Source organism: Anticarsia gemmatalis, chromosome 2, assembly GCF_050436995.1.
Source record: "Anticarsia gemmatalis isolate Benzon Research Colony breed Stoneville strain chromosome 2, ilAntGemm2 primary, whole genome shotgun sequence".
Taxonomy (NCBI): Eukaryota; Metazoa; Arthropoda; class Insecta; order Lepidoptera; family Erebidae; genus Anticarsia; species Anticarsia gemmatalis.
The window spans coordinates 5,334,423-5,394,739 of NC_134746.1; the positions used below are offsets into that span (position 1 = coordinate 5,334,423).

A 60,317-nucleotide genomic window follows, 5' to 3' on the forward strand; every position below is an offset into this window, starting at 1 on the left:
ATAGAGCAGGTTAGACACACTATTTTATAACAAGTATAATTTCTTATGATTGAAATTCAGTACAAATATCTTGCGCTATTTTTGTGTCCTGCGTAAATGCAAATAATCAAGATTATTTGCGTTTAAAAAACTAAGTCTGCATACCTAGTTAGGACAACAAAAATAAATTTTAACCAACTTACCTAAGCTATTGCACGGTTAGGTTGTTTCAGCTGAATATTCAGTTAGTTATGTACATAGAATCGACACGATTTGAATATTTAAGAGGTCAGTTCACAAATTATTACGAATACATAAATGTATTTGAGAATTTAGATAATTGTTTATATGTATTTTGACGTTTGTCATTTCCCAAAATAATCACGTTGTTGATGTTGAATCATTGAATTTCCATTTTAAGTTGAATCATGGGCTTTTGGATTATCATTGAGTATAACGAGGATCTCAGTGCATAGTTCTAGTCATATTCTTTCGTTTATTATCTGTATTTCGTTAGTAACGCCATCTATTGCCTAATAGCAAAACTGTAAGCGGAAGTGCTCATATGATAAAACAGTTCTCTTCTAATATTACAGATTCTAATGTTGCTAGCTACACTAGTTAACCGCAATAAAGGGTATATTTAATAAAAAGACAAATAATTTTAGACATACATTTTGTTGGAATTAAATGATTTTATGTAAAAAAAATTAAGTCTCAGATATCTTGAGACAGTTTATGCAGTAATTTCCTAAAATTGCGATTTCTAAGAAAGAGAAACTGGTGCAAAAGTATATTTTTCTTTAGGGTGGGGCAGCATTGAACGAATGAGTGGTAGGGAGTGAATGAAAGTTAAAGCGAGATGCTAAATAATCAGTGAAGAACAAAAACTACGAATGAAAAGTGATTTCGGAGAGAAAAATTGAAGCCTTTTCATGTGATTTTGTGAATTTGTGTTTGTGCAAAATTCATTGTAGACTGTGTTTGTATAATATTTTTGGAGCCAAGTTCCCAAAAAAACGTACCGCTTGGTAGTAATATGAGTAATGTTACCAACCAAAATGGAACAGGTCTAGAGCAGCAGGTCTGTACCTCATGTACCTACATGCACTTTGTATTGATTTTTACGAAATTGAATAGAATTTTACCTGTAGCTTATAGTATTTAACGATGCTTAGTACCGAATCAAAGCTATTCTAATTCATGAAATTTCTCATATTTTTATAAAAGCATCGATCTATAAAATCGCAATGCTTTACGTGTCTCAGAATAACCAACATGGCGCCTTAGTTCTTCCACTTCCATGGTATCTATTTCATTGATTTTGTGCAGGTTCAGATAGTACGCGCCTTTCATCGGTACATAGTTATTACAGTAGTTTTCCAAAGGCACTTACGAGTGAGGTCACTGTCATGCTATATTTGCGTGTCATGGCGGGAGGAAATAAAATATTTCGCAATTTTGCGTACATATACCGGAATAAGTAATCGGAATAGTGTTCAAATGGACAATAGTAATTTGATCACTCATGTCCAGTAGAAGGAGTTAGTTTATCATGGTAAAGTTTTTAATCAGGCGGTATTTTGTCATGCTTCTATGGTCATGTTAGCATGCCTAATTTGCTATAGTTGGATGACGATATGTAACAAGTAACCACATAAGTTAGTTCGCCAATCAATTAGATATTATCCTTGAGTATTATTTTTACCACATGGAAAGTTTTAGCCTGCTGAGTAGATCTAATGTAACAGTTATCTGTACAAGGTTATTTGATGACTAGTCATAGAATGTGAATGTAAGCTTCCTAATATTGTACCTGTTCTGAGTAACTGCACTACATGCTATTCAAAAGCTTCACTTTGATGATATGAATCATGACAGTTTGAAGTGCAATCCTTTGTTTTATACTTGCATATCAGAGATAGGAACTGATTGTATAATATCTAGGACTAATCTAATGTTACAAGGCCTTTATGCTTCAATAAAATAGTATGATTAACATACATGGTTGTATTGGCAGCTTGCTGGTCTGGACTTGCAGCCTCAGGCTAATAAGAGTGCTGGCCGCTACATCCCCCCGCACCTGCGCAGGCAGTTGCAGGCCAACACTTCACAAGGTAATGACTATGTTTCATGCCATCACTCTTGCTTTGTTACACTTTCTCTATTGTGTTATCCCATCATTCTATTATATTGTTTATTCATATTTCATAATGCCATTCTTCTAAGTCCAAACACTAATAGCATTCTGAGTATGAAACTCAAATATTCAATAAAATTATGTATCTACCTAAATTAAAACCAGCTGTTTTTAATTAGAAGCAGATTAATTCATTTATTGATAAAAACACTTCCTCAACAATGGAAAATTCAATTACAATATTATCACATGTTTTATTATAGTATCATGAGCTATTTTTAGAAAACTAGCTGATATTGAGTATTTTTAACACTTTCTAATGCTGCCATCAATATTTGCAACAGAATGTAAAGAAACCAATAGAACAATTACTGCATTGTCTATGCTATTATTGCTTTGTATTATCATTTTAGAACTGTCCTTTACTAGCCCCGCCCAGCCACTCCTTAATCTCCTTATAGATGAAATGGAACAGAAAACACTACTCTGATTTAGATTTCTTGTTTAGCCATATCAAGTAATGATGTCTCAGTGATGGCTGAATATTAATGATTTTTAAGTGAAATATAAAGACATATCTTTGGTAAACAAATAAGATCAAAACTAGGTTCAACAACTTTGAACAAGTTCAAGCTATAGTGTTGAAGATAATATGTATTATAATAACTGTTTCCGACATCATTATTCCGCTTTGTACTCAGTTGATTAGAGGTCAGCGTAACCTGATATCATGTTCCCGTACTCTATGATTCATCTAACAGGAACATACTAAAGTGTTTCGCATCCATCCCTGTGGGCCTTTTTTATGATAATACTTTGTAGAATTAGGACATTTAGATAAACATTTTCAGATCATTGACCTTCTTTTTTTGGCAAATTTGTATAGTGTTTTGCTATTTGGTTTACTAGTGACTTTTAGTGAACTGGTTATCCCTAAAAATGTGTAATGTGTTCTTTTTAGGTGAGGTTATGATGACTTTATATTGTGTTGTACTTTCTTAAGTACACATGATATTAGACACGTCTGGTTGACTCATTGTTTAAGTGGGTTTTCCTTTGTTGGTTTTCACTTCTCATGTCCATGATTATACTGTTCAACTGTAGTAAATAAACTAGGTATCTAATAGTTTTTAAAAATCGATTGGTCTCTTGAGCTTATGATTAAATGATAACTGAACTGATATGTTGTAATTTGTGCAAGTGCTAATTGGTATCTCGGAGATTCTCATCTCTTATCTTTGCAATATTCGCATATGTGAGTAAAGTAAACGCTGATATGATTACGAGTGTTGTCGCGTCGTTCCTAGTTTTCCATTTTCACTCAATATCTTATCACGTTAGTTATGGACGAGTTAAGGTCGAGTCGAGACTGCACGTTTGTTGGAGAGGTGTAGATAATGAATAATTGGTTTGTACAGGGGAAGAGTCTAAGCGTTCAAGCTTAGACGCCCGTCCAAACGATCAACGGGACGGCCGTTCATCATTCGGAGGCAACTCTAGAACGTACGACCGTGGTGGTCGGCGCGACGACCGCGACCGTGACCGCGAACGTGAATACGATCGCGGCCACGACTCGCGATTCCCCCGCAGGGACCGCGGTATGTCCACTTATCTAAGCCGTATATACGTATCGACGTATCGAACTAACAACAACATTACCTTGTTGTCGACATTCAAATTATAAATCTAACGCGGTAAAACTAACATTCAAATTACATCAATTATTTTTCTTCTATGTTCACCCGGCACAGATTGCAAAATGCTAAGATCTATTTCATATTACTAATTTATCATTACAATTGTTTAAAGTACTAGAGATCTCCGTTTTTTAATTAACGTGTTAAAATTCCAAAACAAAAGCTTCGTAAAATTTCGTCGTCAGCTCTTAAAATTTTGTATAGGACTCTCGACGTACCCGTATCTAATAGGTATACCTCGAAAATTGTAGCGAATTTCAGTCAAAACTTATAACTTGAAAACTTTGCGTGCGCTTAGGTCGTGATACAGGATACCAAAATGGCGATTCAGAACGCTGGGCAGAGTCGTCGGACAACAGATGGGCGGAGCGCGGCGGGCGCAACAGCGCCGGGGGCGGCGCGAGCTCGCGCGAGTCGCGCGACGTCCGGCGCGACGAGGACTTCAACAACGAACCGCCGCAACCGCGCAACGACCGCTGGAAGGAGCCGGAACCCCGTACCGATGAGCGCTCAAACTCGCGCTGGCCCTCCGATGATGTACGTCGCACAAGCTCCCGCAGGGACGAGGTAATGTGCCAATACTTTTTGAAATGTAATAAAATAGATGTGTAAAATTGATTGGGATGGGAGTGTTAGAAGTTGTGCATATTCATAAAAAATGTTTCGGTATTATCAATTTCGACATTCTCTTATTTCTCTTCGGATCTTTTGCAGAATGATTGGACGGTCCCGCTACCTCGCGACGAGCGGCAGGAGTTGGAGTTGTTTGGCACTGGTAACACAGGAATCAACTTCTCGAAGTACGAGGATATTCCCGTTGAGGCCAGCGGCGATCGCGTCCCAGATTTCATCACCAGCGTAAGTATACAGATCAGAAGTCAGTATAATCTCAATCGATGAAATAAATGAGTCATCACGTTAAATGTATACTTGGTCATTGCAGTTTGAGGATGTTAACCTGACGGAAATAATGCGTTCGAATATTTCGCTCGCTCGCTACGACAAGCCGACTCCGGTGCAGAAGTATGCGATCCCAATAGTGCTCGGCCACAGAGACGTGATGGCATGTGCACAGACAGGTTCCGGCAAAACGGCCGCCTTCCTCGTGCCCATACTCAATCAGATGTACGAAGCTGGACCCGTCAAGCACATGGGGTGAGTGTTCACAGCCAATATATGCCTGCCATTATCACATTATTGATTTATGGATACATTATTTCTTTCGCAGGCCGTACAATCGACAACAGAATCGCAAACAGTACCCGCTCGGATTGGTGCTTGCCCCAACGCGCGAGCTCGCTACTCAAATTTACGATGAGGCTAGGAAATTCGCCTATCGCTCTCGCGTTCGCCCTTGTGTCGTGTAAGTATCTGTGTGCCTCTCCATCATGTAATATAATGTTACACTAGTATGGGAAGCATCAGTTAACCGCGGTGTCGCACCAACACAGGTACGGCGGATCCCCGATACACGAGCAATTGCGCGAGCTGGAGCGCGGCTGCCACCTGCTGGTGGCGACGCCGGGCCGCCTGGTGGACATGCTGGCGCGCGGGCGCGTGGCGCTGGACCACTGCCGCCATCTCGTGCTGGACGAGGCCGACCGCATGCTGGACATGGGTTTCGAGCCGCAGATTCGCAAGATCGTGGAGTGCCACACGATGCCCAAGACTGGCGAGCGCCAGACGCTCATGTTCTCCGCGACTTTCCCCAAACAGATCCAAGTTTTAGCGCAAGACTTCTTGCACAATTATGTTTTCCTCGCGGTCGGCCGCGTCGGATCCACCTCCGAGAATATCACTCAAAAGGTAAATAATATTAAATCACCACGGCGCCTAATGTAAATGTTTATGTGACCCGTTTCTACAAATATTCAAATTAAACTTTCAGGTGGTGTGGGTGGAGGAAATAGATAAGCGTTCGTTCTTATTAGATTTGTTGAACGCGTCTAATTTGCTGCAGCATACACGTCCTGAAGAGGACCAACTTATTCTAGTTTTCGTCGAGACCAAGAAAGGTTAATATATTTTGTACTGTAGTTCAATTTATTAAGTATCATTTGGTACATTGTTTTAACATTTTATTTGCAAATGCAGGTGCCGACCAACTAGAAGAGTATTTGGATAGCATGGGATACCCAGTGACGTCTATCCACGGCGACCGAACACAGCGCGAGCGTGAAGAGGCGCTTCGTCGGTTCCGCACAGGACAGACGCCCATCCTTGTGGCGACGGCTGTCGCAGCCCGAGGTTAATGCACATATGCGTTTATCTTAAATAACAGTACAACATAAGATAGATACAGTACACGCAGTTAAACGTGGCCTATTCATACTTCCTAGCTTCCTTTTATGGGAGGCAATTAGCATTTAGTTAGCATGCAATCAACCAGTGTGCTAAATCGATTAAATTACTAAATTATTATGCCAAGGATACTTCGCCACCGAAGATCATGAATATTATTGCACAATACAATTTTATTTATATTATTGAAATTTTTTAACGGTAGTCTTTGTAATCATCAGGTTTGGATATCCCTCACGTGCGTCACGTGATAAACTTTGATTTGCCGTCGGACGTTGAGGAGTACGTGCATCGCATCGGTCGTACCGGCCGTATGGGCAACCTCGGCGTTGCTACGTCCTTCTTCAACGATACTAACCGCGGCCTCGCGCGGGACCTAGTGCAGCTCCTCGTTGAGGCCAAGCAAGATGTGCCCAAGTAAGTATATCACTTGTTCCCTCATTACTTGCTTTTTTACAACTGCTCTACAAGTGGTTTAAATCATTTGGAGATCTGTACCTGTAGATTTAAGTTAAAACCAAGTGGCCAAGTACCAGTGATTCCAGCAGTTTTATGTGACGAGAGAGAAAAGGGTCGTCACTTGTATGAAATCGTAAACTCGCAATTATTTTTTAATTACAACGTTTGATCACGATTTTTTTTTTCTAAATATGAGTTGTTCCACATTGCAGTTGGCTGACGAGCACGGCGGCAGACGGTCGTCTAGGCGGCGGCGGGCGGCGCACCGGCAGTCGCTCCGGCGGCGGACGTTTCGGCGGCAGCAGCAGCAGCTTCGCCGCGAGGGACTTCCGTACTCAACCGCGACAGCCCCCGCGCTCTGCAGGACCCTCCACTATTGGCTCTGGTAACTATCACCATTTTGCAGTCACGACATTGCATATTAACCGGAGTTTTATTTATGGAATAGGTATGTAGTTTTCCACGTGTCTAAATATAACATTTTTTGTTTGTCAGGGTTCGGTTACGGCGGCGGGTCATATGGCGGCAACTATGGCGGGTCGTACGGCGGCGACGGCGGCGGCAGCAGCGGCGGCCCCGACTGGTGGGGCTCGTAAGCTCTCAGCGCCCTCCGCCCTCGCACCGCACGCGACTCCCGTACTCGACCCCCTCATTCGTAACTTAAGCGATGTGAAACGTTCTAGATTAATATATTTTATTTTAATTCGTAAACTGATAGTTGGACTGAAATTGACCTGTGACTATTTAATACGGTAATGTTTGTACAATAGAGAGAGCGGTGCGACAGAGAGTCAACGCGCGGGCGCGCGCGGCCGCTGAATCTCAGGTGTGCGGCTCGCGGGCGCGCCCGGCTCGTTTCTTAACTGCATACTACACATGGGCATGCTTAACAAATGTCTGTGAATAATTCCGCGATAATGGTAGTTCGCGATCATAATGGAGTAATCGATAGATTAAATTTTGATCACAAGTTTCGTTTGCGTCACGCGCGCCGTGACTCGCACGCGTTTTGTCTTTTTTTAGTAACGATTATGTGAAAGTAGTCTATTAATATAGAAATATTTTTGATGTCCGATCTGTATCGTGAATTCGTTAGTGAACAATGTAATTGTGTATTTTCGATTTTCTATTTCCTGACGGTCTCATTGCCTCACTCATGACACTGGAATTTTGAAGCATTTACGCACCCTAAAATCGATGTAGCTAATGAAGCAGTAGAGTTAGAAATTGAAAAGTACCGATACAGTATCATAGCAAATAATTACTTACTAAATTTTGTCTGTAGAAATCCCATAATGTAATATCTGTCTTCGACGTGATCTATAATTTGAATGTGAATTTACCAATAAAAATTAAGAAACAGAAGAATATTTTTTATTATCTTACTGCACCTATTAACATCGTTCTTAGCGTTAGTTACATGATTTAGAATGAGCGAAGTTTGCCAGTGGTGGTACCAGTTGCCTTCTTAAGCTTTTCGGCATATACCTAAATTAAAAACGTACACAACTCATATCAATCATTCGGGTCACTCAATCTATCGTACCATCAGTTACATTCAAGCGCATAAGCGGATAAGGACACAGGAAAAAGGTAATGCATATAATCTGATAATTGATTTAATCGATTTTGGGAGCCATTGGAAGGATAGGGGAGTCATTTCAGAAAAAAGATTTCGGCGAATTGAGAACCTCTTCCTTTTTAAGAAGTGTCGGCTAAGACCTGTGTTGTTTATACAATGTTTGTCTAGTAAAAGCCGACGCAGAGCTCTATATAAAATATATAGCCCTAAATGATGTCCGTTTGCACGTTTATATATTACACTTCATTTCAGTGATCACGTGTATGCGTCGTCTGCGAGGCTTAAATTGTAAATATCCACGATTATTCGACAGTTTGCACACGTGAGTCTTATCAGTAGGTATTGTGTTATCTGAAATGAGCGCAGTGAACTGGATTGATAAAGTAGCTATATTATATCAATAAAACAATGCCGTGTTTGTGTAAATTAATAATATTGAACAATTGTTTATTGTGATCATTTTGCCCATTTAACCGATTCATTGCCACCTTCATTTTCGTGAACATTTCAGCCAGGCCCCATTCATTGGTCGGTGGCTCACCATTTGAGCCATCGGCCTCCCTGAAGGATGACTCAACTGATGAGTCATTGGCTTCTTGTAATGATTTAATGCTTTTCGCCATCATTCGAGCCAGTCTGACAACCAGAAACCTGTTACTGTGTTCTCCTATTCGAATTTGTGGATAATAAAAGTTAATATGGCGTTTCAAGGTAGTATTTGTTGGTTTTAATGAAATATTGCAGAGGTAGTAAACATTTTAGTAGTATTCAATCATTATTTATTATTGTTATTTTATTTGTAGATAATCACGACTACGACGATTTTACTGAATGTAGCCAGGCAATGTTTACTGATTTCCATGATCAACAAATTGAAGATAAAGAAAATCAAGGTTTTCCAAGCTGTAGTCAATCGATTTTACAAAAAAGTGTACCAAAGAAGCGTCCATTCACTCAATCTCGTAATAGTTATTCGAAGCAACGAACTCGCAATTATTGTGTTTATAAATTTTATAAATATATATATATTTATTTAAATATATGCAACAAATGCTTGTATAGCGATTTAAAAAATATTCAAGATGTTTTGCGGCAGTTATACAAAAGGTTTATGACACCTGACTAATAAAAATATTCTCTAAATTGAAGGGCCAGGTCTGATATTCACGGAAATGTTTAATGAGATCTGAAAAATGGTAGTTTAAGTGTTTTTTTTTTTTTAATATCCGTTTTTATACAATTTTGGTTTGACTCACCAATTGAGCCATCGGCCTTCCTAAAGGTTTTTTAATGACTCAACTGTTGAGTCATTGGCCATGAATCGGTTAATGATTATACACACATTTTAAATCATTGCTGAGCTGTAGTGTGTTTATGTCCTGGCAGCCAGTTTCATTTTAATTATTTTACTGCGCATAAATTGTTATCAAGTGCGCACTATTCGAGTATAGGTAGATTAGGTTAGTACCTATAACTTTTTTTATAACGACTTGAGGGATTAGGAATTTGATAATAATGTGTTCTCGAAGGCACTGTGATATTTTCATATGCTCAGGCTCTGGCTGAAAATTTACTTGAAATGTAAATTCAAAGAAGTAAATTATGATCCGATATGGGATTCTGTTCCACGAACCACCGGGTCTGCGGCCAAATAACTACATCAATGTGCTATCAAATAACTTGTACAATTTTCTATTATCAGTGCATAATTATTTAGATACATAAACAAACAGGCTCAGAACAGATACTCGTGCTCGTCATAATTAATATCGTCCCCGTAGAGCGAAAAGTCATTAACTCGAAAAACCTTGTTTTGAGATATGGCTGTTCAAAGATTTTAAATATATAAAAATTCATAACTTACGATTGCAGTAACCTATCTCTACGTTTATAGTCTTAAATGAAGGAAATTATAACAAAGTTTATTTTTAATATAGATTACATTAAGTAAATATTGTCTGAACACTTGGAATTATTAAAATAAATAAATTAGTTAATTTTATTTTTTGAATATGTAACATAACTTCGAGTTAGTTAATTTTTGATCAGAGTTAGTGATTTTTAACACAGTATGAAATGCGTGTACCGATGTGAAAAATAACTAAATCCATTTAGTGATTTTACAATTGCTAATAATAATTTTAATATGCAGAGATAATTCAAGGGAAAAGTAATTAAGTCGTTTTAGGTATTTTTTAAGTATGGGTTAGATACAATCTTAAGAAATGAATATTAATTAACTAAAATTAGTTAATTTGTTCATTTCATTTTCAGTTAAAAAGGGTTGACCTGGTTAATTTTCACATTCATTAAAACAAAAACTATAGTGTCCGTCAAAATGGCGGGTGGAAAGTCATGAAATCGAATGAAACGTGCTCTATTATTTTGTAGTGTTTTGGTAGTATTTAGTAGCTAAGCAAAAATATTTAGTAGTATTACCAATACGATATGAAACGAAAAACAAAATCCGCCGCCAAGCTGATGTCTGGTTGGCGGGTGGTAATTGAACGGCGTGAAATGCTTTACATTTTTATATGTCAGATTTTAGTAGTCTATTGGTAGGTAAATAAAATAACATTAATCTTATCTACGTGCTAATAGTTTACAAATTAAAGGCATCACACACACTACATCGAGTACGCCTACGCATATTATCACAGCAATGTTTACTTAACAGGTTTATAAGAGATTTCAAATTTAAAGCTCGTTCATTCAATGTAGGTACTATTTTTTTTATTTAACATTATTATATAATTTAATATATTCGTTTTTTATTAGTGTAAAACAACGGTAACATAAATTATAAAAAATACTCCTCCAGAATAATAACAATGACACTCGTAAGTAACATTGCTGTGATAATATGCGTAGGCGTACTCGATGTAGTGTGTGTGATGCCTTTAATTTGTAAACTATTAGCACGTAGATAAGATTAATGTTATTTTATTTACCTACCAATTGACTACTAAAATCTGACATATAAAAATGTAAAGCATTTCACGCCGTTCAATTACCACCCGCCAACCAGACATCAGCTTGGCGGCGGATTTTGTTTTTCGTTTCATATCGTATTGGTAATACTACTAAATATTTTTGTTTAGCTACTAAATACTACCAAAACACTACAAAATAATAGAGCACGTTTCATTCGATTTCATGACTTTCCACCCGCCATTTTGACGGACACAAAACTATAATAGCTACAGGTATGAGGATTAGACAGAAAATTAGAGAAAAATATCGCGATTTCAATGGCGTCATAAAAAAAGAAATCATTAACTCGAGTTAATGACTTTTCGCTCTACGGGGACGATATATCGTTGCCTTAAAACAAAAGGGTCACAATAAAAAAATATTCATAGTCTTTTTCATTATTTCAAAATTGACATTTTATCGAGTTAACAAAAAAAAAATTAACTGTTTATCGTGCGAAATGAGAGTTTTTTTAATCTATAGATACAAATGTTATAAAATCGTATAAAGTAAATAGTTCCTGAGAATAGCGCGTTCAACCAAACTTGTAAAGTTACTTTACAAACTTGTAAACTACTGGTTCGAATTGAAAAAATATTTTTAGTGTTGGATAGCCTAAGTATTTATCGAAGAAGGCTATAGGTGATATAACATTACGCTACGACCAATAGGAGCAGAGTACTAGTAACAACAGTGGGAAAAATTATGACCCTCTTATGTGACACAAGCGAAGTTGCGCGGGTCAGCTAGTATTAAAATATATGTACCTACCCGATACAAATAATTTTTTGTTATTTCACTCACTTATCGTATGGTTAGTGGCCAACCTAGTATCAAGCCGCCCGAAGGCCTTTGACGTGGCTTAACGACTGTTATCTTAGTAGACAACAACCGGGACCGACTTTTAACGTGCCCTCCGAAGCACGGAGGCGCCCAGTTCAAATACCACAATGCGGTCACCCATCTATGGAATGACCGCGACAATGGTTGCTTAACCCACAGATTGTTTACCGACCGGTGAGCGCAACTGGCTACGGGCGCCTCAAATTTTGTTAATAAAAAGGGTTTTAAATAATGATTTGGGGACCTTTTGTCTTAAAGCAGCGATATTTTCTCATGTTGTTTTTATCGATAGATGTTGGGAGTAGTTAATTCACAAGAAAGATCTTAGCGTGTCTAATAAAATGCTTTTCTTAAATTGGCTCAAACGAGTATGGTTAGCGTCAAAAATATGAACCTATTACATACCTACTTCTAAAAACATTTTAGACGGCAATATACCTACTTAAATAATGAAATAATTTTATGAAATTATTGTTTTTCATCCATATTCCATCAAGCTTATAGTTTGAACTTCTTACACAAACTGATAAGGATTTTAATTAGAATACCTATGCATAAAAATCCTTGTGGGTGACTGTCTAGTCAAGTGGGAAAACCCGCAATCAAAAACGGCCAGACAGACATTGGCCAAGATGCGGACTTTGGTTTAAAAATTATTGGTAATAATTATTGGTATAAGATATTGTCGTGTAATTAATAAACAATAAGGTTTTTAATATTTAACTAAGTTCCAAAATTCAAAACAACGTCGTAAAATAGGTACTAAGTTATTTTAACTTTAGGTTATTTTACCCTATTCTTTCAAAATCAAAATCAAATCATTTATTCATTTAGGTCAAATATTGACACTTATGATAGTCGTTACAATTACTGAATCTACCACTAGCTCGGAAAGGGGGTGGAGCCTTATGAGAAGAGCTAGCAAGAAACTCACGGCCACTCTTTTCAATCGCCAAAAGTTTTACAATGTGGTTGATACAATAATTGATCATGCAAGGAGCTACCAACAATCAGCGATATAGACTAAACGTCAATTAAGGAAAATTAATATAGCTAGGTTATTTATTAGTCTCTGATCGTACCGTATGTTGGGAGCACCTACTAGCATGTGATAATAAGAATATGGGCAGCAAATGAGCACATTGGTTGTGAACAATATAAAAGAAAAAAAAAGAAGTGACAGTTTTATGATTAACATCAAATTGTACGTAACATCACCTAATTGCATCATTAATTGCCCATATTTTACAATATTTAGACCTACTGCTACTGAGTTTATACAATTTATAGCTAAGTTCCCTAATTTCATAGAATCCTAATCAAGCGAGCGACTAATCCCAAGAGCTATTGTCGTTTAGATACTCATCAATTCTGTAATAAGCTTTCCTAACGAGATGTTCCTTAACAGCAACTTTGAATTTTGGCAGGGGTAAATCCATGATGTGCTTGGGAAGCTTGTTGAAGAAACGAATGCCGAGACCTACAAACGAATTGTGCACCTTGTGTAAACGATGATGGGGACCTACTAATTTGTGTCTGTTTCTAGTGTTATAATTGTGTCTATCGCTATTTGTTGCGAAAGTCCCTAAATTTTGTTTTATATACAACAAGTTTGCAAGCACATACTGTGATGACACCGTCAGTATCCCTATCTGCCCAAAAAGCTCTCTCAAGGAGTCTCGCCCTCCTAAACTATATATTGCGCGAATAGCTCTTTTTTGAAGGACAAAAATAACATCTATATCAGCAGCCTTACCCCACAGTAATATACCGTAAGACATGACGCTGTGAAAATAACTAAAGTAAACCAGTCTTGCCGCATCCACACCAGCAAACTGTCTTACTTTTCTGATTGCGTACGCGGCGGAGCTGAGTCTCCCCGAGAGATGCGCTATTTGAGTGCCCCATTGGAGCTTGCTATCCAGACTGATACCTAAAAAAGTTGCCGAATCTACCAAATCGATAGTTTGCCCATTTACGACTATGTTAGTACCTAAATTCCTCGCGTTGGGCATAGTGAACCTAATGCACTTAGTTTTGTCAGATTAGTAGTTTTGTCAGTAGTAACAGATTATTACAAGTGAACCAGTTGTGGACCTGTTCAAGAATACTATTGATATCAGTAAAACAAGACTTCGAACGATCTACTTTAAAAATGAGTGAAGTGTCATCTGCAAATAATATAATATCACATAAGTCCTGCACCTGAAAGGGGAGATCGTTTATATATACGAGAAAAAGAAACGGACCGAGTATCGAACCCTGAGGCACGCCGAGAGAAACAGCTGAACCTGAAGACCTTACACCATTGATATCTTTAAAAATAAAATACCGGCTCTAATGGTGCGAATGACATAAACTTACAAGTAAAATAAATTGGCTTCTTGGTAATAATTCATAAAGTTTTTGCACGAAGCTTCGTGTACAGCCGCCTGTTCAAACATTCAGTAAGTAAACGTACTTACTTATCAGGTCTGCGACTCCACAGATTTTATTATAACTAATTTATCTCATCGATTACGTCCGGTAATGGCCAACGGCTTATTGAATACGTCTTTTTGTGGCGCCTTTTTATTTGGAGATCGCGTCTAGAGCAGGAGGGACCCCGCCGCGATGGCATCCACGGAATGCCTAAAAGGTGACTCGTGGATAAATTACGGACATTTCTTCCATTTTAACGATTCCCTTTATTATTTAATTTATTTTTATCGTATGTTACACATTTGGCTTATAACAATGTTTGTTTTTGGGTTTCATTAGCATAAAGCTCATGCTGGGGTGGAAAAAAAACTTGAGCCACGGCCATTTTGGTTTTTCGATAGGATCTATTTTATCTTATGACGGTTGTTATACGTTAAACGTTCACGTGTCTAATAAGGTAGATAGCGGGATGTCTCAATTCCGTGGTAATTTGTCGGTTTTTTATCGCGTCTCGGATGTGACATAATAAAACAATTAATTTATTATCATCCGTGGAGATGATTTCGATCAGTTTATCGACGACGCATGGCGCTCGGCTGGACGTTAATTGTTTTATGTAACAAGTAATTATTATTAACTAGCTGACTCGCGCAACTTCGCTTGCGTCACCTAAGAGAATGGGTCAAAATTTACCCGTTTTTGTAACATTTTTCGTTGCTTCTCCGCTCCTAATGACCGTAGCGTGATGTTGTATAGCCTATAGCCTTCCTCGATAAATGGGCTATCTAACACTGAAAGAATTTTTCAAATCGGACCAGTAGTTCCTGAGATTAGCGCGTTCAAACAAACAAACAAACAAACAAACAAACAAACAAACAAACAAACTCTTCAGCTTTATAATATTATTATTATTAATTGCCCTTTGATGGCTGTGGGCTCTGACGATGATCGGGAATTCTCCCATCATTTTACAGTTATGTTATGCGGGATCTATTAATTCAATAATGCTCAGGAACTACAATATCTAATGTTGTACCAAGAATAACTATATACGATGATGAGAATAGTGATTTATTATACCTACCCCATCATATTTTGGTAAACACCAAAGAAAGGAACATTGCGTTTGAATTTGTTTTGAATTAGACTAAAAATAAGGTTCGTGTAAATATACTCAAAGGTTCTATGGCAAAGGCAATAAATAATTCAACTGTATTGTTTTGCTCGGAAACAATAGATATATTATAAATCATTATGGCCCTCAGGTAAAGTGTAAACTATAATTATTTATTGAGGGCCATTTACTTCTGTACTTGTTTACATTGCGTAAATGGCTAGGAATAAGACATCGTTCTTAGAAAATATTGTTATAATATCTAGGTAGTTAAGTTAAGTATTTCCAATCAAACCGCAGATTTATAAAGAAAAATATAATTCAATAATTATTAAATAGTGTAACATTAATATATTAAAATACTTAAATTGAAATATGGTGTTAACAAACAACTGTGGAGTGCTTATTCTGCTAAATACATTTTGTTCTTAATACTATCGGCCCGCCATGGCTACTCAATCATATCACAAATTATACAATGGTAACTCTTTGTTATTAATTAATATATAATATAAAAACCGCACAAAAATAGACTCGTTTGCGACATCAACTCTCCTTACATATCTAAAACGAAACCCTTAGCATCAATTTTTCACGCGGTTCTCAGTTATTAAAGACCTATATTCGATCTCAAAGTGCGTTAGGTATAAGAGGTCTGTACTTTCAGTATCACAATACAATAGGCATACATATTATTTTGTTCCATTTACACCTGATTTAAAATTAATGCTCATAGTACAGTCAAAAGCAAATATGTATACAACTGTAGACACACTGTCACATTTTCCTAAGCATTTTTACGGATGAAAATAGTAAAATTACTCCTGTTTAATAACTTAAAAGTAATTTTACAATCACTGTACATTAATTGTTAACTAGCAGCGTTAATTTATTGCGGAAAATGCGGCAGAATATCGTACTATTGCTCGTGACTGTAAGTCAACATTTCTGACGATTATACGTTTATTGTCAAGCGTAACCTCTTCTGTTTAAGTTGTAGTATAATCCCTTAAGTTCTATTAGTTCGGCGTGGGTGCCCATTTCCGCGACTTGACCGTTGTGAACGACACATATGACGTCAGCGTCTCGTACGGTACTGAGACGGTGAGCGATAATTACGCATGTTCGGCCAGCCTTAGCCGCGTCTAACGCTTCTTGCACCACCTGAAAACCAAATTTATTTATGAAGGAACGAATATTTAGTACTTTTTTTAAGACAACCTTTCGCTAAGAATTGCTCTTGTATCGCGGGTTCTTTTATAAACAACTATTTGTGGATTGCGCAAATAATTGGTCCGAGTGGGAATCGAACCCACGACCTCCTGACGCAGTGGAAGCGGCGTGGTGACCTTAACCACTGCGCCGCGGAGGTAGTCGACCAGTAGCTAAATAAGACTGTAGCCAGTTCAACCTGTTCATCATTCGCATTAAGGGCTATTCGTTGCAAAAAAGATAATTGTCAACCAGCAATTAGTCTGTCAGGTATTTTAACGCATTTTACGCTGCCCAGCAAATAGTAGGAACAAACACTTTACCTTTTCACTCTCAGTGTCGAGTGCACTGGTAGCCTCATCCAACAACAACATCTTAGGACGACGGATGAGCGCTCTGGCAATCGCTACCCTTTGCTTCTGACCACCAGACAACTGTGTACCTTTCGAGCCGATGTTTGTTTCGTAGCCCTAGGAAAGAAAGAAACATGTTTACTACTACTATATAGCATAGGTACATAAGCGTGAGAAAATTTTATGAGTCTATGTGGAGGGTCCCTCTGCCCCAAATGGCGGAGTCCGTCGAAAAAAAAATTAACTGCAGGGTAGTCACATTCCAACCAAATATTAACGAACTTTTAGCAAAGCAATGTGAATTAAGAGCGGACCGTTTGTTTAAGTACTAATCTGAACTATGCACTCTTGTCGTTCTCAAACAAATTAAGTGGATTCTTGAATCATGTGTCTGGAATCAGCTCCGGAAATAACAGGCACTATTAGCTCCGATAACATCGCATCTGCGTTACAGTGTCATGTTACTATGATATTAAATAATTAATCTAATGTAAGTAGCTAGTAGTAAAATGAGTAAATTAAATGTCACACGGATTCGTAACGGAAGTATATTTTAAAATAATTACCTTTCATTTGAAAGCCAATTAATGGTCTTGTAGTAAGATTTATGTGGAAAAATATAGAAATGATCATTAAGGAAGTATTTAACGTTTGTTACAATTGTAATTCACTACAGTTTTACGATTAAAGTACCGACATAGAAATAAAATAAATGCGTATGCCTAATGTATGTCCAGTCTTCCAGACAACGAAAGTATGTACGGGGCATTCGAGAAAGAACTCTATGTTTTGATTGATTTCAATTATTAACATCAAACTTATTGCTGGAAAAGTCGGGAATTACGGATTATTATATAAAAGTAACTTCTGATTGATCGACAATTATAATATTATGTAGGAACGTTTCAACTTACCAGAGGCAGAGAAGTGATGAAGTTATGAATGTTTGCTTGTTTGGCAGCCTCGATGACGTCATCGACTGTTGCTTTGTGCGTGCTGCCGTATGCGATGTTCTCTCCAATAGTGCGGTCGAACAAGATGGGCTCCTGCTGCACGAAGCCGATCGCTCGACGCGCATCTTTCATCAGCAGTTTCGGGAGAGGAACACCATCCTGAGCCTGTTAACATTATCAAAATCTAATATCATATTTGTTTTTAACGGATCCATTCAACATGCTTGTGTGTTGCCCGACTGCCTATTAAGGACGAGCAGTTAGTAGAATTCAGAAAGGTTCAGCTATTCGTGTAGTTATGGCGTTACGTGTGTTATATATTACAGAGGACTGCCTCTGTGGCGCGGTCGGTAGTATATGCGACTGCGGTGCGAGAGGTCTCGGGTTCGAATCCTGGGTCGGGCCAAAAAGTCTTTTCTGAGATTTTCTGTTAAGAATTTCCTAGAGATTGCCCGGAGTTAGGAAGTTGAGGTCGAAGACCTCCGTGCCTCGGAGAGCACGTAAAGCCGTCGGTCCTGCGCCTGACCTCTCACTGGTCGTGTCGGTTATCCGTCCCACCAAATCTATGAGAGTGATGGAATAGAGAGTGTACCTGTGTATTGTGCACACACTTGGACACTATAAACAAAGTCCTGCACAGATGGCCAGTTTCAATGAAACTGACCGCCGTAGCCGTATATCGGCAAGGAGGACATTATTATATTACAGAGGTACTTTTATTATTCTAGGTACAAGTAAACAAATTATTTCTCAGCAAACATAATTAGGGGTCAACCCAATAGTCAAAGTTATTGAAATTGTGATTGTAAATCCTAGCTTTAGCACTGCATTCGTGAATATAGGAGTATATTCGAAGCTGAAAGGTAAGTAGGTATAGCTCATAATGATGCATAATCTTTTAAACATAAATACCTACCTAAAAGGTTTTATATCTTATTCCACGAGTGGTAGTAGACCACTATGAAAGACTTTGCTTACTGCTATTTTTTTTTAATATGTAAATTTCCTAAGTAATATTGTGTGAATCAATTAATAGTTTACACACTTTAATTAATTACTAATTAAATATACCCAGTACTTTTTAGGTAATCTTTTTAAGTAGGTATCTATTGAATCACCAAGCCAAATCGCTGACAGGGGACTAATTTAGAAGAAAAACAATAAGGCATTTCATTAGTCATAGTAAGTAGTAATCCTCTTTTTCATAATTATCTAATAGATGAGTACCTAAATGATATGATAATCTGGTCTTCCGGCCGATATATCTTTACCTACCACCTTTACAATTATATCACATGATGCTGATGAACACCTGCGCACTAAACGACTTAAGTCCTGATTAATTGCACAGTGTTTTGTCTTTTTCACTCTTATGTAGTTTAAAGATTGATTGAAGGTGACAAAACACTAATACTAACTAATCAGAGCTTAAACGACGTTTATTAGTAAGACAGTAAATTGAGTAAATCATTTATCTACGCATATTTTTATAATAATATTTATATCTGTCTATTGTACCATTATAATCAATTAAGTAGGTACGCGAATAATTACTTTGTGAATGTAAAGATAAGGACAATAAGTAGGTACACTAATTGCAAAGGTAATGTAGGTATTTGTAATCAAGAGATCACACTATAATATATAAAAAGTACTTTTGAATTGACTCTTGATTTTCGCTTGATATCTTTAGAGAGCCTCGAACTTGATTTGAAGCTGTAGTTTACACTTGTACAAAGAGTATCTACATACTATCATTACAAATAGGAAAGCAACCAATGTCTATCTCTATGGTTATGGTTTAAGGTTTATTTTATTGGTAGAACGAGTACCGGAAATCGTATTCGGAATTTAGGGGACGTCAAATAGTCACATACGTAGACACTAGGTTGACCACTAACCAAACGACGAACATCCGTAAAAAAAATAATAATATGAAAAATGCGAGTCTTACCACAACACCGTCATCAGGATCGTAAAACCGCTGCAAGAGCTGTATAACAGTGCTCTTGCCGCAGCCGCTGGCTCCGACCAGGGCGACAGTCTTGCCCCTCTCGATCTCCAGGTTGAAGTCCTTCAGAACGGTGATGTTCTCTCGTGTCGGGTACTTGAACATTATGCTTTGTAGGCTCGCTTCCCCGCTTCCTCTCTGTAATAGATGCAATATGTTTTAAAGCTTTTTTTAATATGGCACTATACCCTTCTTCTCATAGCATCCCTCCTACAAGTGACTATCACTAACAAAATATGATTTTTATATCAAATCTATTTGACAAGCATTCAACTTATACCTTGGAAAATGCAGTTTGATATTGATTCAATTTAGAACACCTTCTCTCGAAATTTTTACTTGTCCATCATTATGAGAGGTTATTAACATGTTATAGAATATGAAACACATACAAAGTCATTAACAGCGGGTTGCGCGGGGTCAGTGATTTTGGACTGTCGATTGAGCAGCACGATGACTCGGCCCGCGGCCTTGATGCCTTTCTGGAAGTTCGGCGCGAACGCAAACGCCTGCGCAGCCGATGACGCACCCATCAGCAGCGCCTGCGCGGCTCTGGAAACATTGCAATTATTATGCAACAATCGCCATAATGACGTCATGGCTTATCAAACGAGAATCTCTAATTATTAGGCATCTAGTTTGGACTATGAAATGTCCTATCGCTTTACCGGTACGATATCTTGTTTGGACCGGACAGTATTCCTAGTGTTGGATATACTACCTAAAATATAAACATTTAATATTGTAATTGTAAGCATATGCTATAGATACTATTATAAGCAATTTCGTATAAAATACATAAAATAAACCATATCTATACAATACATAGCGTAAACTTACTTGAAAACAACAGAGTAGTCAATTCCCTCGTTGACGACCAGCGTGCCTCCGTAGTACAGAGAGGAGGCGATGACAAAGTTGAAGATACCCCTGGAGAGACCGAACACGACTCCTCGCCAGTGAGTGGACTGTTTCGCGAGGAGCAGCGCGGGGAGCAGCTGCTTACCGTAGTCTTTACGGAAAGTCTCCTCTCTGCCCAAAGAAGCTACTGTTCGGACGTTTGCTACGGCTTCTACTGCGATCTAGAGTACACACAAAAAAACAGCATATGATTTTGTGCTTTCGTAATTAAAAGATAGGGGAAAAAGCGGAGGCCTTTGCCCAGCAGTGGGAAACAAAAAAGGGCTAAAAAAAAACTAAACGAAAAGATTTAATTGTACGATACATTTAAGAATGAAATCTTGTCAAAAGACGATAGGCGACTAAATATTGGCCATCATCGACGAAAAGGTGTTGTCGTATTTTGGCCAAAAACAGTTCTTTATCTTACATTATTTCTCTTACATACCTTAGAGCTAGCTTCCATAGTTTTAGCAGTTCCAGAAGACTCGGCGTAAGTCATTCTTCCTTGTTTGTACAGCACGAAAGTAATGATGGGCACAAACGTCAGAGCAACCAGTCCCACACGCCATTCGTATACCAACGACAGAACTAATGCGAACCCGAATGTACCAACAGCTGATAATACTGTGCCGATTCTTTGACCTGTAGCCTGAAAAAGATAGAAATAGTTAGGATCACCGAGTATTTTATTAAGGAAAATTGCTTTTTATACAGCTCTAGATACGGCAGGTCTTAAACACTGTAGTGTGTTTGTCAAAGAAGCATCAGACAACCATCATATTTCTAAGTACACCGAGGATCAATCAAGTTAGTAGTAGTTAAAACAATGCCCTAATCTTATATGTGAGTAATTTTTGCCTAAGGTTTTCATGTTCGTTTATTTAACCGCACACCGTCTTTTTAAAGCCTACTTAAATTAAACAATCGGGTATTGTCATTTCAACTATACATTTACAGAGGAGGTAGCAAGAAGTGTTTTCTTACCCCCTGTACAGCGGCGGCTTCTCCCGACAGTCTGGCGCAGAGAGCTCCTGTCGAGTGATTCTTGTCGTCGTAGAAAGCCACCTCTTGTTGTAGAAGCTTCTCAAACATAAGCCAACGCAGCCTCTCCGTTAAATATTCTCCAGCGATTGCATAAAGAAATACCTTGAAAATAAAACCATATTAAAATGTAACCAAATTGATCATCATTCTTCGTTTCCACGCTCTTGAATGTATGAAAGACTCACCACTATGAAGTTTGTGATTCCAGAATATATACCAATACCGATGAAGATCAACGCGTATCTGCGCACTGCGGCTAAAACTTCATCCAAGTTTGGATTAGACAAGTCCTATAAAGAAAAAAATTATAATGTCGAATTACAGTTCTTGTCACGTGTTCTAACGAAATTTCAAATTCGATTATTTCATGCCATACCCCAACAAAGTCACCAAATATGACGGCAATGAGCGGCATAGCGAAGCCACTCATCAAGGAACAGATGCTGGCAAGTGTCACCACCTTCCACTCAGGCTTGTTCAGTTTCAGCACGCGCCAGAATGACACCTCAGGGATCGTCTCCTCGTCTTCTTTGGTTTCCTGTACAAGATGTTTTTACGATAAGAAATAGAAATAAATTGTATTGCTTCATAAAAAGTTCAATAGGTTACTATAGTAGGTATATCACCGAAAGACTCATGTACTTACATCAGATTTAAGTTCCAAATGTTCGTCTTCATCGTCTTCGCGACTTCTTACTGACAGTTCACGTGATAGACCCTTAGGGTTATCTGGAAATTACATAATTTTCTAAATATCTTGTTAAGGTAATGTTCGAAAGCGCGTGTTTAAATTACACGGTGTATAGTTTTCTCTGAAACCTGAATAGCTGGACTCACTTTGACACCATCGTAATTTGTCAATATTAAAAGCCTTATAGCTTAGCTTTTGCTATGTTGTATAAAACAGGTCACAAAAGAGATATACACTATACAATCACACACTTTTGAAAACTGCCTTGATTTGCAATCCTAAGGCTAAAAGTTTCAAGAAGTTACTCAAAGTCGAGCACCAGAAGTCAAAAGTGACTGGAACTCGAAGACAATCAGGTAGAACGAGAGGAAGTGAGAGGAACGACACTTTACGCAACGAGTGGGGGATTTATTCACTGCAATAAACAAACACAAATTCTCAACAAACATTGCAGTGCCATTTTAATAAGAATACTCAGTTTATACAAGAAAAACGGGAAACTGATTGAAATGTAAAGTAAAAGAATCATTTGGGAAGAAAAAAAGTGCAGTATAGCTTCATCACCACAGTCTGAAATCGAAACAAAACAAGACGAATTTCCAAAACCAGACATTTATAAACCAGCAGGGAGATACGAGAATAGGTAGAAAGTAGACACGTTGACCTAACCGACAAATATCTCACCGATTGACTGGTTCCAACCCGTAAATGAAGTTAAAGCTCGTCCGAAAGCTGAGGAAACAAAATATTATCTCAGAATCACATTTGTCAGGTAGAGAATTGATTACGATCTCGAAGAATCACTTCAGAGTTACAATCTCATTCTTCGTAAGTCCGCGCATCCTATGTAAATCAATCGATTAGATAAGATATCCAATTAATGAGATATCAAATTACTATTAGCCTTTTATTTCAGGGAAATTACGTTCAATATGCCTAATTCCTATATGTAAATAGTTCCTATAGTTTTTGTTTTACTCCTCTCTGTGCTTTTTAGGTTATTTTGTATTCTTAAAGGCACCGCTAGCTTTGTTTAAAAAACCTACCATTATTGTCTTCCGCTCCTAGAGTCTGCAACATAACCATATCGTAGTAATGTCCCTTCTTCTTCATGAGTTCCTCGTGGTTGCCGGACTCCACTACTTCGCCGCTCTTGAACACGTAAATCACATCCACGTTTCTGATGGTCGACAGTCTGTGAGCTACCACGATGGTAGTGCGACCTTCTTGAGCCTGGAAATTGTTAAATATTGGAAGGAATCGGCTACACAAAGCATGTTGAGTTATGATGTCTGGGAAAAGTCATGTATCTGGTTATTTGTTTAATTTTGGCCCCGCTAATAGTGATAACAATAAGAATTTATCGTGAAAAAAGGACGCTAAAGTTTAGCGCCATTGTTCGCCGGATATAAAGGTGACGAATATAATGGAGTAGGTATTTTTTGATTATTACCTACTATCTTTTATTAGATAGCTTACTGATCTGAATCTCAACTCTGTGAAGTACTCATAAAATGGCGAAGATTTTTTTAAATGATTCCTGACATACCTTATCCAGTGCCTTCTGTACTTTGAATTCGGATGACGTATCAAGGGCGCTGGTGGCCTCGTCCAATAGTAAAATGCTAGGATTTCGGACAAGTGCTCGTGCTATGGCGATACGTTGCTTCTGTCCTCCTGATAATGATGTTCCTCGCTCTCCGACTAAAGTGTCGTAACCCTGAGAAACGAAAGTAATACTTTTTCAGCACCATTTTTTCAGGAATGGGTCCTGAATAAATGGTGCTGAAAAAGGTGGAGTGAACTGGTGCAGGAATGGTTCAGCACCTTATATCCTAAAACTCAAGCTGTAGAAACCTGTACCTGGTAACTGCTGTAAAATGGCAATCCAAAACTATCCCCAAGCAAGGTTGTCCTAAATTATGGCTTTTCAACTAAATTCTTTAGTTGTAGGCAGTAGGTAAAGCCGAAGAACAATGTAGGTACCTAATTTTTTTTTATCTGTTTTAGTGCTAATCATCACGTATAAATATATCAGCCTACAACCCCGACTTATAAAAGTGTCTAGTAATGATGAATTTCGTAAAACAATAGGCATTTAAAATAGCTATCTGCTATAATAATATATGTACAAAATGCTTGCGTTGCGTGATTATTATTTATCACTGGGATTATCAGTCATGTATTATTTATTTACATAACATATTTAAAAATCATTGATAACTTTATAATACAAAAATTAACGCTCAGGCTAAGTTACACTAGACTCGATCAACAGCTGACAACGTTGAAATATTTTTTTGTCTTAAGCTGTATTACCCCATGTCACGCATGCATCTCCAACAATTTTTTATTGGTTTTTATCTTCAACCACATCCCGCCAATCGTGTAGAAAGGTGTCCAAATCATCACACCATTTTTTTTCAAAATATATCTGGACATCGACGACAATAAATAATAAAACGTATGAAACAGACGGTTGTCCAAATGAAAAATATCTCGACCGTTACCAACGCGTTTTAATCGCCCAAGTGTCTATGGACAATCGTCTGCCTGACACCATGTATGTAGGTAATTATAGGTACCTTTGGCAGTTTCATAATGAACTGATGTGCATTAGCCTGTCTCGCACACGCCTCAATCTCTTCATTAGTAGCGTTCTCTCGTCCATAGCGGATGTTCTCGCGGACTGTGGTGTTGAACAGCACGGGCTCCTGGCCCACCAGACCGATCTGTTCGCGGAGCCAGCGGACTGAGAGGGCACGGACATCGTTGCCGTCGATCGTGACCTAAAGAACGACATATGTACAGCTGTAGTATTCATGAAGATGAATATTTCGAACGTATTCATATTTATGAACGAATACGAAATGCTAACTAAAGCCGGGTGTAATGTAATGTATCGGGAATTCTGCATGTAGACGACACTGTCACACTACCGAGCGTTAAGTACATAATACATTTGCAGTGCCGTTCACACGTAAGTAGTTAAATTCACGTCTTAAAAGTGCCTAAATAGTAAAATGTTTTGTCAAAAGAGATACTTGAATTCGAGAAAGTATTACGCTGATTCATAGCGAACATTACTCACAAACGTGAAATAATTGATATCTTAGATAATTGTCGTTTAGGGCACAGATATAAACATTGTCATAATAACCTTAAATATAATATATGATAAGGAAGTATATTAGTAGGATAAAGTGATTAGGATTGTTACACGAATGTACCTAAAGTACTAAACATATTATGTTAGTTATTTATTATAGTTACATAGTTTCAAACTATTCATTCGGTTTCATTGAACACACTTATAATGTACTTTCAAATGATTCACTACCGATACCTACATAAGTTAGGGTGGTAACGAAACTCTTAAACGGACTACTAAACACAAGTTTACTTTAAAAAAAAAACATAGTATACTTACATGTCCATCGATGACGTCATAGAATCGAGAGATCAGTTGAATGATTGTAGACTTGCCACAGCCGGAGTGTCCTACGAGTGCTACAGACTGGCCTCGCTTTACACTTATATTTATACCTTTCAGGACCTGTAAAACATTGATCAGTTAAAACCAAAATACTAAAAAGTAATGGGATACAATTTATGTCTAAACGATCCATTAATTGTGGATAGTTAGTCAGGATAGTGCTACTGTCAATCAAACTGGGCGTATTAAATGCCTATAGGCTTATGCTTAAAAGATAGATTAGATAAGGTTATTTGGAATTGTTGAAAATAATGGCAATCAATGGCGTGGGTTTTTCAACGTATGAACTTCTGTGAAACAAGTTACGAAAATCTAAAGAGAAAACATTTTGATAAGCAAATTTTGTATTTATTTGAATGATTATGGACTTTACTGGTCTTAACTCTTGCGGTAGAAACATTGTTGCTGTACCTACCACTAATTTGTCAACATGGTCGGGAGATGTGAAACAGTGTAATCATGTGCGAATTACACGCGATATAAACACAGTATCAAGACTATCAAGAGGATCGATAACGGTGTGTGTGTCCCTTATCAGATACTTAACAACGTGGGATTATATCACCTGAAGAGCTAAATACTGGGAATTGTTACTGTATTTCCTAGAATATTATGTCGATTTAGAAAGCATTTCAGTACCACACTTTGATCTACGTGCACTAGTTGTAGTAGTTAAATAAACGAAAGATTTAAATTCAGAAATATTTTTACTTCATCGTTCAACAATGTTTTGGTTTGTTTTTTGCAGCGCAAAGATAGTAGTCACCACATTAACAAATCATTGCGCTGGTTTTCGTTGCAATCCAAATAAAAAAATATTTGTACCCAAACCAAGTAAGAAAATGAAAATGAAAATTTGAAATTGTTATCAAGACTAATTCTATCTTTCGTCCTCGGTTTTTCCACTTGTCAAATGTCTTACGCGTGGGCGAATGATCAATAAAAGTTATCAAAGAATGACGCTGTTTTGTTCTGTGGCTTATAAATAAACAACTAAACATTATCAATTAAATCGTATTTGTCATTATCGTATCTTACCGGTACGTCCGGCCTAGATGGGTAATGGAAGACGACGTTCTTGAGCTCGATGTTGCCTTCAATGGTGCTGGGCGTGACGCCATGGTTCAGCAGTGGGTTGATGGTGGGCACGTTGTCGATCATGTTGAAGATCTGCGCGCCGGCACCTCGCGCCACACCGAACACCTCCATGAGTGTCGAAGATATTCCGAAGTTTGCCGAACCAGTCATCACACCGAAGAACACCTGGTTTCATTTAATAGATAAGTATTTAAGCATATAGCAAATATATTTAGATGATTTGATGGACAACATACTGAGTGTCTTTTATATAAAGTTCAGGTGTATTTATTATATGCTTTTAAAGACTCGCCGGGGAATATAAATGGAAAAAGTCAAAACGGTCAATTTATTTGACCATTTTAAACCACTTTTATTCATGCCGATAAGTAAATAGCATCATAACATCTTCAAGGTTATCATGCATTATAAAGTTTTTGTACAATTGATTAATCAACACAAAGATTTGTATACAGACGTACATTAAACATTAAACGATAGTATTTTCGACGCGTTAAAAAAATAAGAAATGTATCAAATCCAATAAAATCGCATTTATTGAAGCTAAACAAACATGAACTGCAAACCCATCACCATTATCAGTAGTAGTGATAACTTACAGCGATCATAGTAGACACGTCGTAGTTCCAGGGCTCTTCGATCATCAGCTGGTAGCCGAACCAGAAGGACAGAGCGTAGGCGCAGAAGATGCAGAGGAATAAAGTTCCCATCGCTATACCGTTGAACAAACCTTAAACAAATTGAGCATTGGAGAAATCGTAGATAATCTTTATTTGACTCAAACAATTTTCTTACAAAACCAGTGTACAATCAATGATTAAAAGTGTATAGATACGGTGATTATATTAATTAGTGTTAAGATAATTGGGATTTTCTAATACCGTATTCACGGCATCATTTACTCCCGTGATCCATGCATTATCACATAATATTTCATTGCACAACTGAGACTACTCTAAAAAATCTACTACTATCTACTAAATCTACTACTATTTACTATCAAGTAAAAGTGTTTACCTTTCTTAATATTAATTTTCCTCGCATCCTTAAGGTGGACTTCGTATCGCTCTATCTCCTTTCTCTGACCGCTAAAGGCATAAACTGTTCGTATAGCTGATAACACTTCTTCAGCGATAGCACCTGCTTTACCTGAAGCTACAGCTTCCTTCTTAGACAATCTTGAAGCTATCTGCAAAATGGAGAAAAATGAAAACTGCATGTAGAGAACAGTTTTTTTAAACTTTTCCATACTACAGGCATCACGCACTCAACGAAAGACAAAAAAAAATGGTTAAATATGTTGAAAGTTATTCGGTGTCAAAATATTGCGAATTGCAAAGACAATTGGCGGCCAATTCACGACCAGAGAGCATGAAACCATCTTATTATGGAATTAATTAACTTTGGACATGTTTTGACTAAAATGAGAATGTACAATTTTTAAGTATTTAATTGTACTTACAAGACCAGCAACGCCAACCAATGTCATAGTAACAGGGAACGATATAAGACAAAGTAAAGCCAGCTTCCATCCCTTGATAAGAGCCATGATCACTGAGCTGAGGAAGGCAGCCTGGTAGAACACGAACGTCGCCAGTTTCTCACCAATACCATCTTCTAACTTAACCACGTCACTGAAAATATATTCATTACTAGCTTCTGTCTGAGACCTATCCGTGAAAAGATTCCCCGGGACAAAAAAATAAATGTAAATTAAATGTGTAGGTCCATAACCTGTCTGTAGACCAAATTTTATCGAAATCCGTTTAATAGTTTAGGCGTTATTAAGGTATTTTCATTTATACGATGCCATAGATGTGTATGTACTTCAAAAATAGGAGGATTAAGGTCACAGAGATATCGCTTAGTGTGCACACTGCAATTATATTGCTTCACCATAAAATCGTTCGTCAGATAGATAGTGAGAAGGCGCCTCTTGAATATATCAAATAAATAAAACTTACCTATTAACTTTAGACGCAATATCACCAGTCTTATGGACATCAAAATATGCAAAATCTTGATTCAAAGTGGCTTTCAGGTACTCTTGTCTTATTACGTAAACCTAAAATGTTATTTATTCAATTAAACGAGTCAGGAAACAGTAATAAAACAATTAATTTTATAGATCCGATTGTCAGTGAATTATTACATTAATCAGATTAAAGATCAAAATACGACACCTTCAAATCGTGATTAACCTAATACCATGAATCATCGTTTAGGCATTTCTTGAAAAGTGCCTAATTATAATGTTATTATAAGGTTTCTTATTATTGACAATAAAATTAAAAATTAGTTTGAATACACAATAAACACAGAGATATTTGAATCACTCGGTTTGTCTAACGACACACCTGCGCAACATTCGGACTAAACATTCGGCTTAACACTTTCGCTAATTTTTTTCACGCCTATGAGACACCAACCGAAATTACTTCGCGTTGAGAACTCCGAACTTTCATTCGCCGAACGTTGGACAGGTGTGTCGCCACATTGAACAGATCCTTACCTGATTATAAGCAGCTATATTCATCAACGTGGTAGCCGCGTACGACAGCACGACTAATACAACTCCAGTTATAACATTATATATCGCAAACCAAAACATGGACTCCATAAAGGAGTCAGGGTCAGGTGTCCCGGCTGCCAGAGACTTGCCGTAGTCCACCATAGCTTCGAGCAAGTACGCTATTAGCAATGTGTTGATCGGAGTTGAACATGCTGCCACCGCCGAGAATATTAGTGCGACGACGATATAACATATGTCTTTCTTTGTGGCGAATCTGAACTGTAAAGAACAATAAGTTAGTTGTTTTCGTATGTGTGTTTCATTAGAGTCGAAGTAACGAAAAGTAAGAGTATTTCATACTAGCTGACTCGTGCAACTTCGCTTGCGTCACATAAGAGAGAATGGGTCAAAATTATCCCCGTTTTTGTTTTTTAACTGGTACTCTGCTCTTATTAGTCGTAGCGTAATATAGCCTATAGCCTTCCTCGATAAATGGGCTATCTAACACTGAATTTTTCAAATCGGACCAGTATGTTCCTGAGATTAGCGCGTTCAAACAAACAAACAACCTCTTAAGCTTTATAATATTAAGTTTAGATAATGTTTTACAGTCATGCTTAGTATAACAAAGTTGTGTTTCTCATTGTTAAATGACTAACTGCTTATCTTAACAATTCGTCAATTCGATCAACCCGAGAGGCCTGCTGAATAATTTCAACTTCGGATCAATTTGGAGAAAACAAATAGTTTTTTTCGCTTAACTTAGTTTTTAGCGAACAACGCATATTGGCAACATGTATCATTTACTACCACACTTACTTATTTAACTAATCCACAACCGTAATACCACGTTGGAGTCAAAACATAAGTACTTACACTACTTATAGCACTTATATCGTATTTTAGTTCATTAAAACGCGCATTACCCGTTACTACGTCACGTAGCCACTTGAAACGTTACACTTGTTGTCGATAACGCATTATATTGTACTTAACCCTTATATTACATTGACTAAAAGCGAAAACGTGTTTATAAATGTATGTTTACCAAAAACACGCATTATCGATGGACTGCTGAACGTTTTGATCGATATTATGCGTCAGTGGGTTTGCCCCTCGGTCAGTCACTTGTCAACTGATTACAGTAAGCATATACTGAAAATCTATACTAGTTGTAGGCCGTGTCTTCACCCCAATTTGAGTTTTTATAATATAAAATATAAGAAAGAAGTACATTAAAAAATATTTATAAAATTAACCCCAACCCGCTATTGGCCAGCGTGGTGGACTCAAGGGCTATTTATTTTATTTTTTTCGTCAGGGAAACCCATCGGGGTCGTTGTAAAAGGCCTAACCCCTCCCTCGTCCCTCATTACGGGAGGAGACATTTGCTTAGCAGTTCTGGGTGCAATTTATTTTTAAAATTATGACTAGCTCCCTCGAGACTTTCCGTTCACATAAACATTTTAATCCACAATTTAAGTCTTTAAAGGTAGATAAATGAAAAACAATAACTTATGTTTGATTCTGAATCTTACTTTTCTCTAAGTAAAATTTCATTGAAATCGGTTTAGTGTATAGCTGGGAAAACGTGAGAGACAGAATTTCGCATTTATGATATGAATATGGATGGAAATGACTAATATATGTGTCACGCAAATTCGATGTGGGCGCCTCTCCGTAATCCTAGTAATATAAAAGCGAAAGTTTGTGAGTGTGTATGGATGTGTATTACTCTTTCACGCAAATACTCTAGTAAATCAATAAAGGATTAACCTATTTATATGAATATGAATAACAAGCCCAAAGCATATATACCTTAAGATACTAGACTTGTAGACTTACTGTAGATCTTGAAAACCCTGTCAATACGCGTGTTACCAGGATCTTATACCCACTACACTAGTACTTAAATATAAATAGGTCAAGATAAGAAAGCACTCGAGACTCAAGATACACCAGTGCTGAGGATTATGGTTCTACTAGAAAATAATCAAGAAATCACTTAGTTCCGTAATTAGGTTACAGATGATGCAAACATACGAAATTTAGGCTTACATACTAATATTATAAATGCGAAATTCTGTTTGTCCGTTACGAAAAGGTTTGCTTTAATTTTATGCTCTGATGCTTGGCGATAGTTCAAGACCAATAGCGCTATTCTCTGCATTCGATACTATCGTATAGAGAGTTATACATATATAGTATAGAGAGCTTGACATTTCAAATGTATTACAAAAATAATCGCTGGTGGCGCTAATCAGAATTTAAGTACATTTTAAATAATAAAAAAAAAAAAAAAAATTAATTTAATTTATACCAGCGGAACCGCCCGTGTTAGTTAGTGTTTGAGATAAACACGTTACCATCAACAATGTGTCACAGTTCCCGTAAAACATTGGTGATTAGTTTTTTAACTGCCTGAAAGCCTCTAAACTATAAATTGTTATACAAATATCCTAGCACTAGAGGCCGCCTGCGACTTTGTCCGCGTGGAATTCCCGATCCCTCGGGAACTCTGGGATAAAAAGTAAACTATGTGTTATTCTGGGCTTTCAGCTACTTGCATACCAAATTTCATCGTAATCGGTTGAGTAGTATTTGCTATTTGCGTGAAAGAGTCCCTAACAAACATCCCATACATACATACATACATACATACATACATACATACATACATACATACATACATACATACTTACACACATACATACATACATACATACATACATACATACATACATACATACATACTTACACACATACATACAAACATACATACATACATACATACATACATACATACATACATACATACATACTTACACACATACATACATACATACATACATACATACATACATACATACATACATACTTACACACATACATACAAACATACATACATACATACATTCTGACAAACTTTCGCATTTATAATATTAGTAAGAATAGGAAGTAAGATTTTAGATGAGAGGTATTATAATTTAACTCTCTGATCTGTCTATAGTTAATAGGATTTTTAAAATAAAATGTAATTATGACAAATCTATTAGGGGGTTATCAACATTTTCATATCAAAGCATTTTTTGTACTTTTTATCACAGAAGAACATTGCAGTGATAATTGTGTCGAGTCTTGAAGTAATGTAGAATTTTTAAAGTTTCGGATAGCTAAGTTTTGTCAAATCCAGTGTTTCTAATATTATTACAAAAAGTCTTGTAAAAAGAATAGCCGGATGCATGTCATGGCATATAAATAATTATATGTTGTACTTACCAAAGTACTGAAAGGAATACTCGGTACTTCTTCTATATCTTTTGCATCAGGTTCCGATTCGCTGCAACAACGTAACACACAAATTTAAAATCTATATCTTACTATATACAAAGCTGAACAGTTTGTTTATTTGTTTGAACGCGCTAATCTCAGGAACCATTGGTTCGAATTGAAAAATTATTTGTGTTGAATAGACCATTAATTCAGGAAGGCTTTAGGCTATATAACATCAAGCTACGGCCATTAGAAGCGGAAGCAAGAAAAATATTAGAAAAGCGGGGAAAATTATGACCCATTCTCTGTTATGTGACGGAAGCGAAGTTGCGCGGGTCAGCTAGTTAAAAATAAAAGTTAAATAGAAATAGGTCTCATATGATAGACAAAGTTTAATTCTCTCGACTCTTTTCTTAAAATTCATCTTTGGGATCGTGGATGAAGTAATGAAAAAAAATGATCATTAGGTATGAATGAAAAGAATTCAGAATATTGTATGAAATAACGCAGTAGGTATCATGACGCATTGTTTGTTATCGATTATTTCATTGATTAAGAGATACATATTGTACTTGCTTGGTCGTAGTGTATGAAATTAAAATATTAGGTCGGGGAAAAAGTCTTTTCGCATTATAGTATGTATGAACTTGTATTAAAATCTCTTTGGCTTCAAGAATCACAATTGAGTACACGGTTCATTAGGTTTCTATCAGTGAGCTCGTGAGGTACCCAAATATCGAGCTTTTTGGTGTATTAGAGACTTTTTCCCCGACCTAATATTATAACATTTGTTTGTAAAATTATATTTACAAGACTCTTTCACCCGAGTTACAACGAGTTATTCTTAATAATGAAATGATACGTTAATAACTTTCTCGTGAATCGCTTCATCTATTGTTGAAAACCGAATGAAAATCCGTTTATTTTATTGGGAACAGAGAAATAAACGTGGTGAAGGGACTTTGTTACATAACACGTAGTGATTTTTCACTAACAATAATTTAAGAAAATGATTCTCACTTCTACAATACATTGTAATAGCACGCACATCAATCAAACAATTTAATCATACCTCATTGTTTATTTGTAGAACGGGTTCAAACCGGACATTATTTCACGACATTGCTATACGATATTGAATTGACATGGCTCAATTTTAGCGGGAACAGAAATCGCGATACACATTGCATGTTTTGCAAAAATAAAATTGAAACCTTTGGAAAGAACTGGAACATTTTTCTCCTTCACGAAACTTAATTTGTCAACCTAAGAATCATAACAACAAATACTATGGTATGTTTTGATCTAATATTGATCATTTAAAATTCACACTGTTTAAGAGTCATAAAAATCATTCACCAATTAAATTCAATTCATCGTTTACGTATATTAATGTAAGTACTACTATTCATCACAACAACTAAACGGTCGCAATGTATACAGACTGAAATATTGTTGATATGCCCGTTTCCATGGAAGTGTGATCAATAATGGCTATAGCGTATTACTAGGAGTTAGAAGATTCATAGCATACGGAGCGACTTTTGCTGTGCACATTATTTCTGCGACTAATTAGAATTTAAATTAGTGAATGCAATCCCGATCTCGCGGGATCCCGATCTCGCGAGATCCCGTGTATTTTTTCGGGATCAATCCCGAAGCATAATATGACGAGATCCCGTTCGGGATTGTCGGAGAGGGCATTTTCAGCAGCTGGCTACATTGCAATAGACTTAAGATGCCGATTAGAAGCACGTACTATTGATACACCTTGTATTTTAAGAGGCTACTTTCAAAATGCCATGTGATTACTTTTTATTTTGATCTCCTGGAGCTACACCTACTTTTTTGATTATGTTCATGTTATTACACCTGTTAATTATGTTACGTTGTTAGTAATATTGAAAAATAAAGGCTTTTATTTTCTTTCAAATAATAATTTATTGCATTCACCACACTATCACACACATATTACATTAAACAAGCCGTTCGAATTGTATTATTTTTACTAACTAGACGGGATCCCGAAAATCTCGGGATCCCGCGGGATTGATATTTCTGATCGCGAGGGATCTCGAGTTGACGATCTCGAGTCGGGATTGCATTCCCTAATTTAAATAGAATTACTAATAAGTCATTTAGCTAAGTGAATTTCCCTTCATTTTAATTTTTTCATTGTTTTTTACGTTTTAGATTCTGTGAGCTTTGTTATATTGAATTCTAATTTATAATTAATGTCGACGTCATGACCATATTAATCTATACTACGATAATCAAATATCGGAATTCGAATAATTAGTGCATCGGAATTTAATTTAATCCGAAAATATTGATTATGAACCTATTAATATTGAAATAATTTTAATACAACGTGACTGTTTTAGACATCAATCAAAAACATTGTGAAATTACTTGAATATTAATATGATATGAATGTCTGTAAAATTACAATGCTATTATCTATAATTATAATCTCTTCAAGCATCCAAAGTCCACAAATATTTAGTGTTATTCAAATTTACTGATTCGGTATACATTTTATTAAGCGTTCAGTCAAAAATGCGATAACACAAACATACGTCGCTCAGTCAGAAATAGCTAGTGTATTTATATCTCATGGTTAAGGTCCAACAACACACATGTAGTCGAACTATCGAGTTGTGTCCAAATCTCGTGCTTATGAGCTCATGTTGTAGATCAATTAATTGTCTTAATTACGTGCTGTGCCGTGCTGTGTTTGATACAATAAAACCGCAGTCCCAACGTTGTCTTCATAATGAATAATTGTTCATCAATTGGAAACAATTTGTGTTCAGTGTCTTGTGTCTTTGGGGTTCCGTTTCAACTATTGGCGTGAAATTATTTAGTAAAAAGCAAAAAAGACTTACGTGTCCGATGTTTTGTTTTTCGTGAATTCCACTTTCGATAAATCAGTCGCTTTGCCATCCTTGACTTCCGGGTCTCGCTTCCATCCATTCTCAGGTTCCTTCATTATAAATAATCGATGTTAAACAATGATGATTAATTAGTTAACACGCACTATGTCATCGGCCGTCAATTGAACGAATTGTTCGACATAATATGATGGAGTTATTATAACACGCTTGTCTCGATCGCGACTAACCTATACGTGATACGTTATCAATTTATCAGTTCGATAAACTACGTAGAGTGTGCAGAACTGAAATCCGCTTATAGGAGTACTGTTGTAACGATTGTTTACAGCCGCCCACATATGGGAGTGAACGTGATTTGTGAGTGTGTACTATGCGGAAAGCTAGAAATAAATTTGAGTAAGACCACACCACGGTAAACAGAAGCTTTGAGGTATACATTTCTCGCGGCTGTTCTTTTAGTGACGTAGGTCTATCGTAAACACTTATCTACATCGATTTCGACAGATATATTATAATCTGATATTTACTGTCCATTTTTTTGTTAATAAGATCATCAGACAATCAAGGTCAGTTGGTCTAATTTGAGTAAAGAAAATGACGTCTCATTGTGCAATACTACTCTCGAGACATGATCATCATAGCGAATATGATTTAATTTTCAAAACAGTGGTGTAATCTGCTTTTAATTTGAATTGTTTAAAGCAACGTACCTATTATGTTTTCATGTTTATTTTTTGGGATAAGAGTAACGAGGTAGAATACTTTCTGTTAAGGCCTATTGTATTAAAATATGCAGAGCTGGTTGCCCCCCATAAGTAGACTAAGAACCTGATTAGGGTCTCTGAAGTCTATTAAATTAGGTTACTCCATGATGTACTATAAATCTAGCAATATAGAATTCTGTGGGAAAGGCCTATAATGACTGATAATGGTAAAAATTAATTTGAAAGTAGTTAGTGTATTTGTTTGTTGTCTTATCTCATCTTGATAATTAAATAAAGTTACGAGTATACTTGAATTTTACGCATATCGTAGATCATATTAATTAGATATATATTACAACGAAGGTGTTCTATCAAAATATAATATTGTTTAACAATACGTTGTAGGTCACTCTTCGAGCACTATGGAAAAGAACTGGCCAGTTCCTGATTTCAACTTTTTGTTTCTTTGGGTGTGAACTTGAATATTTTAATATAAAATATTGACATGCGTCGATCGGCGTTCAGTTTTGAACGGTTAAGGCTTACTTTCTTCCCGCGACATCAATGGCGTACGTTAAGCTCAGTTAAACGAATATCCGCGATGTTCTATGGGACATTGCACAGCGACGCTTACAGTTTTTCTGTACGACGCCGATGTCGCCGAAATACGCAGCCGACGGTGACGTCGGCGTCAGAGGAAGGGAGACGAAGACCCGTGGTCTCATCCGTCTCCCGTAAAATGACGATATCGCACTTGTTTCTATTGCATAACGTGTTTATTGTTCATCATCATCATAATACATAATTGTTATGACATAATATATAAACCTACAGTAAAACCAATTAAACCATTCAATAATCATATCAATAATACATATTTAATCATATTAAATAATATGTGTTTCATGTAAAAATATGTGTTTATCACTATTAGGAGTTTTCAAGCTACGGAACCGTTTGACCGGTCTAAGATAAAATTAATGAGTGTGAATGAAAATTGGTTTAGATAGAACACTTGCTGGCTCTAGGTGAATCTGCCGTTTTACGATTGTCTAATAGATATTATTTGTCGTAATATGATATGAAAACTTGTTTGTGATCTTGTAGTCAACCCAAAGAGTAAATGTAGATTTTTACCTTGAACGTTAATTGAATTTTCAAGAATTACATTAGTAAACACAAGTTTGTAGAATTTTCTATTATCCATTTAGGATGTAAGAACTTATAATTGTTTAAATTCTAAATAAACAAAATACTTATTATAGAACATTGTGCTACTAGGTATTGAAATTATAATATCATCTGCAATATGACTAACATTGTTTTTCCGCTATTTCGTAAGTAGGTAAACTGTCAAAATACAGCTTACGACGTAAAAGATAAACACGTTCAATATTTACATTTAACAGGTGATACGAGTACTTACGACTCAAAATCATGATAAAAATTACCTTTCTTTTACGTTTAGCAGATATTTCATTTTGCCCTTTATGCGTTGTATTTTTCTTCGTACACAAACATAAATATAGACATTTGCGAGAAATCTGCCTCTATTACAACGTTTCATTAAATTCTTATTCTTGGAGCCTTTAAAGGGACTTGTATAAAAACGAATAACTGACCAAGGAATGTAGGAACAATATTCATTATGAAAGTGATTTATGAGTTTGTCTCTATTATGTTAGAATTGCCCGTCACGGTGGGCCACAGATTTCACTGACAATTATTTCGCATAAAGTGTGTTCCTCAATGTTTCGTAAACAAGACGTTGGGTGCGGACATTGTCCCCGCAGCACATTGTCCACTTTTTGTCACTTCCACGAGAATTTCACAATACAATGTTACATTTATTTGGGCGTAACTAATGTATGAGTGACAGATTTTGTTATTTTCCTGTTATTGAGTGAATCGTATTGTTTAAAAACATTTGTTTTACTAAAACATTAATGCAATTGAAATTTACGATATGATGTTGACTTTCTATAGGCTGCAGTTTACTTATATTGGTCAGTAGCTTTGTTTACGAGTCATAAATAAACGGTTTATGAGGTTATGTTTTTGGTAAACACGAAAAAATTTTGTATTCGTGCTACGATTTTTACATATGACATAATAGTGTGAAACAAAAGCGATATTCACCTTGAAACTGGGGGTCACATGATGCGCTAACAACTTGGAGCGTTCTTCGGGCGTGCAGTAATCCTCAGCTTTAGATTTGGGCATCTCCATGAAGGTGAGCATCACACGCGGTTGAAACATGATGGCACACTGATGCACTCCACGTTCCAGTGAACAGCCGCTCCCAGCAAATCATTAGACCAACTGACAATACACTCGCGAAACGATTGTGATTACATTTGTGAGGATCGAATAAGGCTTGTCACGACGATACACAACTACATGGGATTCTGCGAGTAAATAATTCAATGAGTCATTATTATTTGAGGTTATGTCGGTACCTCTAGCGTGGGTAATGTTAGTTTTTTGTTGACGTATTCGGCGTCATGATAAAGTGATACAAACCGGTTACGTATTATTATGTATGTATTCGGACTATTAATGTGGCGCCAATATTAGCATTGAGAGTAAACAGCCCGGTATTTGTTGCTATTGTTACTATCTGTATGATGTTATAAACAATACAAGCAATGTTCTTATGAGTTTTATATTTTTTACTAGAAGCCGCCCGCGACTTCGTCCGCGTGGAAGCACTTCCTTAATAAATAACCATCCCTCTGGATCTCCGGGATAAAAAGTAGCCTAAGTGTTATTCTGGGTCTTCAGCTACCTATATACCAAATTTCATCGTAATCAGTTTGGTAGTATTTGCGCGAAAGAGTAACAAATATCCACACATACATTCTCACAAACTTTCGCATTTATAATATTAGTAGGATAAACGTAAGAGTAAACAAATATAATAATTCAATAATTCAAATCGGACCAGTAGTTCCTGAGTTTAGCGCGTTCAAACAAACAAACAAACAAACTCTTCAGCTTTATAATATCAAGTATAGATATTTCTATGTAGCTTTAACCATTGAGGGTTAAACTTCTCCCGTTTTCCCAACATTTCCTTTCTGTGCTCTGCTCCTTATGAGTGTAGCGTGATGAAAATTATACTATGACGGCTATGACCTGCCCAGGAGTTTGAAAAATAACTGTACCAAGTTTCGTTAAAATCCGTCAAGTAGTTTTTGTTTCTATAAAGAACAGACAGACAGACAGACAAAAATTTTTCTGATTGCAGTTTTTGGGATCAGTAGCGATCACTAATCACCCTCTGATAGTTATTTTAAAAATATATTCAATGTACAGAATTGACCTCTCCACAGATTTATTATAAGTATAGATTCTGGAGGAGTTCCTATTGCCAACGATGATGCGTGGAGTGTAGTCGGAGTAATAGTATAATTAATAATTAGGTAAGTGTATCTTGATCACTATGTCTTATAACGATTCCCAGGTGGTCAAATGGCTAATTATTAGGTATTTTCCCATTTCTTTTGAAATATCGTTATATAAAAGTTATTGTACATACATGAATTGAATATGTTAAAAAACTATTTATGTCTATGAAAATAAGATATTTCTATTGCTTACTGAAGATGAATAATCAAAAAACGAAGACCACGGTGTGAGGCCATAAATCATCAAAATTCGCCTCAGCATCCTACGTACTAACAAAACGCAGATAAATTTGTAAAAACACGTTATCTTCACCGAAAATGATAACAGCGGAACACCTAACTGGTTATTGCTCGTACTAAACACTACAAAATACATCATTGGTTTTCAGGCGAAGATGAAGTGGTACATACAAATTGCAGTTGCAAGTTTGCACTGAGTTATTATTATTACTAGCAATAACATTTATTGAGATGGTCGACAGCTGGGTTTACGCATAGTGTTTAATGCAAGTGAAGGATGCTTGTCGGCGCGCGACCATAGCGCCGCGGTGGTCGCGACCACATATCGAGCGGTCCCTGTGCGCTGCTGCAGTCTCCCGCAGTCTCCCGTGGTCGCACGCGCCCCACTCGACAACACCCCGAATGAGCATTTATGGTATTAGAATGTGCAAATTCTATGCTCAATGATGTTGAAGCTGTAATATTTCTATCGTCCAAGGCGTGTGGTCTCTGAAATGTCTGTCGTATCTCTGTATTTTGTTCTATTTTTTATTGCGTATATGGTTTACGATGGGTTTGATATATAGAATATGGTTGAATGCAGATGCATCCACAATAAAAGGTGCGTCATAGCAAAACGGTCGTTTAAGCCGCAGTAAACCACAATGTAGGTACCGCATTATAGAATTGTAACAATTTTACTAAACAGTTCCTCTCCGTCTACCTACATATATGGTATATATGTAGGTAGACGTAGGTACATATATACTTAGATATATGGAACACGGCATATTTATGGCATTGATTTTGTTCGAGAGGAGAGACAAGCCTCTGTGATAAATGAATGATTGTGCTATAGCAAAGTGTGCTCTGGAAGATTTTCAACGAGCCCTAAATTCTTATAATGGTTTACAACAATAACTTCCTTCTCCTCGCTAACGTATTGTTGTTACTAATTTAGTAAACTTCTTTGAAATTTTACCTAGATCATAGTCCAAAATTCCGTTGTATTGCAAATATAGGTGTTAAGTAATTCGGAGCTTTTCGATCGATACGACCTTTATCAGCGACTAGATAACACAAGCTGCACTCGCCCATAACACTAACATAAAGGCTTTCTTCACTACGTATATATTCTATATTTTAGCATGTATACTGACCATTAGGCCCACGACGAAGTAATTGCAAACCTGTTTGGTGGGTGTGTGTGCTGGGAGGGGCATCGTTCAACCACGCCCTGTTTCCCGCCCACTTTACCAAGCTATATGTATCGTGCTATACATAAGCTGTTTATATACTCAAATATTAGGTATATAACATAAGCTGTAAAGTTGGGATCAGAGCCAATAAAACTGAAATGCAACGAGCGTCGTGACGCAACGCGGCGAGTGGACGATTTATCACTTACATTCAAGTTTATAAATAAAATATAACGTTATTTTATTAAAATAATATCGTGCCAAGTCAATTTTGTTCTGACTTAAACAAAAGATAGTTGCATATTTGCGATAACTATACATTACATCTACGTTATGGTGTGATCTTACCTAGTGTCTAGTTAGTATAGTCAAAATTATTGCAACAGCTTTTTTATTTCAAAATAATAGTTACTGATGCAATTGTATAAGAGCCTTTATTTATAAAACTATCGATATCTGGAGAATATCCCTTTAAACTCACCATCAAGCTATCAACGCACCTCATTCAATCATTCTGCTACTCACTTAAAAACAAATTTATTGCGCCATTCCAAACATTTTTCCTCTAGAACTTCATACAACGGCTTAAAAACACCTCAACAGATGCGCTAATTCCCACAGTATAAGTTCAAAACAATTGCTATCTCAACGTCCCATGCGAACGTAAATAATATCTAAGTGAAAATAGGGTACCGACAGGCGTCTAATAGATGGTTCCAAGCTCGTTATAAATGGCCCAGGTGCAATATTTATGATTGCAATTACTGGCCTTTATGCCTTCGCTTACATAATAAAAGAAGTAAATAAACATTATTTGATAGCATTAGGTTTCATGAGAGGTTTTATGTGTAAGGATAGAACGTTTAATACAGAGTGATGGATGATCTTCCGTTGGGAAGGGAAACGTTTCTTGCGATGAAAGTTTGAGTTAGTACTTGTTTAATGTTAAAAAGTGATCATTAGTAAAGTAGTACTTACATTCTAGATTTATTGGAAATTCTCGTAGTACTCATTGCGGGTTGGTAGAGAAAAACTATTAAGTGCTCATAAATCTTAATTAACAGCTTGTTAGCGTTAATGCTCTTGTTACGACTCATCACAACACTTAACACGCACATCTACTGCTACAATCTAACTTTCAATATGGTTCAAACATAACTCCAATGTTTCAGATAAATTTTAAAGTGACTTGAATAATTCAGCATATGGCTAGCCGGCAGAGTAGTATCAAAGCTCTTCATGACGCTTGAACGCCTTAGGCTTACCGATTGTTTTCTTAGTATACATCCACCAGAATCGACATTTTGGGTGCCCTCTGGAGTACAGATACGTTCAGTTCGAAGCGGCCACCCATCTATGCAATCTCTGCACTAAACCTTACATAATCTACTGATCGTTTGTCGTCTGGTGAGCTCAGTTAGGTATGAGCTCATTGAAGTGTCTGATAAACCTCTAATAATAGTCCAAATCGTCGAATTTCAAATAAAAAGTTTATATTTGTTACTTAATTCGATAGTTAGTTTTGATAAAAAAATACCTAGCTTTAACAAATATTATCTAGAAAAAACATTTTTATTTAAAACATTATTCGTACTCTATTACAAAGACATTACATGAACCGTATATATAATATATGTCGTTCGATAAGACGATAGCGGCAATAAACAATGATTAATTGAGCCATTTGTAACATGGCGACGTACAAGTGCGGAAACTGGACATTAACTTTGTACATAAATTACTTATTAAGAACATACTAAGTTTTGCTAGGAACAATTCTATAAATATACGGGAGTTTGGTGTTACGCTCTGACAAGAAACATGTCGTTATATCCTTCGTGTATTGTGCCAAAAAGTTAGTAAGTAGTTATGTAAATAAAGTTCTACAACACGAAACGTATTCTATACTTGAAGTCGGAAAAAGTTATCACTTGGCCTCAATTTGATTATTAAAATATTTATGTCTGACGGATTTTTCGAATTTAAATTTAGGTTCAATCATGAAGATGAAGCAGTTTCAGAATTGATTCGTCATTGACTGATGTTCACGTTAAAAAGCGTGTTCGGAGCATTCGATAGGTACCTAAGGTACTATCTTGCTGTGTTCAGAAAGAAAGCATGAGCCACTATCCAGAGTATACAGTTATTAAGTTGCTAATACACAAAGGAGATTGCCCATTAAAGTATGTACCGTGGTTGCGTATCAAACTGTCGAGTATAACATCGAAACATTCAGAAAATCAATCAGCGCCCCTAGCGTACATCAAGAGAACTTACTTTTTCAAGTATTTTAAAATGTCAAACGTTCAAATCGAAAGCGACAAGATTATATCGTAAGTGTCCACCGAAAAAACTATACTTACAGGAAGAAATAAAAGAAAAAGGAAGGTATAAATTATAAAAAGTATACTATTGTAAGGAGATCATCAACCGTGATGATTTTAACAAAATGTACTCGACGTGGGGTATAAGTTGACTATACCTAGACGGTGATATTTAGCTAATCTTATTTATCAGCGCGTGAAAAAGATATTATCTAAAAACCGGACTTCCTAGATCAACTTTTTGTTGATTTTGAAAGAGTTAAATACGATTTTTATTATTTTCAGATCGATGAATTTCTGCAGTTGATTGAAGACAAGAAATAATGAATGGAATAGATTTTCACGCAAGAACTATGAAGTATAATCTATTGTTATCAATTCATTTGTAAGAGAAATGTTTTGATAGCTGGTTTAACTTTTGAGGTTTTAGAATGAATTACGTACAAAAAAACTTCACAGATAAAAATATATGTTTTATTCTACTTTTGTTTTGAACATTCGAAAATCGTTTATTGGATTTGGGCTTCAGTAAAGGGGTGAATAAATTATTTTTAGTAAATAACACATACGTATTCAAATGTATTCGTCGATATTTGTAGTGTTTATGCAGAGGGCCGGTGCCGGCGCCCCGCTGGCCCCGCGTCGTGCGCTGGCGCATTTGTCGGGACCACTTTTATACCCATGTAAAAACTAAAATAATTTACAACAACAACGTGATATAGTTAGAGACAATCGTATTTTAACGAATTAATAAACAAATTTGTTTTTATATTGATCGTTATTAGCACAAGCATTCTTGGTGGGTAAATATGTAGCTGTGTAATTCTTTGCTGTGTCGTAATGTTAGATGATTCTTGAAATCAATTATAGCAAGAAGTCTAAATTATACCTATCTATCACACTAACAAAATGAATAGGGTACACATATTTCCGTGCATGTTTTGTTAGTCATAAATATCAAAAGTAGTGTTTTCCTTTCTTCTTCGTTACTAAAGATCACAAAAAGCTTAACACTAAAACTGAAATCTCTTCCGGCAAATAAATCAAAGACTACTTATGAACTGGACCGTTTAATCTTTCACGTTCATAATCTTGTAATCTTTTTAACACAAAAAGTAATTTATAAAAAAGTAGCTGATATTTTCTGAAATCATAACTGTTTAAGTGAGGAGTAACAACAGCATCGTGCTGTGGCCAGTGGGCACGGTGAGCACGGTGGGGACACGTCCGAAACGATTCGTTCCGACCGCGGCATAACACCCGCTCATTTATTTTTAATTGTCCAATAACTGATCACAATGTTTTATTTTATTTGGCTGTTTCCGTTATTGTAATAGTATTTCTTTGCAGCTTTGAATGTGCTTTGGTCTTTGCCGGCTTTAAGAAAACCTAGCTTGTAGATTTGTTTATATTTACAGGATAGAAGAACTGCGAAGACTTTGGTGCAGAATACCTCTATCTATATGCTGTTGTTTTTATCAGTTTTATTTTGTATTTCGACGCAAATTGAGGTGTCCTTAAATATAAAGAAACCTAGTAGTAAACGAATGCATTGTTCACTGAAGTCCACGACATCGTGGAGAAATCAGAGATCATCTCGAATCAGTAATCTGGGTCGCAGTACAGTATTGTACCTGCAATCAGAAAATGAGATCAATATTTATTACTATTGAAGATTTTCCGCAAACTTTTTTGGTCGTAATTTCTGCACAGCAAAAAGTTAAACTTCAGAAACTCACAGTAGGATCCGAACAGGAAAACGCGAATCAAAATTTTCATTCGTTAAAAAATGTTAGCTCTGAACAATTCCTGTTTGAATACAATACCAACGTTTCACGGTACATTGTCGAGACCGCGAATAATGACAACGTTCAAAGGGCAAGAGTCTATTCTTCGCTGACAAATTTAACAGCGCATTTGGTGACTTCAAAATTAACATGGCAGTGGGTCTTTAGCAGAACCCTGCGGAGAAAATGGCGGGGTTCCGTGGACACCCGCGAGCACCAAACAATACTACTGAGCCGACGTAATACAGACCTACTGCCAACCATTCACTCTATACAAATCAAACAAATTATATTTGTAAAAAACGTCGTGTACTCAGGCCTGGTTCAACCGCCCGTGGTCATGCTATATTTAATATCTCTATATTCAAAGTGACCTGAATTATGATGTCGATGTGTTGCAGCCTGACAGATGCAAATGTATTGTTGACAATTGAATGCTGATCCTGAGTTCAATCGAAGTTTTATTATTCTTCAAAACAACGACCTCTCTTTAAAAATATGGGTTTGTATTTAACAGTTTTAATACGACAATACAAACAGATACTTCTCCTAAAAACATCCTTAAAGAAGTTTTGCTAAAAAATCTTTTTTATTTTATGGTTCATAATTATGGCCTTGGAGGTTTAAATTCAAATATGCGATGGGATATCAAAGCGAGTGTAAAGTTCAGTCTTGAACCACAAATATCGCTAAAATCCATGAGTTGAGCCAGCATTCCAATATTCTTAGCATATAGGTAGTTTCGTTTTACGACCAAGGTGTTAAGTGCTGGTAATAGCGCCGGTTGCATCTGTACGATCGATTTTAACTGCCTAGAAATCTATGCAAATAATACGAAAATTATCTTAAAGGCACCTTTTATTGTATTTCGTATGAATGTATAAACCCTGTAGCCGTAGAAGTTTAAAGTATTTAGCAATTCATTTATATTATCGGGAATGTTAAAATAAATGATAACAAGAGGATATAATCGAAACGATAAATTTTATTAGGTACATTTTTTCGTCAGACTTTTGTCTGATCTTGGTAGAGTAATATACCTAGATATTGAGAACAATGATCATACAAATTAATAACTATCGCTAATCAAACAGTAACTCTTAAGATAATGTTTTACTGTGCTTTGTCTTATGATTGTTTGTAATTTTGGTGATTTCCAGTCACTACTTACTGGTTTCTAAATATCAAGCACCACTGAAATCTGTGGCTGTCTTTTTTACTCCGACATGTTTCAAAGAGACAGATAAACGACATCTAAAATTGAGTGACGCGTTGGTTTGCTATACGTAACTCACATGAATAAAGTCAACGTACTATTTCATACACTAGAACCCATTATCCCACTAATCACGAATAAAATCATTCATATAAACGTATGTCCTTCATCTTATTCCACGTGTTACGAACAACAGCACTTCTCGGCAAGGACTCTTAGAGCATTAGAGTTTTGCTGAGCGATCACACGAGGAGGCATTATCAGGCCCTCGACGCGCACGTGACGTTGTGAGGGGAATAAGCACCTACGAGCGATCTTCAATAGCGACATATGGAGCTGACCACTTGACTTCAAGCACTCCTGGTCGGCTGCACCTTTGTGATTAGGCTATTGTAATTACAAAGGATAAAGGTGACGTTTTTTCTTTGTGTTGATAGTGATGCGTGATGATTAGATTAAGCGTGAATGTCATTTAAAGTTGCAATGATAGAAAAGATGTCATGTTTTGAATATGTAGCAAGAGATTAAATATATGAATCAAACTACTTGCCTGGCTTAGTAATTTATCAATTAAGGAGGATAGGAAAATAGCAGCCACTTTACTTAAATATGGAATCCATTCTTTGAAAATAAAATACCTACCTATTCAAAAGCTCTTGAAACAAATTAAATCGTGAGAACATTTAACCGTCTTCCATTGAGTTTGTTCAATACGTTCCAAGTCAAAAGTCAGGGGAAAATGAATATAACATATTCTTTGATTTTATACGCAACAATAAAGAATGCGCGTATAATAATTATACGCTTGAACAATGCGCGTCGCGAGTTGACTTCAATGCTTCGCGCGATAACAAAAATGCTATTGCCCATTAGCCCTCTTTAAGTTGAAAAGTTTTAAGAGCGCGAGCGCAAGAAAATCGCCGCATCCCGGGGGTCCGCGCACTTCCGTTCGGTTTCGTATTTCGAGCAGCGCCATTGTTTTGTGCGTCAAGGGTGGTGCGCGTGCGCAGCTCCGCGCTCACCGGCTACATACTGTCACGTCACCTTTGTTATTTGTGATCACATTTACGTTTTTGCAGCACAAGTGTCCGAGAAATATAACAGGCATGTAATGTAAGAAAAAGTTCAGTAAACACGTGTTCTTTCACGTCTCGGTATCTGAAACAGCAGTTAACTCATTCATTGGAACTCATTGATGCACACATAAGATATGCGCGTCGTCATTATGTACTCTGTATATGGCTAGCATTGATATCCAGCTAGGAGCTGAGACTATTTATGTGACATTTATTTCAATTTTATAGACTTACTCATACATTGATGACTGCGCATATAATATTGAGCGAGTAATAGAAATATATTTTATCCGTTTCGATCGGTAATAGTTGGTTGCCATTATTAAGCCCCCTTGTTCATCAGCGCTATTGTGGTGCCGTAATAACAGTGATTTGGTGAATAATCGCCATTCTCTTAGAGCAGGGTCGTTGTAAAGGCATTGTTCCACACGATACCTGTGAGAAAAGACGTTGACACTCCACTATTTGTGTACTCAAATATTTTTGGTAATTGTAAATCACTTGTTTAAGAATAAGTTGTAAATTTTGTGTAAAGTACAGGTAGCCCGTGGGGTGCGGGATCATAAATGTTTGTTTACATTGTAAAGTGGAGCCCATAGACACCTTTTAAAATATAAATAGTTAATTGTTTTTGTATTCAAACACCTCTATTCAAATGACATTTTTTTTTATTTTAGTTTGAAACATTTCGAAATGAATATACAAACTTACAAGGACAATATGTTTTCAAGAACTCTACATTTTAATTACGTTAAATAATGAGACTTCATCGTTGTGGAATTTGAAAAGCTTTTATTAATTAAGGTAATAACTGATTGTACAGTTTGTACACCTTAAATAAAATTAAGTTGTTTGCATTTCAAGATTGTACAGGACGCCCGTGAAAAGGTCTCAAGAATATTTCACCAAGTTTACTTGAACAAAAGGAACGCTTTCATAACGCCTTATTTACAAAATTCTTTAGCGTCTAAGACAAGCTGGTGAGTTTTATTAAATTACCGCTTTCACAAATTATGTAGAAATAATAATTGGGCGGCGGGACGTGGGGGGGGGGGAGGAGGTAGGTGCTCGGAGGCGCCGCCGCGGGGGGCTGCACTTTTAATTAAACCCTAAATTATTGTTCACCTTCATTAATTCTTGTGCTCCCGGTCGGGCCTTACTAATGAGTTTGTACTTTTTGTACTGGCTCCATCTGTATCGGGACTCCGCTGTCTGCATTATATATGTTTATCAAACTCACCAACACTAGGAAATGAACCGCTCTCACAACAACCAACTGATTCTACACATTTATTCCATTGAAATTATGTATTTGTCCCTTTCGTCGTATTTCGACATTTATGGATACTTCGTTAATTTTATCTATTGTATTATAGCTTTCGTTTATAATTAATATGTATAATAAATTGACGTTGAATATTTTTTTTGACAAAACTTATCATAATAAAAATGAAATATACGAATATAATTGAAATGAAAACCACATCGAATTAATTTTTAAATCAATGAAATAATAAAAGGCAGTATAATCCATAGTTTTATTCTTGAAACGTGTCTCTTGATTGGAAACTTGTCAATTAAATGTCCGAAGACATCTCAGTGATCATCAAAACTTCAATATTACTTTGGTAACGTTACTATTTTCCATATTATAATTGCTTATCAAATAGTATTATTTTTATAGGACATTTGGAATAAATTCATAGATGAACTAACATATTCGCAGTGGGTATTCCGACGATTATGTAGAGTTAGTATCAATATATAAATATGAATATAGATGATTTAAATAACCTATCGGAAGAGGATATAAGTGTCATTGATGTTTAATATTTAAGACAAAGTACTAAGTAGTTTTTTTCTTACATCATTTTTACAAATTTACATTAAGAAGTTAACTAAATATATAAGAGAAATACGAAAAAATAATAAAATATATTAACGTGCATGTAATTGTAATTCATTTTCGAAGTCGCACTTGATTTCTAGACAAGCTTTATTCTGATAACGCCAATGATGGTTTACTTAAATCAAGTAATTATATTAAATGTTTCAATAAGCAGCTAATCAGTACCGGTTTCTTGCGAATGATTACTTCTAAAGTGGAGTGAGTGCGCGTATTCATCGATTGAATGTTTTATACAGTTTGAAAGCTATTTCTTGTAGTTTGATATGAAAAAGAGCACACAAGTGGACCAGCTTTCCACCTAGTCACAAAAATAATAGTAAAAACATGACGAGTATTTATAATCGATACTTTTTATTTGGAATTACATTTTAGCAATGCTTTTTGCTTCTCACTGTCTGGCCCACGGTTTATTTCGCTTATTTTATCATTTGTAGTGAGCGTCTTAAATACCAAAGTGTATAACAAAACATTTCAGAATCTATTTATAAGGCTAAGTTAAAAGGTGAAACGTGAGCGAGTTTATACAGAGCTTAGAATAAAGTTTTTCACTTTAACGGACTCATGACAATGATTGTAAAATCCAGTTCCGGGTCGTGAACAAATATTTCAGCGAGCAACGATCTGATAGAAAAAATACCTACTTACTTCTTTTGCTCTTTTACGAAGCTATTTTTAGGAGCTCGTGTATATTTTTATTCGTGTTAGCGTACGAAATCACAATTTAATCAAACGTTATTTGGCACTCGTTCACAGTTTTTTCAATGCTCGATCACAATTACACGAGGATTCAATCTGAATACTGCATCAGTTTCTCATCTCAATAGGTAGTTGTTAACAAAAGCAATTTTGGGAAATTGCGGCAGTTTTTCACGAGTTGTTGTTGAGAGGTAGAACAAGTAGAGCGCAGCACGCGCGGCTGTATATCATTGAATTTTCCTCGGTTATTTATTTATTTATTAAAGGGTCGCGCAATAAATTGCGTTAAGTGGGGGCGGAGGAGCCCCGTGGAGACCCGCGGGGGCCGCCATAACTCCGGGAAAAACGCGCCGGGCCCATAAGTGCCTTTCTACAACACTACGAAGGCTATATTGCTTCGAAATAAGGGTTGCAGCGGGACTCGTTCACGGTAAATTAATAACTAACCGAAAATAAACATGACCCGTGTTTTCACCAAAATGTGAAGTTTGACATAAAACTTAGTAGGATTTCGTTGGTATATTTCATGCTTATGTATTCAATTCCTATACCTACTTACACGAATAAGTAATAATCGCGAGCGTGGGCTAAAAAGTGTCAAGTTGCGCCACTGTAGCAATATCCAGACTGCAGAAACATGATTCCTAACTTAAGCTTTTAACCTTGCTTGCATAAAGCGAGGTCAACTAAATGCTAGAAAGCTGGTATCGTGCGTAGAATAAGTAAGTCGTGAGTAATAACAGAGTACCTACCTACTTTGCTAGAAATATACGCTAATATGGAATATTATTGTGAACCGTAAGTGCTCACTTTTAAATAATGCCTACTTACCTTTATTCCATATTAAAATTTGTAAATCAATGACACTCGATAGTACTCGTTCATAAACCCGCGATATTACTAAACATTTCTTCAAGAATTGTTATTGGTAGTATCCATCTTTCAGCTAAGCCGATTGTCACACTTACTTTCCCCTCTAAAACAAAAGATAAACGCTTCAAACGTGGAACCAACATAATCTGCGAAATATGATTGCATTCTAAAGACCACTACACATGGGCTATAAAAAAGGAATACAATTTAAAAATATTTTGTTCTTAAATAAAAGGTTTTATTAATGTTAATAACTGTGAAGAAACAATAACAATATCGCATGTGTATGGGCGTGCGGGGGCGTGCGCGGGCGTGGTGCCTCACCGCTACCCTATATTAACGCTGCCACGCTTATCAATAACACATTTTTCTTCATAAAAACCAACACACGTAATTAAGACGATGCCCAGTCTTGTTTAGTTTTATTGACACTAATAAAATTTTATATATTACAGTTTTCATTCGAATTTTCTACGAAATATAAAATTTGTTAAGCGTAATCAAAAAAAACTTAGTCTGCTTTGTTGAGCATCGTTGTAGAAATAATACAAGTACCAAAAAAAATGGCACATCGTTACCAAATATTACCTATAAGTAGTTGAGTTACCATTTGATGAATAATATAAATTTTTTATAGAAAGCTATATTTCATCGACCCTAGTCGTTTTTTTTCCCTAACATTGTCTACAGTTAAATAAAGTAAAGTAAGATTTTTATCAACAAAACGATCAAAATAATTGTCGAGTATTATTATGATTATGCGTGTTCAATGGCACTGATTGCGCACATCTAGATAAGCACCCCTGCGAACGATTGCAGCTACTTCTATTGCGCTGATTCACCTTTGTCACTGATCACCCTCTTGTTTACAAACAAATATCAATAATCTTATCAATTCAACACAATTATAAGCGTTTTTCTGCAATTTATTAAAGTAATTTTTTGCTGATTATCTCAATTCTATGAAATGCTTTAATGGTTCAATTTTATATCATTTGAAGATGTTTCGAGAATTTAAAAATTATTGATATTAAGGTGGTTGCTTACTTGGAGCGTTCACGTGTAACGATTTGAATTAAAAGTTTATCAACATACACCGGTTCGGCGAACTATAGACTATTTACATTCGTGGCTGTTGCATACATTTTCGTCACCATTATAACTTACATTTAGTATCTTACGCCTTATAATATTCTATTTTTCACAGTTTTGCTGAAACATCCCAATGATATAAACTCAGGCACATAACAATGTGTAATTTACGACAAGGTATTTTGAACAAGCTCCAATGAACTCATTAAGTGCCGACCATAAGTAAAACCTCTTAAGTTACGCACAAAGCGTGACTAGTCTCAATGATCGACAACCTTTCTTTTCCTGCAAATTTCCTTTTTCTCTAAGAAATAGATAACATAATTATAAAATTATTTATTAAAGTGAGTTTGTCCTTGATGCAATCAACATCGCAATTGTATAACAGTTGTATAACATATATTTTTTTAACTCACAGCAAGCGGCAGCAAAATGCTTGACTGGTTTTATAACTTCATATAATATAATGATAATGGTTAGTGCTTCAAAGAAAACTTATATTTCTATTTAATAAGACGAAATAAACGTCAGGGAAGGTTTCTGTAATAGCAGTAAAAACGTACTAATTGCGAAATAAATCTAGTTTTTATCTAGCAATTAATATGTTTTGGTAAAAGAGTAACCTTTGCTGCCTCCTGGAATTTGAGTAACTGCTCTACCTGCTGAGCAGCTTACCCTCGGTTTCTGAGGTACATTTAAGGGTAGTTTATCTATTCAATAGTGTTTAAACTCATATAAAATAAGACAAGTAACAAATTTTTTTTCTGATAAAAAAACATGTACAATAAGACATAGGAATAAGAACTCGAATGCCAGAACTCTACAGATAAATTTATAGTAAATTCGCAGAATCTTATCTATTTTCAATCACAATTGTAAGATTCCATATAAAAATAAATTACATATATCTACCTAACTAAGTATACTAAGGTATAAGTACCATAGCTTTGTCATTGGTTTCATTTACTCACGGATTGGTCCAAAAATACCTACTTTTAAGTAGGTACATATTCTCTGTCCACTTTAAATCACTTACGAAAATGCACAATCACTTCACTACTTGCTGCCTTGGAGAAACCAAATCTAAATGAGCATTAGATCAGAGAATTAGGCCGCAGCCTGACTTAACTACAGGGGTATCTGAAGGTTTTATAGTACGTCGTCGTAAGTTGAACGTCTACGACTTAAATTGCAATAATATATATTTGTAACATTGCTAAGAAAGTACTAGAAAGTGTCTTAACATATTTGAGAAAATAAATTGTTTGCCTTAAATAGTTTAGTTAATATGTAGTTTGATTCGTTTCTATGAAAGGTAAAGTTTCTGATTTATTCAAGCAAGTATTTCGATCGTCCTCAAAAGAAGACACCTTACTCAGTCGGTGCTACTGCTACTCTTGAGTTAGTAAGTATCAAAAGTGCGTATCAAGTTTACAGTACATGGGTAGTAATGGTTAAGTACCGAATATAGAGTAAGAGGTACAATAAATCAGGAAGTAACCTTACAACTAAGTACATGATACATTGTATCTATTCTTGAAGTACTCAGTAAAACGTTCAATTAGTCGTGGTGAGTTTCTCGTGAGGCCGCACTGATCGCTGAGTTTTTTTCAACCGATTGGTCTATTTTGGAAATGGAAGTAATTTGTCGCGTTTGATTCGTGTTGCGCGGCGACTTTGATCTGTTTTTGTGGGCGGCTCGCCGGCCGCGATTGGCCGCGGTCCGCTCGCTCGATCGAAACGTTGGACTATTAGATGGTTCTCAGATGGCCGTAGAACATAGACATGAGCTATTTTAGTAAGTTGTGTAACCAGGTATATGGTATAAACAGCTTTGTTATGGCTAGAATCAAATTGATTTATAGTCTATTGCGTTACTTCTCAAAACGAATACATATTTGCTCACATTATCTACCTATGTTACGTTTCCATCGCTTGAAGTGACGTTTAGAAACAAAAAAAAACAACACGCGTAGAGGATATAGAGGTAGGTATAACACAGATTTTTCCCTTATTTAAGTATATTTTTAATGTAATAGAAGTAAGTACAATTTTAGCAGTTTAAACTACACACCAAAACGATAATTTGTAGTTCAAAATATTGCCAAAAGCCTAAGTATAATGAACAGTTCGAAACATTTAACGTTTATGAAATAACAAGCGAATTGAACTTGTAAATACGACGAATACATTCATGGATCGCCAACTTACAACTTCCGTAATTGGTCAACGATCTTAAAAACAAGAAAAATGCGGTTTAATCAATGAATTTTATTTCGACATGTTTATTCGATTCTACCTTTGTTTGTATCGTTTTGATACCGCAAACATCAAAATAGTTTTTGGTACCGAGCAAAAAGGGCTGGGACTACAGATGTATTGTAAAGAGTCCGTTTCTAATCGGTTCGATTTCATTCGGTTTTTACCTTCGCGGCATCGGTCGCTCTCTCGATCTCTTATTATTAATTACCTTCCTTTATATCAACGCGTAACAATCGATCGTCTTGATTAAAATATCTAAATAATAGACAGACATAATGAGTGATATTGAGTAAGGCAGTACTGAGTCAGCATCAATTTGTACGCGTGTATGTGTTACACCGCTGCATCGGCTACACGTAAGTGATGACTATTGTGTTCAAAGTTTAGTTTTAAATGTTATCTTCGTCGCTGTTTTATTTCCTAACGGACAATCATTGAAGTCTTTCTATCTTGATATTGTGTTCGATTTCAATAACCGCTGCCCACTGCTATAGTATGAAAGTCTATTTGCATATATTGCAAGATAAAGTAGAAAAAGCAAGAAAAAGAGTGTATGTAATTGATGGTGATACTGAAAATACTTAATTTTACTAATTAACGATCGATCAATAAATGGAACTGTGTGCCAGAGTCCCAATATAATTAATTAAGTGTATTATCGTTTCAAGACGAATTTCCTTTTACATCGAACCAGTTCGCGTCGCGGAATCAATTCATAAAGCAGTAATCGAAAATCTTGATATGTATATCTGTAAGGAAATCAATAACGAGACGAGTTAATGTTAATTGCTGCCCACTACCCGGTACTGTAGTAATAAGAATACATTACATTGCGCGCACGCAACTCGGGTTGTGCGGAGCGCATGCGCGCACCGGACGTGTATAAATTGCTCAATTTGGTCTGGAGCAAACGGCATATTAAATTATTATCGCGTATCATGTATGTGCGTTGTTCGGCTACCTTCATACGCTCGCCGCCGCGGGGCTGCTTGCAGCGCAAATGTAAATGACTATTACTGTAATACCAGACTAATGATACCTATGATTTGTTAGAGACTTGCTGAGTGCACATTAAATATTTCAATCTCAAACATTTATTTACAGTAAATGATTTTGATTGGTGTAATTCAATGGTTTCCATGACAGAAAAATGTTTTGTTTGAAATTCGTCACACATTTATGTTGACTGACACCAACTTAACTATTAGTGTGGAGTCAAATCACTTTTGGTACTAGAAAAGAAAACATAAATTACTAATTTATAGCGATTCTACAACGAATAGAACAGTTAATCAGCCATAAACGAAGTTCGTTATCCCTTTATTTGGGCATGCACTAAATCGCAAGCAATATCACCAAACTGCTAACAGCATATAATGTTACTTTAAATGTTCTCGTTTAGGGCATGTTTGTAATTTAAGATTGCAATTATCGATACAGTTACGCAACAAGCTATTTGTGTCGCGACGTTTAGCATAACACCTGACGTTTACACGTCATTAGGCATAATATGACCGCGTGTTTTCGTACATTTTTGTCATTTGACACTTAATTGGCTGTAAGGACGCGGTCCCATTGGCAACGTAGATTAGTGATTGAAAACTTCAGAGGAACATCTTAGTAGAGAGAATGGACATGCATGATTAATTAAGATTATAATGAACCATTATGTGTATTTCAACAATAAAGTAACTATATCAAAAAGCACCATCAGCTGTGGGTCACTGATGTTCTAAATACTGTTTTTTGGTTCTCCGCCAGCCGCAAAGCTTACAAACAAGGCTTTCTACTGAGTCGTTAGACTATTTATGACAAGTATTTGCGTTAATAGTTATTAAAGAAAAGTAGCATAATGTTCTACAGTTTATACTGTCGAATTTACCTACTTAATAAAATATTCCTAGGGGTTTACTAGCTGCGCTGATCATAATTTCATGTAAAACTTGTCGATAGCTAGCCGGTTAAATCTTGTTACGGATCAAGGAGTGTGGGGCTAACGGAAGATGCTGGCAATTATGAAATGTGTATTTTATTCAAATCAATTGATTATAATCTACTAATTGATGCAGCAAACTTGTGTCTAGCGATTAAATTACATGTTTAGGAATATTAACACTAAGGTAGTTATATATTTTATTTCAAATGAACAGTAAGTGGTGTAATCTAACTAGTCTCATATCGAAGCCTCTCTGCAAGAAGGCTATATTCGCAACAGAAGTAAGCTAAACTTCATTTTTAGAATGTCGTTGTGCCTGAAATTATGGTACTATATATATTGCTATTTCGCTAAAGTTTTAGTGTTCCTGAGCATTGAAAAAGCAACCAACATCACTTCATTATATTCTAGTATCACCGCGCCCTTATGATCGCACCATAAGCGTTTTAGCGTTACTTTGTATCCAGTTTATTCCTTACAAAGTGTCAATTAATGATCTACTTTATTGTTTTTGTTAAAAGCATGTTTATACTAAACTATTAAATGTCTGCGTCATTAAATTCTCAAACGTGTAAACAAGATAACTGTGAGAGTTTTTCTAAAGGCGTATTTACTATCTGATTATAAAAACTAATTAGTCGCGACATATTAACTGTATCTTGATATTTATAAGAACGTGGCCGCACAAATGTGAAACAAAATTACTTTATCTTTACTTTTTTAAATGTTTTAATTCATTAAGATGCGTAAAAAAGTCCAATTTGTAAATATAGAGCAAATTGCTAAGGACGTGCTATGGATTATTCATGGACACAATTTGCAAAGGCAAAAAAGTTACTTATCTATTAGAACTACAACATTTCCAGTTTTTTAAAGTTGTATTCTTGCAGAGCATCAGTGGTTGTGAAAACAAACAAAAAAATGTTCGAGCAATCCTTTTATAATTATTTCTTGATTTTCTTTTGTTTAATTTATTCATGTCTCACGGCTCAGCAAGGGTCTCCTAACAACAAATACTTCTATTAAATAAAATGTTTTTACTAAGCCTCATATTTGGTTCAGGCAACATTTATAAGCAAATTTTCGGTAACAAACGAGACAAGTAAGTACACTTGCCTTTACTTTCCAAAGCTTACGAGGAAGCAACCAATTTTCCTCAAACTTTTTGGTACAGTTCGAACGTGATGCAATTCCAAAAAGAAACTAATTAATTACACTATCGGCGGCAACAGAGTGCAACACGATAGTATCAAACAGTGGACATTGTAAGTATCAAGACTCAACCAGGTACATATGTATTATGTGTATTATGTACATACAAATGGGAAACGTTACGAATCCGAATCTAATTTCATTTGAATGGTTGAGCAAAAAAGTCGATCGCATACGATTGTCGGCACTTCAGAGAACGATATCAATAGTCATCGGGCGAATGACGTGTTCGACTCGGAATCGAATTAATTACTCGTACAGTTAGGGGCAAGAGGTGAACAGGTGGATTTTTTTTCTTTTTTTCGTATTCGGGTGTCGTTGTTGTGTTGCAACTGTTATTAACGGCTAGTGTGAAAAGTATTGAAGTGATTACGTTTTAGTAAAGAACTTGATATGGAGTAGTTTCACTGATTAGTACCCTCGGTAAATGTCTATGGATAGGAGTAGAGAGCAATACTATACTATAATATCATGTGTGGTAGATAGATAGGTACTGTAGAAATTCTGACTTTTTACGTACAAATAAGAAAATTATAATATTTTTATTGCCTTGTCGAGTGTAACCGACGGCTCGGATACATTCACAAATAATAGTAAATCTTTGTCGGCATAAAAGTGAATATTGTACGAACTTAGGATTTTATAATTTATACATTAAGTAAAAGGTCTTGATGGTATCCCATTTTTTTTTCAAATAAAAAACTTCCATTTCATCCTAATACATACTGGTGTTCGATAATTACCAAAACTAATTAAGACATAAAATCAAAGTAAAAATGTTCCTAATTAATAAGATTTCATATCTAAATCAGAGATAATCAGAAATAACTCAGTTTGAACGCGATCTGTGTTGCACGTCCGTAGCGCGCGCACGCCCGAACATTAGACATCAACGAACACCGTGATTCCATCGCATATCTTGTCAAGAGCGTTTTCGTATGTATTGCTTTAAACTATCTTTATTATAATATTTTAATCGTAAATCTATATTCATTGGCATATTTTTGTGTGTACTAACATTTATTTTTATAAAATTTATTAAAAAAATGTTTGATTACATAAAAAAATTCAAAAAAATAAAATTTAAATGTGAAACTTTATTTTAATCCTAAATGCTCTAGGCTGTATGTATGTTAGGTATTTTATTTCGAGCGATGACACGTTAAGTAGAAAATATAATACTATGAAAATTTAGATTATGTGACATTATTGAATATGTATGAATAAAATTAAGGTGAATTTGATTTATACGCGAATAACTTTAAGTCACCGTAAAATATAAAATTACTTGACAGCTTTGCCTAAATAATAAAAATCGGTAGGTGTAACTTGATACTTGCTTATCTATTAATAATTAATTTACAATCTATCGTGATTATGTAAGTATAGGGGCCAGTAGCATAGTTTATGACTAATGTCAGATACTCAATGTTTTAAACAAACTGAAATATGAAAACAGGTGTCAGAATACAATCTGATAAATTATCTAGTATCTATCAAGATATTCAGAAGTGGTGAAAACTGGCTTAAAATTTATTGAAAAGAACATGAAGCTCTACCTTTTTAAAACTCAATATCAATGTAATGCACTGAAATACCTTACCTATTAAAATTCATTTCTTAAACATATATTTCGATCGAGTAAACTGAAAGCATATTACTTGAACCAAGTCCGAAACTTAAAAAAGGAAGGAAATCAGCATTATATTCCTTTGCTTTACGTTAACTAATAAAAAAATAACAAGGAAACGTCGTATTTACTTTAAGAAATTTCCTTCAAAACCTTTATCATTCGCGAATGAATCAATGAAGGAAAAAGACTGAGTAAACAAATTAGACAAGTATCCATTGATGTGAAATCTCTAGTACTTAGTGTAACTAGAGCATGACCACTTGCAAACACTTCATGTTTCGCTCAAAATAAACTCATTTAGGTAGGTACAGCTCCGGTTTATAGTAATCAACTTTTTATATGATTTTTTTTGCTGAATGAAAGTAAATTATTTACTTGCTTGATCTTTTTGGGAGCCATTCAAGTAAACAATTTTTTGCTATCTATTTTTATTGTTTTTTTTGCTGTGGGTGCAATATCAAACGTTTAGATAAGATGCGAATTATGTATTGATAATTACAAATTGTAGAGTTTTTTATTACTCGCTAAATCATATTTTCTTTCTTCCGCTTGCATATGACAAGCGTAAGTACTACATATTTTACAGAACACACCTTTACCTGAGCCCTGTAAATTACTAAAATATGTATATACGTAACTATATTTAATAAAAAAAACTAGTGGTAGATTCAGTAATTGTAGCGACTATCATAAGTTATATAACTTTTGACTTATTTTGATTTTGAAACAAGATTTTTGAGGTGTGATGTGAGGTGGTTTTGCCACACAATTAAAAAGCCACTAAGAAAAAACACTGCCTATAAAAATCAGTATATCT

General features: G+C 36.0%; 2 protein-coding genes across 4 annotated transcripts; one reads left to right on the forward strand and one right to left on the reverse strand.

Moving 5' to 3' along the window:
* Nucleotides 1-838: 838 nt before the first annotated feature.
* On the forward strand, nucleotides 839-7,944 carry bel (ATP-dependent RNA helicase bel). Of its 3 annotated transcripts, none has more exons than XM_076126175.1 (13): nucleotides 839-1,063; nucleotides 2,000-2,096; nucleotides 3,538-3,717; nucleotides 4,115-4,383; nucleotides 4,531-4,674; nucleotides 4,760-4,971; nucleotides 5,045-5,179; nucleotides 5,268-5,622; nucleotides 5,705-5,831; nucleotides 5,911-6,063; nucleotides 6,339-6,534; nucleotides 6,789-6,961; nucleotides 7,072-7,944. In XM_076126175.1, the coding sequence occupies exons 1-13, from the start codon at nucleotides 1,019-1,021 to the stop codon at nucleotides 7,170-7,172; spliced, it is 2,187 nt and encodes a 728-aa protein (XP_075982290.1). In that variant the 5' UTR covers nucleotides 839-1,018; the 3' UTR covers nucleotides 7,173-7,944. The 3 variants fall into 3 exon arrangements, with proteins under 3 accessions (XP_075982290.1, XP_075982304.1, XP_075982297.1); XM_076126182.1 differs by lacking the exon at nucleotides 839-1,063 and adding an exon at nucleotides 1,429-1,537; XM_076126189.1 differs by lacking the exon at nucleotides 3,538-3,717.
* A 7,866-nt stretch (nucleotides 7,945-15,810) lies between these two features.
* Nucleotides 15,811-39,138, reverse strand: Mdr50 (Multi drug resistance 50). The gene is made up of 24 exons (XM_076126201.1): nucleotides 38,796-39,138; nucleotides 35,944-36,041; nucleotides 33,062-33,122; nucleotides 29,783-30,061; nucleotides 29,235-29,335; nucleotides 28,733-28,904; nucleotides 28,288-28,459; nucleotides 27,870-28,000; nucleotides 27,211-27,435; nucleotides 26,107-26,232; nucleotides 25,262-25,465; nucleotides 24,226-24,396; nucleotides 23,723-23,909; nucleotides 22,632-22,714; nucleotides 22,362-22,523; nucleotides 22,171-22,275; nucleotides 21,926-22,087; nucleotides 21,387-21,590; nucleotides 20,879-21,120; nucleotides 20,431-20,590; nucleotides 19,982-20,176; nucleotides 17,989-18,192; nucleotides 17,045-17,191; nucleotides 15,811-16,673 (listed from the first exon to the last, which is right to left on the reverse strand). The coding sequence occupies exons 1-24, from the start codon at nucleotides 38,913-38,915 to the stop codon at nucleotides 16,479-16,481; spliced, it is 3,906 nt and encodes a 1,301-aa protein (XP_075982316.1). The 5' UTR covers nucleotides 38,916-39,138; the 3' UTR covers nucleotides 15,811-16,478.
* Between the last annotated feature and the right edge of the window lie 21,179 nt (nucleotides 39,139-60,317).

What these genes read in the sequence shown, in the direction of transcription:
- bel (XM_076126175.1), top strand. Translation starts at nt 1,019, where the DNA reads ATGAGTAATGTTACCAACCAAAATGGAACAGGTCTAGAGCAGCAG. An exon ending in GAACAGGTCTAGAGCAGCAG is followed by an intron (nt 1,064 to 1,999) that starts GTCTGTACCTCA and finishes TTGTATTGGCAG; the next exon opens with CTTGCTGGTCTGGACTTGCA. An exon ending in TTTCGTCGAGACCAAGAAAG is followed by an intron (nt 5,832 to 5,910) that starts GTTAATATATTT and finishes TTGCAAATGCAG; the next exon opens with GTGCCGACCAACTAGAAGAG.
- Mdr50 (XM_076126201.1), bottom strand. Translation starts at nt 38,915, where the DNA reads ATGTTTCAACCGCGTGTGATGCTCACCTTCATGGAGATGCCCAAATCT. An exon ending in AAAAACAAAACATCGGACAC is followed by an intron (nt 33,123 to 35,943) that starts GTAAGTCTTTTT and finishes ACGTTGTTGCAG; the next exon opens with CGAATCGGAACCTGATGCAA. An exon ending in TATTTGGTGACTTTGTTGGG is followed by an intron (nt 22,276 to 22,361) that starts GTATGGCATGAA and finishes TTTTCTTTATAG; the next exon opens with GACTTGTCTAATCCAAACTT.